General features: G+C 37.3%; 1 protein-coding gene and 1 long non-coding RNA gene across 4 annotated transcripts; one reads left to right on the top strand and one right to left on the bottom strand.

Annotated features, from left to right (window-relative positions):
* The first annotated feature begins 24,949 nt into the window (after positions 1 to 24,949).
* Positions 24,950 to 27,838, top strand: LOC145156661 (uncharacterized). 3 transcript variants are annotated; one of them, XR_013736846.1, is made up of 4 exons: positions 24,950 to 25,621; positions 25,727 to 26,249; positions 26,336 to 26,569; positions 27,715 to 27,838. It is a non-coding gene; the product is annotated as an uncharacterized LOC145156661 (long non-coding RNA). The 3 variants fall into 3 exon arrangements; XR_013736847.1 differs by lacking the exon at positions 27,715 to 27,838 and having other exon boundaries at positions 24,951 to 25,621; positions 25,727 to 25,971; positions 26,033 to 26,249; positions 26,336 to 26,674; XR_013736845.1 differs by lacking the exon at positions 27,715 to 27,838 and having other exon boundaries at positions 26,336 to 26,674.
* A 9,710-nt stretch (positions 27,839 to 37,548) lies between these two features.
* On the bottom strand, positions 37,549 to 39,693 carry LOC145159840 (putative pectinesterase/pectinesterase inhibitor 51). Its single transcript, XM_079078883.1, has 2 exons — positions 38,556 to 39,693; positions 37,549 to 38,370 (listed from the first exon to the last, which is right to left on the bottom strand). Exons 1-2 carry the CDS (start codon positions 39,556 to 39,558, stop codon positions 37,685 to 37,687), a joined length of 1,689 nt encoding a protein of 562 aa, XP_078935009.1. The 5' UTR covers positions 39,559 to 39,693; the 3' UTR covers positions 37,549 to 37,684.
* Positions 39,694 to 72,089: the final 32,396 nt, after the last annotated feature.

Below are 72,089 nucleotides of genomic sequence, written 5' to 3'. Positions count from 1 at the left end.
AAATGTTAGAATCTGACATATTCTAAAAGTGGCAAGAATTTGGTATTCTTATACTAATAATAAGGATTGGGGATTGTGAAATGAGTTTCATTGGAAAAGTTTTTCAATTGATCTATTTCACAATGTATGGACCATAGGAAACCAAAGTGTGCATGCTTGGAGCATGGGATAATTGTGATTATAATTCGAGTAATAAGTTGATTTTCTGAAACAGTAAGCAATGAATAATGAGTAATCAATATGGTGTTTAAATAATAGTGTTTTATTTACGCTCAAAAGTTTTGGGGCCATATAGGATTAATATTATTATTGAGTTTCACTTTGCATGTTTTGACTTCCAGAATAACTGGGTTATTCAAACCTCCACAGTCGGTCATACGTTGGAAGTAAGTATGAAGGAAGATTGTCATGAATTTGTCTGTAGATTGTCTAAAGTGTTTAGACATAGCACAAGTTTGCTGCAAAGTTCATGAGTGCTTTGATAAGATTAAAGTATTGGATTAAACCCATGCTCACTTGAATCACTTCATGGATTTATCACGAGTGATTGTGAGACGATAATATTGTATATTCTTGAAACCAAGACGTGTGAGTTGTTACTTGCTGATCGGTTGCACATTGATGATAAGTAAACGCACCAGTAACTTGGTGTTATAAAACTTATTGTTGTGTGTGATCCGATTAGTAGGTGCAAGCAAGCATTTGAGTCGAAGTTTATCCATTCATTTTACCCAAAGTGGGATAAAAGCGATATTTGTGGGCCCCTCGATGATTTAGTGATGACCCTAAGAGCTTGGCCAAGCCGGGACTAAGTTGATGTGTTCAATTGTAGTCTGTTGTCAGTCGTCATAAATCGGAAGTCGGGAAACAGTATAGAGAGAATGATCGAAATTCATGTCTTGTGTCTATACGATATCTTGAGAATGGAGGAATATATGATCCCTTATCTAAAGGACACGCGTATCTGATAAGATCAGAGTTGACAGTGGTTTTTGAAAGCTACGATTGCTGATCAGGTTTTGAAGTTATGCAAAATAGTTATTAGACTTATCCAAGTGGGAGACTGTTGGATTAGTGTCTATGTCCATAACTATTTTGGTATGTACTTGACTTGATTATGAGCATGGTCCTTTTGGGTTGCCTTCACCATAGCAATATGTAGGATGAATTAAGGAGAGAAAGGTTTAATTATGATTTATTAATATATTATAAGAATAATATATTAAAGGAGAAATCATAATGTTTAATTGATATTAGTCAATAATTAATTAAGAATTAATTTTATGGCTAAAAGAGATTAATTAAACTTAAGGGACTTATTGTGTAATTATAAGATAATTACATAATTGGGCTATGGATCACCTTGGAATAATAGGTTGGACGGATTCTATGGGGAAGCCCATTAGAAATCGTCCAAGGCATGTTCCAGAAGGGGTCCATGGGCTGCTTAGAGCTTAAGCAGTCAAATTAGGGTTTCCTTGTTAGATAACCCTAATTGCCTACCTATTTAAGGAGCCCCTAAGCCCCAAAAACGTGGCTAACAGTTGGATTAGGGTTTCCAGCCGTTTTTGTGACTCCCCTCTCTTCTCTCCTTCATCCAATTGCTTAGTGGTGTTTGTGACTCCATTAGAGGTGCAACACTTGAGGCACTAAGCTTTCTGAAGCCAATCAAAGCAAGGAATCGATTGTTATTACTATATAACAATCAAAGGTAATTACTAAACCCTTATTTCAGTTCTTATATGATAGATCTAGGGTTTATAGCTTTGGATATTCGATTGCATGTTCATTAGACAAACTAGATCCAAAAGCTATTAGGGTTTGCATGTACACCATAGGAATGATGTATTGCTCGAAACCCATCATAACCGTCTAGTTTTGGAGAATATGGTGATAAAAATTACAAAAGACACAATGCATGCCATGTTGGGGTTACCAAATGTAGGGGAAGACTTCTTGAACATGAGTAGTTGTGAGAAAGATAATGAAGTTCTGCAAGAATGGAAAAATCAATATGAGAAAAAGGGTTTAATGGTGAAGAATACCTGAAAAGGATCAAAAACACAAAGCAAGACAATCTTATGTTTAGGCTGAATGTCCTTACCCTTTTCATTAACACATTTGTGGAATCAACTTTGAGTGGTACCAATCAAATAAATGTTGTTAATAAGTTGGTCTTGGTAAAAGACTTCTCTAAAATTGATTGTTGTAAGTATATTCTAGATTGTTTGGTCAGCAGAAAACAGCTGTGGAGAAGGGATGATAAGACATGCTATTACAGCGGACCTATACTCGTTTTGACGGTAATATTGTTGTATCGATTAGATATTTACTTTAATTTACAATGGAATATGTATATTAAACTAATTAATGTAATTTTTTTTGATGTAGCTGGTGTATGTGTATAACATGAAGTTCTCAGGTTTGAAGATAGTGAAAAGGTTACCGTTTGTCAGAAATGTTACAGGTGCTCTCCTTGAAAAAATAGAGAAGTTGGAGATTAGTGTTAGGGGGTTTGGTAGGCAGCTACAGGAAAACTTTGAAGATATTGATGTTGATGATGAAATGATTGATGAAGATGAAATGTTGGACAGGGTGATGAGAGACTATGGGGATGAGGAGGTAAGACATAAATTCTATTAGAATTTCCTGGAAAGTAGTGTTAAATTGTATTCTTTAATGCTTAAAGTTAGTGAAGTAGTAGGTATGTGGAACATTAATTTTGTCAGAATTTTAGTAATCATATGTTGATATACCCTTTACAGGCATACGTGGCTGTTATCGAGCATAGCTATGGAATAATCTTGTCCGAAAAGAAGAACAATGAAAAGGCTCTGAAAGGTGGAATTGAGAAATTCCCAGACAGCTTGTTGTTGAAGGAGTGGTATGAAAAAAAATAAAGAATTGTTCAACGAAGTGAAGAATGCAGAGACTGGAGGAATGAAATATAATGAACATGGTTTTGATGGTGATAGTAGCAAAGGAGAGGCAAATGGTGGTAATGAAGATGGATTCTCTCCAATTAGAGGATTGGTAGTTCATGGGGATAAAAAGGATGATGGTGGAGGTTTCAGTACACATAATGTAGAAAAGGTAGATAATACAGACCATCTAACCTGTTCACAATTCTTGTAGCATCCTGAAGTGTTGGCAACAACAATTAAAATGACAGATGATGCTGTGTTGGACAGTTATAAAAAAGAAAAAAAAAAAAGAGGAAAAGAAATCTTGGAAACAGTTGAAGTAGGTGAGGAAGATGATGACAATGGAAAAAGGAGAAAAAGAGGGCAAAAGTTATCTGTATATGGAAAATGACCGTTTGTTGAAAGGATTGTTAGAATGGGTGACAAGGTGAAGAAGGATGAGATGGCGTTATACAATTCAGTTTTTGCATCAAAAAGAGATATGGGTAATTGAAATAATATAAATTAGTGGTTTGCTTTTAAAATGTGGTGTTGTGAAATTGATTAGATTAAAATTGTTGAGCAGGGAAGAGATATGGAACATTGGGAGCGGTCATGTGTTGCATCAAGGATTCGCATATCATTTTAAAAGCAACACGTTTATTCATGTGATAATAATTTACTGTTGGACATCATTATTCAACAGAATGAAGGAACTAAGGGATGTAGGATCAGTTGCGAGAGTTTTCTTCGACACAAATTTCTTGGCAAGTATTCAATTTAAATGTAGTTGTAAATAATAATATGTGTTGTCTTGATTGATTCATTTATCTATACAGGCAGATGAGATATTGGATGCATCGGTTGCATACGATAGAACCCAAACATTATTTGATTCGATGTTGAAACTCCACATTAAAAGTCTACCAAAACAGGAAAAGCTCAAGGATGTTGGACTGGTAATTTAATTAATAATTGTGTTTTATCACTTACAACCCTAACATACAAATGTAGCTTATTGCTACAAAATCTGTTTTATACCAGGTTTTCTTTCCAATAGTTGATAAGAGTAAATATTATTTGATATGCTTTGATCTAAGGGTACCAACGTACTACATTATAGACCATATCAACCGAAATGGTATTGTTGAAGATATATATGGAAGGAAACCGGTTCTTGTGGTATGATTAAGAATTATTTTTTATAAGTTTTATATATCATGAATTTTGTATTGTCAAAAAAGAATTGTAATATATTGATTATATTGTATCGCAAAAAAATTGCTTGGGAACTATTTAAAAATAGAGAATTACCAAAAGTCAACAGCTTTCAACAAAATTAAATCTCGTGTAATGATATTCACATGGAAAGTAGAAAAAGAAGGATCAGACTGTGGAGTGTATCTTATGAGGCATATAGAGTCATATATGGGGGAAAGTGAAGGGCGTTGGGATTGTGATTTTACAGGTAAAAAACAAAGTGATGTACTTGCTTTAAATAATTTAAGAATCAAATACATGACAAAGCGTATGAAATCGGAGTACAACAAGTATAAAAGTATGTTGGAGAGAGATGCATAAGCGTATGACAGGCTTGATCCATTGGAGAAAATGGCTCTGATGAATGAAGTGAAGGAAACTAGGGAGAAGCAGAGACGTGGAAGGCGTCGATTTTAAGATGGACATTTTATCATGGTAGGATGGTTTGTGTTGAAAGACTTTTGGTAACATGTTTTGTTTTGGTCTAGGTTTTTTGTTTGGGGAACTATGTTAGGGTGTTTTATTTTGTTCTAGGAGTGTTTGTTTTGAGGAAACAGTTTATCATGGTAGGATGGTTTGTGTTGAAAGACTTTTGGTAACATGTTTTGTTTTGGTCTAGGTTTTTTGTTTGGGGAACTATGTTAGGGTGTTTTGTTTTGTTCCAGGAGTGTTTGTTTTGGGGAAACAGTAGAATGTGAATGATATTTGTTCTAGTTGTTTTTTTTGGGAAGCGTTAGAATTTGATAGATGTTGGAATGTGTATATGGATATGAAAATTATGAAAATATGCAATGTGTTGAAGTTTAAAATGTTTGCAGTTCATGTGTTGACATAATGTTACCAATATTGATTGAGATGAAAGATGGTTGGTAGTGTACATGTAAGTTATGGTTTTCAAGTATGTAATTATGATATGCCTTTGTTATGGAAGTTTGATAAAAGTTATAATACACATTAATCGTGTTTATGAATTGTTAGAATTATCTCTCCATCATGTTCTGAAAGAATGAAATAACTTGAATACAAGTGGTAGAATGTTTAAAGATTATGTTTTTCCATGTTTGAGCAAAGGTTATATTTCAGTATTTCTGTAATGGAAAAATATTGGGTTTTTTTGTGTGTTCTTCCACGTTCGAGCAAAGTTTATATTTCAGTATTTCTTTAATTAAAAAATATTGGGTTTTTTTTGTGCGTTACGTAGTAGTGTTTTTGAAGGGTCTTAAAATTATAAAATATCCAAATGGTTTGCTAGTCTTCTGAAAGAATGAATATAATTTGGAATATCTATAAAATTATGTTATGTTTTGTTTATTTCCGATATTACATTGTTCTGTCAGAATTGACGTAAATGGTTTAAAGTTAAATTGGTTTAATGTGATTTGGAAAAATTGTGTTTTTGGGGCATAAAAAAACCTAATGGAAAATAGTGATTGTACATAGTGAAAAAGTTGGGGTAATAAGCTTGGATACAGAATGACAACAAAGTGTGCAATAGTGTATAACCATATATGATAATTATATTAAAGACTCGCAAAATTGTAATCAATATCACTACTAAACGTGAAACAAAAAGTTTTACTGTAATATAACATTTAAAAAAACCTATATATAAAGCATAATACTTAGACACGTTTTTTAAGAGGACAATTTCGTTTATCATGGTTAGCCATCTGTTTACATAAATCACACTTTCTCTTAGGCTTCGAACTTACGTTTTCCAACATTTCTTTTTTTGATTTTAATCTCTTACCACGACTGCCAGTTCTCTTATTACAAATATCATATGTATTCTCAATATCGGGAACATCATTAGTTAATTCTACACCTATAATCTGGTTGTAGAATGATTCTCTTGATGGCATCTCAGGGGTTGGACAATCATCTACAAATTTTTTCTTCAGCTTATTCAACTCTTCAAGGTATGACTTTAACTTTGCTGCATCATGGCTCAAAAATGAAACGCAACGATCTACATTTGAAAAAATTTCAGTAGCAGTCATGTTATTATTTGAGTCTAGCAAAGAATTAGAGAAACGCCTCTTAAGCAATTCTGTTGGAATAACATCTCGACGCCTCCGTCTCATAATGTATTCTTCAGGAATCTGTTCAATACTGTAGAACTTAAAGACACAAAATATGTGCCTACACAAAAGACCGACATGTTCAAAATGCATGCAGGTACACTTGTATGAACCATCTATTTTTGAGTGTGTAACCTGGAATATGTATGATAATATATGAGTATTTGTTATAAAGTCTTATTATGTGATTAAAAAAATGATTATATAATGAAGTAATAACATACCGTGTATTGGGTATCCTCTATAAGACAATCGTAATGGTATTCCTCAAGTTTGTCATCAACAATAAGACTTGATGGTTGCATTGTGCTTATGTTCTTTTGCTTCTCCAATACAATAATAGTGTCAACACCATTATTAGAAGTAACACTCATTTGGAAACAAGTATTATCAGAATCTGAAATCTCTTTCTGCACCTGATAAAACGAGTGTAGACCTTTGAAGCATGTGGTTCAATTGGAGTAGATATGATGAATCTAGGAAGTGTTGTAGCAGTGTTAAAGGCATTGGCAAATTGATTACGTCTTTGACGTTCCATAACACCCTCAAATGTCATCATAAACATTAAAAGATAAGAACCGGTAAGGGTGTTGTTCTGAAACGACCAATTTTGGCCTTCAGACAATGATGTAGTTCTCATAAGACTAGACATCGGTATGTCCTTGAAAAATGCAGGTACCCAACGTCTACACAACCCATACATCTCTTGCATCCACTTGTTATTTGAAATGTTAAACTCATGTAAACAAGATTGCCATGCCTTTTCAAACTCATATGGTTCCAGCTTAGAATTCCAAATTATAGAGTGAAAACGCTTCCGAAAAGCTGAGTTTGTGGCTAGTTGGGATGTGATCTGAATAAAAATACAAAATAGATATTGGAGTAAAATATAAAATGGTGGTGTACGTCGAATGAAGGAGATGAATGGTATGAAACATAAATTCTGATAGAATTTTGTAAAATATTATAGCAGAATTACCTTATATAACTTCAGTATAATTCTGTTAGATCCTTTGTTCTGACAGAATTATATTCTGATAGAACGATATGTACTAACAAGATGTATTTTGATTATAAAAAAATATTCACCTTGTTTGGCAGTTTTTTTTGTAATATGCCACATACAAAACCTATGTGATAACATTGGAAATACTTCATTAACAGCTTTTTTTAAAGTTGAATCTTGATCTGTAAGAACAAGCGTAGGTTGTTTTTTGAATGCTTTCAAAAATGCTCTAAGCAGCCAAGAATAAGAACTACCATCTTCTCTACTCAAAAGTCCAGCACCAAAAGTCACACATTTCTTATGGTTATCTATCCCAGTGAACGGTACGAAAACCATATCATATCTGTTTTAAAATATAAAAACTGGTTAGCGTTATTGGAAGTAAAAAAATATTGTGATAACATTGCAAAATTAAAAAAATACTTATTCATGTTGAACGTGGCATCAAGGGATACAACGTCTCCAAAAGCATTGTAGTTGTACTTTGCGGTTTCGTCAGCCCAAAAAATCGCATTCAATTTTTTCTGCACGACTTTAAACTCGATAGAAAAAGTTGGGATATTTTTTTCCTTTCCAGCATCTTCACTACAAGGAATTTTGCGTCCTTGGAACCTATGTAAGAATTGAGATTTCTCGTACTGATCTTGAAATCAAAAACCAACCCACCTCGAATGTCAGACCCACCCTGAAGTCCGATATACAATCTATGTGCTCTTGAGGCACCAATATTTTGCTTTGACAAGTTATGAATAAACATCTCCTAAGAATAATCAAGTTTCCTCTTTGTACGAGACAAAAACATGTTGTCCTTACCAAACAACTCATGATTATGTTGTTCGACAAATTCAGCAACAATATATTTATTAGTACCATGTACTAGAATAAAAACAATTTTCGCTTTGCATTCGCACCTAAATGAGTATTTCCTTCTCTGAATTTTATTATGTTGGGGTTTTAGAGTATCCACTTTAGCGGTTCTTGGTTTACCTTCCCAATTGCATAGCAAATGTCGTTGTGTGATAATGCCGGATTCGGTTGTTCTAATTGATCCAAGCCTGACATCAAAACCTGCTAATAATGCATAATTGTTATACATTGATAATGTTGCAGTATATGATTCAACAATTGAATTGATTTTAGGTTTGATGTGGTCTGAAACAATAGGAATCCAATAAGATGATCCATCAGGAGAAACATAATCATGTGTAACATGAGATTGTTCTGCATAAAAAAAAAGATTAATCTTTATGCAAATTGAAAAAAATCGCAAAGAATTAATCTGGTTTAGTAAAATATTTTCTTATTCATATACTAACCTTTCTGTAAATCAATGTTATCATCGGCTATAGTATAATCTGCCTCAAGATCAATGAACTCGATTTCGTTTTCTGCATCTTTTAAGTAGAATATGTGTAATGGATACGTAAATATACAAAAAACAAATAAATAATTAAAATACATCACCTGGGTTATGATTACCACAATCACCGAAGTGATATTCAGAATTGTCATATATATGATTTTGAATGTGTTCTAATGGATCCTCATCTTTGCAAGTACAATTTTCGCCATATTGCAAAAAACAATATACAAGTTCAACATTATTAGTATAAAAATTAACATGTATAAAAACTTATAAAGATACTTCACATATATTTAGATTGCTATTCTCGACTATTTGAAAATCGATATTATGTAGAGAATCATGATAAGCTAACCCGAAATCTTCATAATCATGTGCATAATCATTAGGATATTCATGTTGATCATGAATATGATTGTCACCAACTGATACTGTATCATCCATAAGATAATTTACAGCACGATTGAACACCAGATGATTGGAGAAAGCAAAATAAATTCAATCTTACAAACTTTGAGCCAATTAAGTATATATTAAAAAGGAGAAACCGTGTAATTGATATGTAACTAAAAAGGCGTGATATCTGCATTCATTGCTATCAATTATTTAATTTTTTGAATTTTTAGAAACATTGTAAAGATAAGAATCAACACAAAATCCTATTATTCATCATGATATTATAAATATTTGACAGATTCATATTCCAAAGATAATACATTCCATAGATAAGACTTCACAACTTATCATCCTGCGTAAATTTGACTTTTAATTAATTTATTCAGCAAACTTAAAAAAAAAATATTTCGTATGAATTTACATATGATTTCTGATTAATTACGGCATAAACGCATATACTAAGAAAACAATGAAGATAGTCAAGATACCAGACTCTTATTCTGTCAGAATAGGTGAAACAAGAATTACAAAAAATTTATTTTGCTCATGTTTGTTCTGTATATTCTAATACAAATTAACACAATTCTACCAGACTCTTATTTTGTCAGAATAGGTGAAACAAGAATTACAATAAATTTATTTTGCTCATGTTTGTTTTGTATATTCTAATACAAATTAACATTCTGCAAAAATTTGATAAGAACAATTCTAACAGAATCTTTGCATAATCATTAATTAAAACGCATTTGGGAACACTTATTCTATACGAATATAAAAACAAAATGCATTTAAAACATACATTAAATTGTGTTTTTGTTTATTCTGTATTTTGTAATACACATTAACATTCTGCAAATCTTATTAACAACCATTCTAACAGAATGTTTGCATAAAACATTACGTATAAGACAATTACGAAGAATTATTCTATATGAATATGAAAACAAAATACATTTACAACAACATATCTATAAGCATATGATAAATAACAAAATGTATGAAATTTTAATCAAACATAAAATGAAAATTATTAATATTAATTGAATGAAAACATAAACTTACAAGGATAAACCCCTAAAATTCACGAATCCATATCATTATTAGACTGAAATAAAACTCCATAACATCCGATAAGACTAAATTGAAAACATTATTCAATTTCTAATATATCTTGACGAAATAAACATCTACTCTTTCTTGACCAATGCTTGAGGACAGTTCCTCCTATCATGACCAACACCAAAACAAATCCCACAACTTCTTTTTTTCTTCAAATCTTGATTCACTTTGGATTGCTTGACATTCCGACCATTGTTATCAGAAAAGACCTTGTTATTGTTATCAACATTATCTTTGTTCTAAAAATCACACAAATATAATTCAAAATATGAATTTCATCAATGAAATATCATAAGAACAAATATGATATGAATCCGATGAACGATTAGTCTGCACTATCAAGAGAACAAAAATTATATGCATATGATGAACGATTAGTCAACAATAACAAAATAAATACGGTATGAACAACATGCATCCATTAACGAAATATCAGAATAAAAAATATGATATGAAGATGATGAATGATCAGTCTGCAATAGAATAAAACGTATATGATGCATATATATATATATATATATATATATATATATATATATATATATTATTTTCGTTGATAAGATCCATATTTAATAGTCTGATATTTAGGAATTTGATTGAAATCAATCAAATTTTAATTAACTCGGTATAATATTAATTATATGGTAAGATTACACTAATACTCTTTAAGAATGATTGGCCCACATTTATGCATAATAATTACTTTGAACACCTGAACCCCTCTCTCTCTCTCTCTCTCTCTATATATATATATATATATATATATATATATATATATATATATATATATATATATATATATATATTATCGAAAATAGATATGGTTGAATAGTAAATTTGGGACGTTTTTGTCAACTTTGGCCCTTATTCTTTAGTCATTTTGACACTTTTGGTCATTGCAATCAAAATTTTTACACTTTTTAGGAACCTTTTAATATTTAAAGTTTGGCCACAAAACTTTAACGGTTTGACAACTTTGGTCCCTTTTCTAAAAACTTGCTAATTCCTATCCCTTTAATTCTTTAGCCATTTAGACGCTTTTGGTCCTTGCAGTCAAAACTTTTACATTTTTTCATAAAAAACACAAAAAAAAGCAGTCCGGGGCAAAGATCGGGTTTTTCACCCTTGCACTTTCTACGTCTGTCATTTTCTTCTTTTGCTATAATTTTTCTATATTGGTCATCATATTTAATTTTTTTGGTTTTTCCTACCCTCACCAAAGTCAACTAAAACTAGGCTTGGCAATTGGGTTGAGTTCGGATTGGCGGGTCACGGGTTGGCGGGTCAGAAAACATAAACTCAACCCAACCCATATAGTATATGGGTTGACGGGTTGGTGGGTCACGGGTTGGTGGGTTGGAAACCTCAACCCAACCCAACCCAACCCATATAACCCGTTTAAATATATGGGTTCGCGGGTTCGCAAGTTAATGGGTCAAACCCAACCCATATAACTCGTTTAATAAATAAGCAACGCATTTTAAAAAATGAGGGTTTTTCAACATAAATTCATAAAATGATTAAAGTAATTAACATAAAAAAAGTTTTTCAACATAAATTCATCAAGTCAATAACATCCAAATAAAAATGAAAAATGAAAACATTCATAGAAAGTGGATGTGTTCTTCGTTCGTGACTCGTCAAAATAACAACATGTATTTTTTCTTTTTCTGATTAACGAACCGCAAATGCAGATTAGTCACATACGAATACGGAAGGAATACAATGATACAGAATATTACGAATACGAATGGAAATCAACTTTCATTAATAATTAAATATATCATTTTTTTAAATGTAATATATATATATATATATATATATATATATATATATATATATATATATATATATATATATACGGGTTGGCGGGTTGACCCGCGAACCCAAACAGATAACCCAACCCAACCCATGAAATAAACGGGTTGGTGGGTTGGCGGGTTCACGGGTTGGCGGGTCAAAAATCTCAACCCAAACCCGTCTATTTTCGGGTTGGGTCAGTGTCAGGTTACAGATTGGGTCGAGAGTTGCCACCCCTAACTAAAACAGTTAACAACAACGTCTATTAATCTATAAACAAAAATGACATTCAAATCTGGCGAACACGGCCCATGCGAAGTTTGGCCACAAAACTTTAACGGTTTGACAGCTTTGGTCCCTTTTCTAAAAACTTGCTAATTCCTTCCCCTTTAATTCTTTAGCCATTTTGACACTTTTCGTCCTTGAAGTCAAAACTTTTACATATTTTCATAAAAAAACACAAAAAAGAAAACGGTACGGGGCAAAACCCTGGTTTTTCACCCTTGCACTTTCTACGTTTTTCATTTGCTTCTTTTGCTATAACTTTTCTATTTTGGTCATCATATTTAATTTTTTTGGTTTTCCTACCCTCACCAAAGTCAACTAAAACAGTAAACAACAACGTCTATTAATCTATAAACAAAAATGACATTCAAATCAGACGCACATGGCCTATACAGAGCATGTGCAACATATCTAGTTATTATTATTATTATTATCAACATCATTATCTTATTTATTTAGTATTTAGTATTTAATATTTTGACTACTATTCTTATTCTTAAACATAGTATTTATAAGTAATATTTTATTAAATCGTCCAAAATTGGATATTTTTATTGGTTTTGATCCCTCACATTAACATCCGTCCAAATGTTCTGTTACCTACAATATATAGGAGGGCATTTTAGTCTTTCCACTTTTATCTCATCGATTACCACCATTTTGAAACATACAAATGTTTGAGTTAATGACCATTCACTCTCTCCCCACTAAACCCTCTTTTTTAATAAAGAAAAACCCTAATCGTTCCCTTAAACTCATGTGTCTGATCATCAAATTGAATCGAAATTTTGTTGGTTGAGTATGCTCCAAATGTGGGAAATCAGGTCAAGAAATAGAGGTGTTGATTCAATCCGGATTTACGGTAATGTACTCTATTTCTTACATATTTGTCTAAAAACCCAAAAAAGTTTTTATAATAAGTATAAAGTAATGTTTCTTTGGTTTGGTTCATGATTTTTTGCAGAAGGATATCCCACCATGTTCACCATTGAGCTCCATCAGGGAGGGAGGTTCACCAAATTCCCTGGCATAAGATATATTAAAGGAAAAATAGACCATGTGGACTTGGTAGACATGGATGAGTTCTCTATGCATGAGTTGGACGAGGTGATGCTAAAGCTTGGTTATGAGGTACCACAAGTCATTTACTACCCCTTTCAGTTGCCAAATTGAGATTTGGAGTTTGGTCTCAATGCTCTAGGGAATGATACTGGTGTACTTAATTTTGCACATTACATTGAACATAATAAGAGCATCAAGGTATACAATGAACATAGTGAAACTAGGTTACTTACATAATTCATGTCTCCAAGAGTTAAACTTAGGATCATAGTTGAGGAAATACCAGATGAAGTGGCCATACATATACCAAATTCCCCTATTTTTGATTTGCATCCAGTAAACCAGAATCAGGAAGAGGTCCTAAGTCTTGAATTGAGTTTGGTGAGGTATGACTCACCTGGGTACCGAAATGATATGAGATTGAAGTTAGTTGAAGGAAGTGAATCTTGTAGTAAGAGATTATGTTTTAATTTGGATGACATTGTAACTATTGGTGTTCAAGATGAAAATGTAGAACTTTGTGATCAAGGTGCAATTCTTGGTGATCAAGATGCAAATGTAGAAATGGTGATCAATGTGAAACTATTAGTGATCAAGATAAAATTGTTGTTGATCAAGATGCTAATATAAAAGTTCATTATCAAGATACAACTAGTTTTTATCAAGAAGAAAATACAAAAGTGTGTCATATAGGTGTAAATACAACAGATAAAGTGATTTTCCCGGATGATCAATCATTTGATTTTGAAAACTTTGATCCTTTCTTTGGAAAATATACCTTTTGTGAATCCAATGATAAAAGTAGGGGACATGGGTACACATTAAAAGATGAAGGTCAATTTGAATGTGAAGGTCTTGGTGGAGATGAAGGTGGTAGTGAAGGGAGTAATGAAGATGGTAACTATCTTGAAGATGAAGAAAATTATATAAGTGATGTTGAGGTGAACATGAGTAATTTCTATATGAGTGTAGATTTAAATATTGAGTATGTAGACAACGGAAAGGGTGTAGAAGGTAGTAATGAAAATGTTGCTATTGAAGATGTTGAAGTAATTGACAATGATGAGTGGGACTCCTTAGGTGAAGATATAGATGATAAGAGGAGGAAAGCAATATTAAAACAGTTGGTAAAGGAAAATAGATGTTCTCGTGGTGAAGTACATACATTTACTTTTCAAGTGGGTCAAAAGTACAAATATAAAAATGAATTCAATGACAAATTCAACAAACTTTCCATTGAAAGTGGAAGGAATCTTTCTTTCAAGAAAACGATAAAATAAGGCTTAGAGTTATGTGTGAAGGTAATGTACTCGATGTAAATGCAAGCGGGGTAGGTAAAGGTAGTAAAGTGATTATTCTTATTCAATGCATGCTTTTAGGTAAAAAGACAGTGAATATTGGTATGTGAAAACTTTACATGAAATCTTAGACTTCGTCAAGTGTAAACCTGTTGGGTTTTTATTCAAAAACTAGTTTTAAAAACATAATATTTAGCAACGGAAGACTTGATCATTTTGAATAACATAAACAAGTTAAACCCACCAAGGATCATCTTGCAAGTTGTAGAAAGATTTAAACAAGCACCAAAGAAGATGATGAAGAAGTCATAACCTTTTTAGTTCTTTGGATCCTCTTGGTAGGCTTGGATGTTGTTGAATAATGATGAAATTTAGAGACACCAACAATGACTCAACTTGATGTAGATGCTAGTCCAAAACACTTAAGACTCTTAAGCTTTATGTTCTTATAAAAAATAAGAACATAAACAGAGCAAAAGAAAGAGTGTGATCTTCAAATCGTCAACAAAACTAGAGAAAACACACACACACACATGCACTTACGGGATTTTAGCATTCTTCAAAGAAAGGAATGAAAGCCTCACTTAAAAGCAAGTTCTTTACCCACAAGTCCTTAGAACTTTAAGACAACCTATGCCTCTTTTGTAATACTTTAATCCCACTCTTCTAAAGTATGTTCCTTAGATTAAAATAAGCTACTAACCATACCTCTTTTTCCCTCTTTAATTTTCGGAAAAAGTAAGAAGAAAAGAAAAGCCAAAGTTTATAAACTTGTAATCTCTTTTATAATTTATAAACTTTGTCGTTTTGCTAAAAGACAAAAGTCTTTCTAGTCCAAAATGGTGTACATGACTTAATAAATCATACCATATAATATATTATGTTACTTGTTAATGAAAATTAATTATTTCCTAGAAAGAAATAATTCCTAATTTAATTATAAGTTTATTGAATATTTATTAAAATCAATTTCTAATAAATAGTCAATTATATCAAGTTGTTGTTAGTGTGACCCTTTAGTATCATATGTTAATCAACAATATCACTTTAATATGATTCTTGAGCATACTATATCTTTCAATCTCCCACTTGCGCAAGATTCATATTAGACTGATATAGACAGTGGTGAACATCTAGCAACATTTCACTGCCCCAATCAGCATATGACTTTGTGTCATTCTATCAACGCCCAATTCCCCATATGGGTATGGTTCAAATAAACTTAATTTGTGTGAATTCTGCGAATTTTATCATCTCCATATTGGGTTTTACTCTAGGTATAGTTATATATCTATGAGTATATGATTGTTGTTCCTTCATAACATAGGGTCTCTAAGCTCGATTAAGTATACTCTCAATGTCACAAAGATTTTTATGTGATCCTTGAATGGCATATATCAACATAGCTTTTCAATGAACTCATTCATCTAATCATATTAGATTTAAACTTCTAAAGTAGTGTACTCTTATTTTGTAGTATATTGTGTCATTTTGTTTTGGTTGGACCTTATTCCAACTAAACTTACTCTTCATCCCTCAATGAAGTCATAATCCAATTATAATTCATAATTATATACATTCGTTTAGAATCGGAATCTTATGTAGCTCTTTACATGAAGATTTTATTCTAAACTATATGTCTCATATACATTCTCTTAGTCCTTCTAAAGCACTCTTAGAGTGTTCCTATAGTCATCCGGTGACTTAACCATGTATTCAATTAGTATATTATGATATGTTAATAGCATGATCACATACCATGTCTTATGCATAATATGGCATAACTGATGGATTCATTTGCCATGCAAATTGAATATAAATCATTTCAGCAAGTTCAATCCTATGAGCTAGGTGCTTTTGAGGTTGGCTCAAATTTTAGTGCCTTGTGATAATACCAAGATTCCTCCAAAGGAATTTTGTATATTAATACCTTTCAAGATATTGTCCATATATGCATACAGATTTAAAACTTTTAACATTCATTTTATCCATCTCTATAGATTTTACATTCCAAGAATGTATCTTGTTCTTCCTAAGTCTTTCATTTTAGAAACACATTCTAAGTCAAAGTGAAAAGGCTTGGCATGGTCAGAATGTAATTTCTCATGATTCAGTATGTCTCACTCATACAAGATTAGGAATGTCACTATGCTCCCAATAGTTCTTAGTAAACACATTTGTTCCATTCATTTTCATATAAAATCATACCTAATGGTTTCATATTAAAATGTTGATTGCAACATTGAGATGTTTTCTTTATATCCACAAGTGGATCTCAAACTTTACACATTTTGTTAGGATAACATGGATTAAGAAAGCCTCCATGCTAATCTATATAGATATCTTCCAATAGACATCTATTAAGAAAAGCGGTTTTTCTTGAAATCTATTTGCTATATCTCATATTGAGAATATGAATTTATAATAAACAATATCATTGTTGATCTAATCATAGCTACTTGTGAAAAATGTTTGATCACAGTCAATGCCATGATTATGATAAGAACCATAGTCAATGACATGAGTATGAGAAAATCCTTTTATTACAAGTCTTTCTTTAAATATGTATCGTTATCCATGTAATGTATTCTTTCTAGAAGAATCACTTACTCCTTCATCCTTGTTATAGAGAGGAAGTTCAATCAAGACCATACTTGATTATCATACATGGATTGCATCTCATGTTCATGACATTAAGTCATTAATCAGATTCAAGATCTGACATAATATCTTGGCATTTGATGGATTTGCCAGAAAACATCAATAAAAGCTCATTAATGAGAGATTCCACATTTCTCAAGTCATGGATGGATTCTACCACTAATACGAATAATTTGTGTTTGTGAATAGCTATTATTCAAGTTTAACAATCCTTGTTAAAACTACTACCAACTATAACTACATTAGGTTATGGTTCTTGAGCTGGTTCAAGTTCCATGTACCTCCCACTTGCTTTGTCATTAGAAGCTTGCTTTCTACTAACTCAACAATCAAGGGAATAAGAGAACTTATTCTTGGTGGGTTTGTATATAATAATCTAAGCTACATTTAGAGTATTGTATAAATATGTATTTAGTAGATTTTGGGTTTGGAAGCTTTAGTCCAACATAGGCTTCAAATCCGTAAAACATTTAATAAGATAGGGATGAAGCCTTTCCATACAAAATCTTATAAAGAAAATGGTATATCTACTTATTAGTTGGTATTTATACTCAAGGTACAATTTATAGTGTTATATGTGTTATCCCAAGGAAATAAAAGGAGGACATTTCCACCGATTAGAAAGTAAATCATACCAAGTAAGATTTAATTCATCTTTTATTATCATTAAGGCCTTTGATAGTTATTACCGGTTTGTAATTCAACTTTATATTTGAAAACTTAAACAAAGGTTTCACAAGTATGCTTTACCATGTAAAATATAATTTAAACTACTATAGTACTTACTAAAGTTGATTTGGTATCTTGTGCTAAATCTTAGACATTTATTAGAAAGGAAGTCATACACCATAGTGTATAGTTCCTTAATAATTTATTTTCCCTACTACTTAGTGAAAATATCATTAGGAATCTTTTATATATACATAAGATTTACATATGTCAAATAAACTACATTATTTGCCTTCAAAGATCCATTTCTTGAAGTTGAAATATGTGAATGTTATTTATATAATAAAAATAACAATGTCAAAGATGAGTTTGATTTAAAACAAGTTTAAGTCAAAAGTATTTTGCATATAAAACTTATGATTTATAAAAAATTGATATTTACTTTATTCTTATTAAGAGATTCAGTCTCCTAAAAAGAATTTTAATCATTTCCGAATATGATGGTTATCGTTATGAAAAACGATTTAAGTAAATAGTCAATCATTCATAAATTAAACTGAGACATATATTTTGGAAAGTTAAATTAAAACACGCATTGTTCCAAAAAAAACATTGTTTCATATTACAAGTACATTATGTTCCTAGCATAATTAATAAACTAACCTCCAAGAGTGTAGTTCCAACGTGATTGTGCTCAGCTAGTTACTAATCTGTAAATATATGCAAGCCATTTACAAATATTAGATTAACATTTAAGTACCAAGTACCTAAGTGTTATATGAAAAGTATGAGTTCTATTTAGTATATACCTGAAGTACTAGTCTCTTATAGACTTTCTTTCCAGATAAGAGGAGCAGATCATCTTCCAATGTCCAGTTTCTCCACAAAAGAAACAAGATCCATCTATGTGGGCCTTACTAGATTTCTTGGCTTTAAAGGTGTTCAGTACATAAAACATGGGCCTTCTATATCACACAAGGTGATTCTTTTGGGCCTTAAACAATTCCTAGTTTGATGTTAGAAACATCTTTAGGATCACAGTGATGCCTTTACTAGGTATCATGTTCAAGCTTATTGCTCAAAGCAAATAGTTTAGGACTAGGACCTTTAAGTGTATACAGCTGCATATCTCTTGTGAGATTGTCTCTAAAGACATGAACTCATTCATTGAAGTTGTATCTAGTGAATGTTATTGTTTCATTAAGTCATTAAAGAAAAATGACAATTCATGGTAATGAAAATGCATTATTTAACTATAAAATTTTTAACAAAATTCATTTAGTATTTTCAATATTTAAATTCTTTAATAATTAATACCTTTTTAGTTTCCAAAAACATTAATTATCAAAATCTAGGATCTAAGTTGCAAAACAAATAGATGGTTAGGTATCCTTTATGCCATACATTTGAATTCAACCCGATAGATATCGATTATAAATTATATCTTACTATATAATTCCTAGATTTATGGGATCGCTAATAACAAATTTAATTAGACATGTTTGATCCCATCTATGTCTTAGAACTCTCTTGCTTAGGTATCCTTTATCACAAAAGATTTTCGATCAAATCATCCAATTTGAAAAACGTGTGTAATCGGCCTATAACTTTGTTATAAAAATCGCGAATACACCCCGACCATCAAAAGATAACACTAAACAGTTAGGTATCATTTATCCCATTAGTGCATACAACAGATGTGTGAGTGTTCTTCAAGATGAATTGCATATATTTGAGGTTTATAAAAGGGTCTTTTATATGTTTTATAATTTTAGTTTTAAAAACATGTGATATCATGGTTATTAACTGCATATAATAAACCATGATACCAATTTTCAAAAGAAAACCACTTTTAAAGGTTTTATATAAAAAACTAGTTTTTATATAATTTAACGCGATTAAATTTTAATAATCGGTATTAAGTTTGGTGAATTTGAACCTTTTATATGTTTAATAAAACTTCATTTTATTACTTATATATTTGGAGTTTGTATAAGTTATAAAAATAACCATTTTAAAACTTACATTTGAGTATTTTAAAATTTGACGTTATTAACGTTTTATAAAACCGGATTTTATTTTAAACCAATAACTTGTCATATCTTATGTCCACATTATAAATTTTGAAAACCAAACTCCATGTGATGTTTATTTTGTCTGAAATTATTTTAGCATGCAAAAAACTAATTTATCAACCACACATAATAATTGCATAAAATAAATAACACAAACATGCAACAAATTATATGTGCATAAACATAACCAACTAATGACATTCTTTTGTGAGTCAAAACAAAAAATGTCAAGTCCATTCCTGAAATGGACATTTTAAGGGACCAAAAATCTTCTTGTAATGTTGTTGTAGAAGCTCCCACTTGAGTAAACATCATTTGCTTGCAAAAGATTGGAAAGACTTCTTGAAAGCAATATTTCAGTAACTATCACTAAAAGTCCAATAGCCCTTTGTAAACACCAGTAGTGACACTTTTCAGAAACTGTCACTAACTTTCAGCATGTCGTTAAACTCGAAAATTGCTCTTTGGTCTTCAAAAAATGGCTCCAACTTCATTTCTTGTTACATTTTTGTACAAATAAATTATTTCTAACAACTAATCTATTAATTAAAAAAATTAACCAAGAAAACTAATCTATTTAACTTATTACATACCATATGAATAAATAAATTATTACAACCATTTTATAATAAAAAAAAACCAACACAACAACATAACAAATACAATGGTCATTGGCTAGTTTATGCACATCATACACATCAACATACACATTTAAACAACCTTTGTTTTTCTAAGACAACTTTAAATGACAAAAGATACATAAAAACTTTTGTCACATAAAATAACAATTATAAAATTGTCATAGAAAATATGTATGAACTTATTTTTTACACAAAACCAAGTTATCCATATTCTCCAAAAACTAAGATTTCCAAAAATCAAAAAATCTAACCAAACTTGCAAGGTGGCTCTAGATACCACTTGTTGGGTTTTTATTCAAAACTAGTTTCAAAAACATAATTTTTAGCAATAAGAAAACTTGATCATGTTGAATAACATAAACAAGTTAAACCCATCAAGGATCATTTTGCAAGTTGTAGAAAGATTTAAACAAGCACCAAAGAAGAAGATGAAGAAATCACAACCTTTGTAGTTCTTTGGATCCTATTGGGAGGCTTGGAAGTTGATGAAGAATGATGAACTTTAGAGACACCAACAATGACTCAACTTGATGTAGATGTTAGTCCAAAACTCTTAAGACTCTTAAGCTTTATGTTCTTATAAAAAATAAGAACATAAACAGAGCAAAGGCAAGAGTGTGATCTTCAAATCTTCAACAAAACTAGAGAGAAAACACACACACACACATGCACTTACGGTTTTTTAGCATTCTTCAAAGAAAGGAATGAAAGCCTCACTTAAAATCAAGTTCTTTACCCACAAGTCCTTAACACTTTAAGACAACCCATTCATCTTTTGTAATACTTTAATCCCATACTTCTAAATTATGTTCCCTAGATTAAAATAAGCTACAAACCATACCTCTCTTTCCCTCTTTAATTTTTGGCAGAAGTAAGAAGAAAAGAGAAGCCAACGTTTATAAACTTGTAATCTCTTTTATAATTTATAAACTTTGTCATTTGGATAAAAGACAAAAGTCTTTCTAGTCCAAAATGTTGTACATGACTTAATAAATCATAACATATGATATATTATGTTACTTGCTAATGAAAATTAATTATTTCCTATAAATAAATAATTCCCAATTTAATTATAAGAGTTTATTAAATATTTATTAAAATCAATTTCTAATAAATAATCAATTATATAAATTTGTTGTTAGTATGACCCTTTATTATCATATGTTATTTAGAAATATCACGTTAATATGATTCTTGAGCATACTAGATCTTTCAAAACCTACAGTTCCATTAAGAAGCATTCAAGGCCAAGTTCAGAAGAAGTTTCAAGTTAGTGTGTCCATACATAAAGTGTAGAAGGAAAAAGCAACAACTACAAAGCATGTGATTGGTGACTATACTAAGCAATATGAGATGTTAAAATATTATCTACTGGAACTAAAAGCAACTAATGTGGTTACACATGTGAAGCTTGAGGTTGTTAATGAGCCTAATACTACTTTAAAAACAAGGCAATTTAGGAGGGTGTACGTTTGCTTAAGGGAACTGAATAAAGGGTTTAAATTAGGGTTAAGAGATATTCTTGGATTAGACGGTGCTTTTATGAAAGGGCACTTTCCAGGCCAAGTACTCACTACAATTGGTTTGGATTCAAATAATAGCATATACCCAGTTGCATATGCCATTGTTGAGGTTGAGAATACCAATAGCTGAAATGATTTCTTGAATGATTGGGAGATGATTAAGATTTTTATTCTAGTTCTAAAATTACTTTCATAAGTGATAGACGAAAGGTATTGTTTTCTTCTTTTTGGATAAGTAATTGTTCCTTTATTAACCATTTGCAGGACTAATTTTTTGGTTTAAACTTTTATAGGGAATCTTACCTGCTATTGTACAACTATACCCACATATTGAGCATCAATTTTGTCTAAGTCATATCCATGACAATATGAGGAAAACATGGAAGATAAGAGTGTATAACGATCATTTATGGCAGTGTGCAACAACCACCACAATACCATAATTTGAACATTGCATGACTGAATGTAGCCACTTTGATAAACAAGCTTCTTAGTGGTTGAAAAGAACCCCTCCCCCCCTCGTCATTGGGTAATAAGCCATTTCTTAGGTTACACTCATACCTTAGGTTTTCCATTAATAATTATTTGTGTATTTCACTTATTTAATATATTGTGAAGTCTTCAATAGTAAGCTTATTCATGGCAGGGATAAACCCATTATAATTTGTCTTGATTTTATCAGGCAATACCTTATGAAGAGGATTTTCAATGTGATGAAAGTGATGTCCAAAGCTCCAGGCCCAGTCACTCCAACAACATCAAAGTTACTTGAAAAAAAAAACAGGGAAGCTTCATTCCAATATAGGGCTAGATGGAATGGGAATGCAAAGTATGAAGTTTATGGTCCTTGGTGTGACCAACATGTAGTTGACATCCGAGAGATGTCATGTATATACAGAAGGTGGGGGTTGAATGGGATTCCATGCAAACATGAAATAACTACAATAAATGAAATGAGTGATAGTGGAGAGAAATTTGGGGAGCTTTACACTTATGTTTAAAAAGTGTATTTACTTGAAACTTCGAAGGAAGCTTACTCTTACACGATAGACCCCATAAAGGGTAGATCCATGTGGCCAAAAAGTACATGTCCAATAAAATTAACACCACCTCCATATCACAATCAACCTGGAGACCAAAGACCAAGATAAAGCGTAATATAGATAAAAGGAACAAAATGTTAGAAGCATGGTGCAAGTCAACCTGAATGACTTACCAGAAAGTTTCTTAGTGTTAGGTGTAGGAAAGGCAACAATAGGGGTCATAACTTCAGGACTTTCAAGGGACAATAAGGGAATGTAGGAAGCATTAAAGGGATTAATGGAGGTAGAAGTCAAGGAGGAAATGGATGTGGCAGTCAAGGCAACAGTTAGTGTGTTTAGAGCATATCTTTTGGTTTATAATTTGTTTGTTTCTCATTACTTATGATTGTATATTGTTGGATGTCTTTTGGATGTAATGGTTTAGAACATTTGTCATGGTTGTATTTTGGTCCTTTAGGACCTGTTGGTCATGGATTTAGTGTCAAACTTTTGTGATTGTTAAAGAATGATCTTTCTAGTGGTTTTAAGAGGATAATATTGATGTTTGTTATATAAGTTTGTTAAGAACATGTCTAATGGTTTTTGCAGGCTTAATGAGTTTGTTATAAAACAACCAATACACAACATGATAAGGTTAGGCACGAATGAGACCTTCGACCAAAGTTTGTTAATGTACAGTAGGTGCGAAACATCACAACCATGCCACAGAAACACACCACCATTTCGATTGTTGATGTCTATGGGTGTGAGCATAGATGATGAGTAGGGAAGAAGATGGAGATCGTAAGTAGGTTGAAGATGGAGATCGTGAGTAGGTTGAAGATGGAAGAGTGAGTTAATTATCTCTTTGTATTTACTTTAAACAAGATTGCAAAAATGGTCACTATAGTTGGAAAGACCAAAATACCCTCCTTTTTTTTGTAGGTAACAACACTTTTGGACGGATGTTACTATGAGGGACCACAACCAATAAGAGAGAGAATTTAATATATGTCCTTCTTAACCAAAGGAATTACCAAAAAGTTAAGTAACGATCAATATAGCCTTCAAAATCAAAGTTGTATCATAATGGTTGGAATTTCGTTATTTGGATTGTGATTTTATGATTGACTTGCGGTTTTATCAAAAATATAAAATAAAATAAAAATAAATTTTTGCTTTAGCATGATGAAACTGCAGATGACATATATTTATTTGTGATTTCCACCATCTCATCTGTGATTTCTTCTCTTCAATCTCATTTATGATTTCATCTCCTCAAATGAGATTATACAAATGTCTAATGCATAAAATTATATATTAAACACTTGTGTAGAAATAATGATTTCAAACTGTAACGCCCCATTTTCTGTCTATCCATTTTGAAATAGGGTTATTAAATAATTCGAATAATGATTTCATTCGGTGATAACTTGTAAGGTGAAATAAGTGAAGTTGATTAGTAAAAAGGCATTCATAGATGAAAAGAGATTAATTATATTGATTGAAATGTGATTTATAAAATTAAATGATTATTAAGATATTATTAAGATCAATGAATAATGATAATAATAATTAGAATTAGAATATTTAAGTACAAGGTCTAAATGGTAATTTTTGTAAATCAATTTGTAAGACAAATTAGATTTAGGGTTTAATATGTCAACTTGATGAACCCCAGGGACCATTTCTGTCAATACCCCAAAACCTTGCTGTCTCATTCCTCAGCAAGAACGCAGACGATCTGTCGTGTTCCTCAAATTAGACCTGCATATCTCGATTATGTTCAAAAGTTGTTTAAATCCTAGCCACTTTATCATAACTTTCGACCTTTATACACATACATTAGGGTTAAAGGATCAGAAATCCGCAAAGGCTGCAAAATGTGTGTGTGTTCTCGGGTGGTTCTTTGCGTCTTTCCGGTAAGGCTGTATAGTTTTCGATGATATTTTCTTTGAGATTATTTTTGATCGAAGACTAGAAATATGTTGGTAACACCAAGGAAGAACCAGCGGGCAACAATGGTTGTTATGTATGATTTCCGACGAATTTTACCAAGCTCTAGTGACGGGATTGACGAAGAAGATTCAATCATCTCCGGTGATGTATTCAGCCAACGCATGTCGACTTTTTGGGAGTCTACCTTGAACCTACAAGGAAATAGGTTTGAAATAATAGTGTTATGGAGATATGGTCAGTTAGACCTCACTGATTGTAAGGTTCGATGAAGAGGTTGCAACATCAAGCCTTAGGTGGGCACCGAAGAAAATAGAACTAGAAAAAGAAGATGATTTGGGTTGTTAACTTCCTCTACGAAGATGATGATGCTGGTTGTTGAGCTGTTTTCGACAAGGGACTCAGGTATGCTGGAGTTGGAAGCTTCGCCGGAGGTGGTGATGCTGTCAGAATGGAAGTTTGAAGTCGACATAAGGGTGAATGTGGTTGGAGGCGCTGGAGGTATGTGATTGACTTTCTTTTTTCTCATGTATTAGATGTTAGGTTTAATCATTAATGGGCTAACAAATCAGTTTGGGCTAATAAATCATATTGGGATGAATATAGGACTAATTAGTATTTGGACCTGGAGATTTGGGTTACAATAAGACTAAACGGAGTGGGGGTGTCAAACCCACTCGCCATGCCGGCCAGCTATCCAGGAACACCGCCCCCTAGCTCTCGCTAGGAGGGTCGCCACTCATGCCTCGTTACAGATTTGGCGAGAAGAGGGAGAGACTGAGGGAGCAATTCGATTGGTAAAAAATCCCCCAAATCTCCATCACAAAACCCACTGAGTCATCTTCATCTAGGTAATCCCAAATTTCAATTCTCAACACTTCGATTACACTTTAACCTTGTTTAATTTGATAGTTTTTGTATGTGGGAAATCATGAACCTTCAGAGTTAATGACAACAATCAATTGGCAAAGCTTGCTTTGGTAACAATGGCAGGTGGGGTCTTAACATTTGGATCAATCGATCCAGCTTTCGCAGCAAAATCCGACGGCCGTGTCGGTGGTCAGGCGTTCGGTTCTACCCCAAATCAATCGGCACCTCGTTCATCTTCACCAAGAATCAATAACTCAAGGTAATTTCTGGGTTATATATAAGGTAATTTATGGGTTATATATTCTCTATATCAAAGTGATTTGATGTTTATTTATGTGGTGGCAGAACCAATATTTAGATCAACCCACCGGTTGCACCACCGCTAATCGGTGGATACAATTGTGGGTATGGTGGTTGGGGGTGGTCGGCGTTTTCATTCTTTGCACATGGGCCTAGTGTGGTTGTGGGAGTCGGCGGTGGGTTTGATACCTTGGTGTTTTTTATGCTTCTTGGTGCTGCAGCAGATGTCGTTAGAAGGTTCTTTAGATCCAGGAATGATTATGACGATGAAGATTACTGGTAAATTTTTGTGTAGAAGAACACACTTAAATGTATGATTATTTTTAGATGTATAGATCACATAACAGGGTGAATATCACTTGATAAACTTGATGTCGATATAAATTTGATTGGAGTATTAGGAGTGCTACCACTCCCTACCAAATGTTAATGTTAAGTGTTAAATGGGAAAAAATGAGATGTCACTCAAAAAGCTGGCATGACAAGATGCTAGGAGTGTTACCACTCCCTTTAGCCTAATAGTTAAATTGAAGAAGGCAAATCTTTATTATTGGGCTAACTATATTTTTATCATATGATTAATTAAAATATCAATTAGATGGAAAATATTATGTAAATATGTTTTGGTGTAATTATTTATAAGATTATGGTTATACAATGTTGGTGGGTAATATTAGGTAACGACATTTAAATATGATTTATGTTGACGAGATGGGCAATTATAAGTAATTAAGTTTATTCAATACATTTATGGAATTTTTATATTGGTCACATAGGAACATCTGGCGATCGAGTTTAACTTTAGGTCATTTGGGGTGTTTTGAGTAGTAGATTGAGGCTTGGTCCCTATGTGTTGTACATGAGACTTGTAGATCCAGTTTGGAGTAGTGAGTAGTTCAGCTATCCTTCAGATTGTGAGGTGAGTTTTCCTCACTGTACTCGTTGGTCGAAGGCACCAATGCTGACCCATTAGGTTATATATTCCGGTATATAGGATGATGTTATGTTGGTTATATGTTGGACTGGTAGATCTATATGATTACATGTATTCATTGATTATATGTTAGACTGGTAGATTTGTATAATTACCTATACTTGTTGGCTATTGGTTATCGTTTCATATGTCAACATGTTACTGTTTTGTTGGGTTGAGACGATCCTGCTTGGTACTGAAGGGAAAGATACACGGGCGATCCAGTTGATAATGTAGGCCCAAGGGAGCGGTACAACTTTATGTTGTAGGCTCGGGAGCAGTCCAACTATTGTAGGACTTGCAAGGCGGTCTAGTAGATTGTAGGCTCGGTAGAGCGGTCCAGGCAATCTGTAGGCTCGTATGTACGCATGCATTGTATATGTTTTGAGTGTAGGGTACTTTGGGGGAACTCACTAAGTTTTTACTTACAGTTTGATTTTTATGGTTTCAGGTACATCAGAGGACAAGGACAATACGAAGACGTGATTGTACACATCATCCTAGATTCTTATTTGAGTTATGATTTTAGGATACTTTGATTCATAATTTTGGTTTATGGAAACTATGTTTTTGTGTAATTTATTGAAAGACCCCTTTCATACTTAACATTATTACTCCAAACATGCTACATGCATATTCATAAACATATTTTACATATATATGGTTTTGTTACAAAAGACTGGATACAAACTGACTAACGAGGTTTTTACAAAGTTTTATATATTACATAACTTCCCAGGAATTTATACGCTAAATACAAAAGCTATAATATTATCTATTCTACATCTTCTAACAGTACATAACTATATTGGATGCTTATCACCTGCAATAAACACTGAGAGGGGTAAGCAGTGACCCTTAGTGAGTTCAATAACAGTTACAATATAACGTTATGCCATATATATATATATATATATATATATATATATATATATATATATATATATATCAACATGACAGAAGCAAAGGAGGACAAAGAACAACAAAGGCATATGAGTATCATATGACATGCTTTCCATATCAACGAATAATCTGATTCAAAGATTTACAATCAATAAGACATAACAATTTCAACTTGATATACATCAATAAGACTTCAGCCCGTGTGGCATAGACAATAAACGATTTCTGAATTTTCATTTGGCTAGCAATTTACAGGCTTTCAGCCTTAGCTAGCCTTCTGCCAATGCCAAAGTGATGCTTAATCATTCACTTCATGGTCAAAGGCTACATACCAATACCCAAGTGATGCTTAGTCATTCACTTCGTGGTCAAAGGTATAGCTCATTATCATAATAACACGGGAAAGCACATTGCACATATAACACATAACATACAATTGTCCCTATATTGAACTCACCGTGAAATAACCGTAGGTTAAAATAGTAATTTGGGCAGCATTTTGTTTCTATAATTAACTTTATTTGATGAAAACCGGAAGCTTTAATGAAAATCGGGCCTTGCGAGGGTTGAGTTTCAAACCGAAAAGATAAATTTCTCGGGGTCTTCGGGCACTTCGGGATGTTCTTCGGGTGTTAGGTATGATCCCGGGGCTTCGGGGGATGTAAAATAGCTTGAAAAAAGGTTTAAAGTGAAAAAGTGTGCAAAAATCCAACCAAAATCGGGAGGGTTCACACCTCCCCTTATATAGGGTGCGAGGCTTCTGATCCGGAGGGAAGGGGGACACGCGTCAGCAGTGAAGATGAGGACACGCGTCGAATGCAAGGGCGAGGCATGCGTCGGATGTGTAGGCGAGGTGGCTCACTTCGGACCTTCGGACGCGCCACGAGTCGGACACGCGTCACGCATGAGAGGCTTGTACGTGGCCGAGTCCGAGCCTAGTATGCGAAGCTTCTCGAATTTTGTGCCTAAATCTTCAAAAATTCATAACTTTCGCATACGAGCTCCGTTTTCGACGTTCTTTATATCCACGCGTAGGTGAGATTATACTCTATATCTTTCGTTTAGACTCCGTTGGCTAATTTTGAATTTATTTTTAATATTATTATTTTTAACAGACCGGGACAGGAAAATCTGTTAAAAATTCATAACTTCTTCATTATAACTCGGATTTCGATGAGATTTTCGCCTAAACGTTTCTAACGAGATAATTTACAACTTTCAATAACATTATTTTTACTTATTTCCAACTTAAATTTTACATTTTCATTAATTTCAATATTTGACTTTTGATTGGAATCTCATACGACTTCCAATACATTTCGAGTGATTCTAAAGATAGTTTTACTTTAATCCTCGTAAAACTATCTTGTTAGAACTCAATGCTCAAAACCATATACTATTTAATAATATTCATTTTTTAAACTAACAAAACACGATAATTGAACGTGTATGTTACAAATACCTCTTCCTTTTGAGGATTTCGTCCCCGAAATCACAACGATTTAAATAAATGGGGATATTTCGCTCTTATCTCATTCTCATTTCCCAAGTATAATTTGGGCCTCGATGGCGTTTCCACTTTACAAGCACTAATTCCACTTCTTTATTACGTAATTCAGTCGTTCTCTCGTTTACGATCTCTTCGGGCTCTTCTACATATCTTAATTTATTGTCTTGTTTCACCTCAGATAACGGAACCGTTTCATCATATATGCTTAAACATTTACGCAGATACCTCACATGAAACACATCATGAATACATGCCAAATCTTCAGGCAATTCCAAGCGGTATGCTTATTTACCAATTCTCTGGATGATTTTGAAAGGACCAATAAATCTAGGACTTAGTTTTTCTTTCTTTCCAAATCGCATAATGCCTTTCCATGGGGATACCTTCAGCATTACGAAATCACCCACCTGGAATTCTATGGGCCATCTCCTCCTTTCTGCATAGGACTTTTGTCGATCTTGGGCCGCTTTCATTCTTTCTCGTATAATTTGAATCTTGTCAGTGGTGTCTTGAATCATTTTAGGGCCTCCAAGGACTTTCTGTCTTACATCACGTCAACATAATGGAGTATGACATTTACGCCCATATAGTGCTTCATATACCTTCAATATATTTTCTACTGTTTGGATTGTTCTCTTCTTCTGACCATCTGTCTGGGGATGATAAGTTGTGCTGAGAGAAACACGAGACCTCAATTCATATTGCATACGTGTTTAAAAAAAATGAGAAGTGAAGCTGTTATCACGATCAAAAATAATCTTTAGCGGCACACCATGTCTTGCAACAGTTTCATCCAAGTATACTTGTGCGTATTTCTCTATTGGATCTGTTTCACATATGGCAAGAAAATGTGCACTCTTAGTCAGCCGGTCGACAATTATTCAAGCGCTATTATTCTGTATAGCAGTCTTTGACAATTGGAGCAGCACTAGACATAAAGTCAGCTCTGAATTCTACTTGCTTATCTGGGGTAGTGTAGGCAAATCATCCGGGAAAGCGTCAGGATATTCGGGAATATCATTTACAGTTTTCTTCTCCTCTTTTGAGATATCAATTGTATAGGCTAGATAAGTAGAATACCCCTTCGATATAAGTTTACGGGTTTCTAGGAAATAGATTATTTTTAAGATTTTAAGTCTTTGTTTACCGTAGACATAAATAGGACCTCCCCCCCTTCGATAGGGATGCGTACCATCTTTTCGTAACATAAGAGTTATGTGCGGTTCTTTGACAACCAATTCATGCCGAAAATAATTTCAAAGTTGGGCAAGGAGATAGGAATCAGGTTAGCTAGAAAACTATAACCTTCAATTTCTATGACACAATCTCTATAGACTTTATCAGCAGGTAATGATACACTTCCCGAGGTATCTACATGAAATGATTGGGCGAATGTATAACAAGCAATTTGAAAAGAATGCGCAAATTCATGAGACACAAAAGAATTTGAGGTATCATAATCAAATAAGATCTGAGCAGGTCTAGAGTTGACGAGAAATGAACCAGTCACAACCTTCGGGTCCTCGTGTGCCTCTTCTATGGTAATCTGAAATGTATGACCTTTAACTAAACGATTGTCAAACTCTTCAAACTGCTTAATTGATGGCAGTGCTCAAATCTGCACTCGTTCTTCATTCTCTATTGGGCCTTCGGTTCTAATCTCTGAGTTAAAGAAAAATCAATTCTCATTGCAGACTCTTAATCCTTTTTAAATTTTGTTTATAGACTCAACCCAAGATAAGGTAATCACTTTTGCTACAACAACAAATCGAATGGTCATATTCTAATGACCTTTGATTTCATAACACAAAAGACACACAACGAATCATACTCTTATTTCTATTAGTCAAACACTATCATAGAAGAAACCTTCCTTCATGTTCTAATGTGATATAATATCTTCATAACTAGTAGCATTTCTAGCTAATGGTTGCTTAATCCTTTAATGAAGGTTGTTATACTTTTATCGACTACCTCGACCATCTCCTTCTTCAATCTTCCGATTGAAATTTCGTCGCTACACGAAACATGGTTCTCTGAACCAATCAACTCACTTCGCAGATTTATATTAATCGGACTCGATTCTCTATGACCACTAAGGTCTGAATGAAAATCATCTTCTTAGTCATCACCAAAACAAAGGAAATGACATACTCGAACAAAAACGAAATCAATTTCTAGCTTCTTGGTAACCTTGTGACTTTCCCTGATCCAAGTGTGAGTCATGTGCTTCCAGTAGTATAGGCCTCTACTACTATTCACACCTACTCATAATCGTCCCAAGTATTGTCTCGCAGTTCCCAAGTCACCATACAAAAGTTTTCACAAGGCAACTTATCACACCTGATTGTGTTCAAACAAGTACATAAAACAATTTCTCTTAGACTCAACTAGGGATTTTGCGTTTCTAACAAACATATCTTGGATTTCTTAAATTCACCTTCTAAAATCCTTTTATGCATAAGCTCAATCTAGCATATCCTAATATTTTTCCTAGGTCGATAGGAATTTTACTTCCAAATTCTTCATATAAATTCTTTCTCGGGTAGTGTCTACTTTACAAGATATACTATACCAGAATTTACTCTAGTAGTGTGGAGACAAACGGTCTCTAACTATCTGCATCATCTTCTAACTCATGCAAGTTATCATGCACATTTATTCATTTCATTATCCTTTCATGACATCATCATTCCTTTATATGAGAAAATTTTCTTCTCATGGGTGTATCTTTTAAGTATACTTCATAGGAATCTATCCTAGGAAGTCTACATTTTAACTGCATCTCAGCATGTTCTACTAGCTTCGACTTGGTTCTATGTCATTCCTAACAGCAACATCTCTTCTCATACAATACTATGAGTGTATATCTTCTAGTCTATCTTACTCTAACTAGTAAGTCATTCAGCATTTCACAACCATCCTAATCATGTATGTTAAAGTCGGCTTAACACACTATGAAACTTTCATAAGGATGTGATAGAAGTCAGCTGTCACTCAGTATTATTAAATACTAAGTCTGAGCATCTTGTATATGGATACATATCATCTCTTACCACACTACTCGAACTGCATACTACATCACAATGTTAGGCAAGTTCTTGGCCTATTGAGTTTGGAAACTTTGTTAGCCTTTCCTTTGATCTTCATTGAATTCTTCTAAATCTTGCACAACATCAATTTCGATATTGTCGAAGTATTTATCACCATCTTCAGCTCTTCTAACTCTGTAAGCAATCACTGCTTCAATCTGATCAGTGGTGGAACAACTTCATGGATTACACCAAAACATTCATCTCGTCTGAATGTACTTTGAACACACAACATTCCTCCAAAGGTGTTATTATTTCATCAAACAAAATTTGAATGTACAACACCACTCTATAGGTATTAATACACTATTTACGGTATCACTTGATAGATTTTATTTTATGATATCCCTTGACTGTTTATTTATGAAGTTATCGATGTCAACTATCGTAAGTCTCCTTATCACTTCGAAAAGTTTCATGCCAATGGAATAGAAGAAACTGAAACAGTTCTATCGACACATGGATGCTTCGAAAGAGTGACACCACGTATCTCCAAGTCGTGCTCGAGCTTTCGGGTATTTTATTTATCTTTTAGCACATATTAGCATATAAGGCATCTCCCTTAAAGTATGCTAGTGCACACTATAGCAAGTGAGGTATTCAACCTAAAGTATACTAGGCACACATCGTACCATCATTACTTAGCAATTCAAGTTTAAGCCTAGAAATCCTTACAATTCCTAGTTCGCTTAAACTAATGCTCTAAAATTTTTGAAGTAGCTTAGTACTTTAAAATATTAAGATTTATCATTATCCAATACTCCACTTAATTATTTCCTATGCTCTGATACCAACTTGTAACATCGTAATTTTTCAAACAGATTTTTCATTTTAAAATCGCATACTTTTCATAACATATTGTATAGAAATCTCGTTTATTCAAATTACAAAGCACAACTCCATTAATAATTCAGGATCCTCAAAACATAACTCTTTCTCTGGTGTGTACAATCAAGTCGGTTCCGTCCCGCGATCCTGAGAAAACCTGAAACACATAACACATAACACGGTAAGCACAAAGCTTAGTGAGTTCCCCAAAATACCACATACAGCACATAGCCAATCGAGGCTATAACTCGGTATGAACCTCCGGTCAATGTGTCTCAGCGGGACCCTCCAGTCCCGTGGCTCGTTGGACCCTCCAATCCGGTCTAGCTCGTTGGACCCTCCGGTCCGGTCTAAATCGTTGGACCCTCCGGTCCGGTCTACTCGAGGACCCTCTGGCCTCGTAAGTCGTTGGACCCTCCGGTCCGGTCTATATAACACATAGCATACATATATCACAATGCACATAAACTCAAACATACACATAACACATAAGACCCTCCGGTCTGCACATAGTTACCACTTTAGGTAATGTATAGTGAGAAGACTCACCTCGGCTAGCAGGTGAACAAATAACCTCGCGCTCGGATCTCGAACTAGCCTCCTCCTAACACAAGGATGAATATCTATAATTAATACTCTTTTCACGACTCCGATAACCGGAGGCGATTCCTTCTTTTTCTAACTCTTTGAAGTGGGTAAAAGACCATTTTACCCCTCCAAGGTCTCTATCACTTATGTTGACCAAAACCCCAAAGTCAACAGAAGTCAAACTCGAGTCTACAGCCCAGATTCGACCCGACTCGGCGAGTGCACCCTTGTGACTCGTCGAGTCCACTCACTTTCTCCGAAATCTCATGAAGATCTAGCTTAACTCGTCGAGTCGACCACACGACTCGCTGAGTTAGTTCGCGACTCAGTCTGGTCAGGAAACCCTAACCGACTCGTCGAGTCGGATCATTGACTCGGCGAGTCTATCCCGACTTATACTCATTCAGACGATTTCAACCAGATCTATCACTCTAAACTATAGATCTATCATCCCAAGGCTCAATAATTACGTAAAGCTTCGATCTTTACGTTCATACATGATGCTATTGCTTCAAAACGCCAATACATGCTCTTTATGAAGGTTTTTGCTCATCAACCCTCATTTGGACCACTAAAGCTGAGGCACCTAGTCTCCAAGGACCTCACAAGGTTCAGATCTGAGGTTTCCCACCTCAGATCATGTCTCACTTAGCTCATAAGCACAAAAGAAGGGGAGTTAAACCCTAAAACTCCCAAGATCATGAGGTCTAACCAAAATAGATGAAAGGATGCAAGATTATACCTCCTACAGCAGTCACATGTGAAGAAATGCTAGATCCACAGCCCCCATCTCGTTCCTTGCTTGAATCATGCTCTTTTCCTTCCATAAAACCCACCAAATTACTTGATTTCATCACAAGAACTCGCCTATGGCTCCAATGGCGATTTAGGGTTTCTCACAGGAGATATGAGGCGCATCCAAGGTCATAAGTTCCTTTAAATAGGCTCCAACCCCGTAACTTAGGGTTTTCTCTGCCCAGTACCTACTCGGCGAGTCCCTCCTCTGACTCGTCGAGTCCACTCATTAAATCCACGCGATCAACTCGACTCGACTCGGCGAGTTGGTCCCTCAACTCGTCGAGTCCCTCATTCAATCTCAAGATTAACATACACAATAATGTCCCTGAAAATCCGGATGTTACACATATACTCCTAATGAATCCATTCATATATTGAACTTCCAACGGTTTAAGTCTAAATACCAATCCGTGGTATTTAGTTCACTTAAACTACTGCTCTGATACCATGACTGAATGACCCCTTTCATACTTAACATTATTACTCCAAACATGCTACATGCATATTCATAAACATATTTAACATATATGGTTTTGTTACAAAAGACTGGATACAAATCGACTAACGAGGTTTTTACAAAGTTTTATATATTACATAACTTCCCAGGAATTTATACACTAAATACAAAAGCTATAATATTATCTATTCTACATCTTCTAACAATACATAACTATATTGGATGCTTATCACCTGCAATAATTAAACACTGAGAGGGGTAAGCAGTGACGCTTAGTGAGTTCAATAACAGTTACAATATAACGTTATGCCATATATATATATATATATATATATATATATATATATATATATATATATATATATATATATATATATATATATCAACATGACAGAAGCAAGGGGACAAAGAACAACAAAGGCAGATGAGTATCATATGCCATGCTTTCCATATCAACGAATAATCTAACTCAAAGATTTACAATCAATGAGACATAACAACTTCAACTTGATATACATTAATAAGACTTCAGCCCATGTGGTATAGACAATAAACGATTTATGAATTTTCATTTGGCTAGCAATTTACAGGCTTTCAGCCCTACCTATCCTTCTGCCAATGCCAAAGTGATGCTTAATTATTCACTTCATGGTCAAAGGCTACATACCAATACCCAAGTGATGCTTAGTCATTCACTTCGTGGTCAAAGGTATAGTTCATTATCATAATAACACGGGAAAGCACATTGCACATATAACACATAACATGCAATTGTCCCTATATTAAACTCACCGTGAAATAACCGGAGGTTAAAATAGTAATTTGGGCAACACTTCGTTTCTATAGTTAACTTTATTTGATGAAATCCGGAAGCTTTAATGAAAACCGGGCCTTGCCAGGGTTGAGTTTCAAACCGAAAAGATAAATTTCTCGGGGTCTTCGGGCACTTCGAAACGTTCTTCGGGTGTTAGGTATGATCCCGGGGCTTCGGGGGATGTAAAATAGCTTGAAAGAAGGTTTAAAGTGAAAAAGTGTGCAAAAATCCAACCAAAACCGGGAGGGTTCGCACCTCCCCTTATATAGGGTGCGAGGCTTCTGATCCGGAGGGAAGGGGGGACACGCGTCAGCAGCGAAGGCGAGGACACGCGTCAAATGCGAGGGCGAGGCACGCGTCGGATGCGCAGGCGAGGTGGCTCGCTTCCGACCTTCGGACGCGCCACGAGTCGGACACGCGTCACGCATGCGAGGCTTGTACGTGGCCGAGTCCGAGCCTAGTATGCGAAGCTTCTCGAATTTTGTGCCCAAATCTTCAAAAAATCATAACTTTCGCATATGAGCTCCGTTTTCGACGTTCTTTATATCTACGCGTAGGTGAGATTATACTCTACAGCTTTCGTTTAGACTCCGTTGGCTAATTTTGACTTTATTTTTAATATTATTATTTTTAACAGACCGGGACAGGAAAATCCGTTAAAAATTCATAACTTATTCATTATAACTCGGATTTCGATGAGATTTTCGCCTAAACGTTTCTAACGAGATAATTTACAACTTTCAATAACATTAATTTTTACTTATTTCCAACTTAAATTTTACATTTTCGTTAATTTCAATATTTGACTTTTGATTGGAATCTCATAAGACTTCCAATACATTTCGAATGATTCTAAACATAGTTTTACTTTAATCCTCATAAAACTATCTTGTTAGAAGTCAATGCTCAAAATCATATACTATTTAATAATATTCATTTTTTAAACTAACAAAACACGATAACTGAACGTTTATGTTACATTTATGAATTTTAAAATGGTTTTAAAGATGAAAATTTTACTATAATTTTGATTTTTAAGATGGTACACAAATTTTAAATCTTATAGGCTCATGGAAATCACAAAATCAGAGTCCATAAACGAAATCATAGCCCATTAAGTGTTACGTGCCTTAAATTGCTATTTGAATAATTTCTTAACTTTTAACTGTTTTTTGGAAAATAATTATATAATTATGCTAAATTTGTCTTATTTTTTCTTGTTTCTATTATTATTATTATTATTATTATTATTATTATTATTTAATTTTAATAAAAGAACCAAGAAATCAAAATGATTCGCATGTGAAGTTATCCTCTGGGATTTGCTAAAAACCAAAACCACTGAAGCTAATAATTCTTCATGGAATAGAATTTAATCTGATCTAATAAATTACAAAAAGGAGAAACTAGCATTCGGAAACTTCAATCCAATCAAGAACACGTGGCCTTCCATTGATCCCCTTGAAGGAAGTTTCCGATGGAATACACACCCACCCGCTCCGCCGGAATCTGGCTACTCCACGTCACCCTCCCCGTCAAATCCGCCCCTTTCCCACTATTCTCAAACTCCCCATAATACAGCGTCTTCAAAGCAAAATCCCCCGTCCATGGCATCCACCCCTGCGGCGTAATCAATGCCTCCAGCTTACAATCAATAAACACCGTCCTCGAAAACTCCTTCCATGGCCTTCCCAGGAAATTCTTATGAACTTTAGGGTTACTATAGTACAACCTCATATAATCTTCAGTCCCGTTGACCAAACAATTCCGGAACACAAATCCCGTTGACTGCGCCGGATCTATCCTGCCATGTGCAGTCACGGCGTTGTTCTCCCCCTTTTCCGGCTTCACTTGACGGGGACGAACCAGGATTGTGCAGTCTTGGAAGATGGAGGCGGAGTTTCCGAATATGAAATCGACGTTACCTTGAATGCGACATGATTTGTAGAATTGACGGAGGGAGTGGGCGTAAAGAGTGTCTTGATTGCCTAAGAATTCGCAGTTTTCGATGACGGTGTGGTCGCTGTCGGAGCGGAACGCCACCGCCTGGTGAGCGTCGGGACCGGCGGTGTTTTCTATCGTTAAACCGCTTGCCATGAATCCGTCGCCGACTACCCCTGCAACATAAAAAAAGGAGGTTTATAAATAAATAATTAAACATCAAATTTTAAAAATTAAACCAAATAAAACATAAATCGAAATATAAAATCCTAAATTTATCCAACTTATGAAAAAAAAAAAAAAAAAAAAAAACCTGTTAAATTAAGTAAATTAAAGATATCGAATGTAGGGTGTGACTTACCGACTGTGGCTGTGTTAAAAGTTGAAAGTCCAGGTTGGCCTACGTTCAAAGACCCTGTAATTACGGTTTTGCCCATCCCATCCCCCAAAAGCACCACGTTCTGCTTTTCCAACCCGACCCGAACCGTTTCCCCATAAATTCCGGCCTTCACCCAAATCACGAACCGCCGCCCGGAACCCCAATCCGGAGCTGCATTCACCGCCTCTTGCACCGTCTCGTAATCACATTCGCCGTCTTGCTCACACACAGTCACATCCGCCTTCAATCCCGCCGGAACCCCTAATTGTGGTCCATCGCCGCCGCCGGAGCCACCACCACCTTCCCAGAATCCATCTCTCTCCGTCTTGGGCGGGCTCCACGACGCCGTTTGGTCGCCATACACATCGTATGCCATCATCATGCTTAAAGCGTTGCTGGTGTAATCGATTAACGTGTTCAGAAACGACATCGTTTCGTTGATCATTTTTGTATTGTTCACGTATTTGAGCGCGGACCAACAGTCGTACTGGTAGGCCAATCCGGCGCTGGTCCAAGCACGTCCATCCTTCATCTTGCCACGTGGCAACGCCTCGACCGTTGATTTGAGTCGGTAGTCTGAGTTTCGTAGATGTTCGATGCAGTTTTTAGCGGCGTAGGTGTGATTGATGAGGCCTTTGGATGCTTCGAGGATCGATTGCACCATGGACTGAGCAGCATGGAGGTTCTCGGAGGAGACTGATAACGCCGATTGAATGATTTCCATTGCATTTCCTTTTGGATACCGGATGAGTGAAGATTCACATAGCTGTGGATACCTCGTAGCCTTGCAAGCCTGATGGATCTGATCGGACGATGATGGTTCGTTTTTAATAGACGGAGGATGGATGCGTCGGTGGCGTGCTGCGGCGGAGGAGGTGGGGTTAATGAAAATGAGAAGAGAGATTAAGAGGAGGGAGATTATAGCCATCGAGATAACGAGTCGTGATGTGGAAATTGGGTGATAAATTGGTTTTCTCCGATGCATTTGATCAGCGATTTATAGATTTGATTTGAAATTAGTGGTGGATAATCAAATTTGGAAAGTAGCGATTAGTGTGTGTAATGTGTGAGTGAGTTTGGTTAGAGATGGCGTGGGACTGTATGGCTTGTTCACGGGTTGCATAGTATCTACCCAACAAAATCAATTTTTACATATTTTGATGGTTTTTTGTGCGAAAAGATAAGTTTTATATTTTTCTGTTTATGTGTTTTCATTTTATTATTATGTTATTTTTAATTTTTAGTTTCAATTTATTAATGCAATGTTTTATTTTTTATTGTAAAATTTTATTTTTTTTCATTAATTGTGAGATTTAGAAATAATTATTTTATATAATAATTATGCACCTTTGGAAATATAAATTTATGCAATCAAATTTTTTTTTTTTTTTGCAGATATATTTTTGATATAGCTATATTATTTATACTAGGTTATAACCTGTTTATAAAGATAGATACTTCAAACTAGAACATCACATCCGTTTGAATCCGCTCGACATTTAGTATTTGTTGATACTTTATAAAATTTTAATTTTATACCACCCTCTACAACAAAAAACCATCACATGTTTTGATTCAATTAAGCCAAGTTATATCTCTCATCTATATTAAAACAAATGAATGGTGAAGTTTCATCTATAATAAGTAAATAAAAGTTTACAAAAATCAATGGTTAAATGATATTGCACCATCACGTTTCATTTTCAAAGAGATCAAAAAGTAACTTGTCTAAGTATGAACATATTTTACAAACTTTTGAACATTTTTTTAAAATACAGATTAACTACACAAATCATTTCACGTAATATATTGCAAGTAACATATAACAAATACCTATAAGCAAATACATTAAGGATCCAATAATCTATTTAGGAAACGTATGCGCTCCACGTTCTTATTTATGTTCCCACAACAAATTTCAACCAATATATGAGTTATAAACCAAATAAATTGGAATTAATCTTTAAATGTTATTCCTAATAAATGGTAAACCTAAAACTCACATCCACTCCTTTACACACCATTCTTCAATATATTAGATCACTTTAAAATCACTAACACAAACAAAAATACAACTCCATATGCAAAGGGAATATATTACAACGAAAGCATCCACAACAATTTGATGATTATTGATTAAAAAGAAAAGTTGCAAACCCCTTTCTAACAATATATACTGCTTCAATAGACATCAATAGTTGTCTAGAAATGGAAAAAATGCAATCACGACCATCTTATAACAAAAAGGAAGTGATTTGTATATAACTGTTTTCTCCAAACACAACAATTTATGTTTTATGGGGTTTTACAATACAACATTTTAATGCACAAATTGTTGTGTATGGAAAACATTTGTTGTGTACGAATCAGTTCCCATAACAAAAGCATCACGGTTACTCAAACCATATCCAACTGTTTTTTTATTCTTAATCTCTTATCCATTGATTGCCTCATAACCTCTTGGTGATGGATTCTTCAACCCAAATTCGTCTCATTTGTCAATCTGCAAATCTCTTCCTAAAAATCTACATTTCAAAAGGGCCATTTGAAGTTTAGTTAGAAATTCAATAAAAAAGGAAAAAAAAAAACTTAAACTTAAAGTTAATGTTATATGATAATATCAAGGGTTGTGTATTTATTACCAAGTACTTATGGAATGGAGTAACTAAAGTCGAGCAAACTGACTTTCACATGAAGTTATATAATCCATTTAATAGAAAACCAAAGTATATATGTTTATCGTCTATTAATAACAGTGATCCAATTGGTCTTAGATAAAAAAAAGATATCAAAGAATATAGCCATTAGCAAGTGTTGCAGTTTTTAAAACCATAGCAGAGATGTTGCTTTCTATAGATAAATACATGAATATGCATTTTAAATATGGTAAAAAAGTTTAGGAATCAAACTACAAAAAGAAAGGCACTATAAAGACAACTATAATGTAGGACGGCTGATTAGAAGTGTGATCATTGTGATTTATTCTACAATGTACTACTGAAGTCACTTTTATGTATACACGTGACTATGTATGGTAAAGCAAGAAATAGCATAAAAAACACTTTAATAGCAATGCAATTTTAAAGTACAATGCTATAATTTATCTGGGATAAATATGAATTCTTTTGTTTTTCTCTTCTTAATCAACCAACATGGATGTGTTACCATATGACCCTAAAATGATCCTAAAAGTTGGCTGGAATAAGTTGAAAATATGTTTAAAACATTAAGAAAACTTATATAAAAATTCCCTTTTGCATCATACATGTAAATGTCTGTCACACCCCCAAACCAAAACGGCGGAAACGTTCGGGGGCGGAGGACGTCATGTACAATATCATAACTATTGAATATAAATGAAACATAGCAACCCAAACATTCATACATTTAAATTTCAAGTTTACATTGTTTACAACACTTGTTCTGTTCAAAATTTAAACATGAATAACAAAAGTAGAAATAACATAATGCAGCGATGCCAGGCCTCGATCGTGGTGAATACTTGTCTACTAGATCCCTGAGAATACAAGTCGTTTTGAAAAGCGTCAACTAAAAAGTTGGTGAGTTCATAAACATGTTTGTAGGTAAAACGTTGTAATATCTTTGTTCGTAATACGTTGAAAAATCTTTGTTCATAATACGTTGTAAAACCTTTGTTCATAGTATGTTGTAAAACCTTTGTTCATAATACGTTGTAAAACTCCATAAAATCCAATATTTTCTTATAAAAGTGGTTTGTAAGTCTCGTTTCAAAAACCGTGTATAGTTGCATGCATGTCGTTCGTTATCCTTGGTTTGTGTTAGCCAGAATGTATTCCTAGAAAATTCTATATTTTCGGTCATGTGAAAAGTTATGGTCTTAAAACCCTAAGACCGAAGTTGTGAAATCAATTTACAAAATATACGAAACATAGTTCGGAATTTTATAAAACTAACAGGGTGTATATCCTGTCCTTGTAAGGTAAGAATATATATCGCCACAGAAAAATGCGGTATTTTCCTTAAAGATGAACTGTGGTCTTAAACTCTAAGACCCTGATGGAATTGAATGTCGTACAGAAAATAGTTTATAGTTTCATTTATTTCAATAAAACTAATGAAGTATAAGCTTCCCGTAAACCAAAAATCGTTTTGTTAATCCCTATGTGAGTCGTTATAACCATACTAATATGACTGATATGTCTGGCTTGCCGTTTTACAGGCGTCGGTTTCGTCGAAAGATATTTGTCACCCTAGATTGACCTAGTCTAACTGTAGCGAACAACTCAAGTGTGGAGTGTCAACCCCGTAAAGATCTACACACAAACTCTCGCTCTTCCTCCAGGAGACTCTGATTATAACTAACAGGACTTACCACGTACGCTAGGTAGGTACGAACTAAATGTGTCTCACAAGAGCCTTAACAGATTTACGTGAACTATGACTCATTTTCTTGTAAAAACAGGATAGTTATACCTTTAAATGATTAAAAGTGTCCTTGAAAACGTTGTTCGTGGTTTCCAAACTATACCGATTATAGTTTATCTTGTTGGTTTGAAATGATTTATATACCCTTTTATATAAATGTACAGGTGTGTTCCAACATGAAAAATATGAAATCAAAACATATTACTTGGGTATTAAACCCACTAGTTTTGTAAATGACTATGTTGTGTCAAAGCTTACTAGTAAAACTATCTTTCAATAAAGTTTTCCAAAAGCATGTAATTTATAGATCTTAACTTTTCATATGGTTTTATAACACTTGATCATGTTAGATTTGCTGATAGATATATACATATCACCATTTCTATATCAAAACTAGAAAATACCATAACTTATACAAATACTAGTTTATCCTTAACACAAAGATGAAAACTTATAGTTATTTGTGGAATAAACATAATTTGACTTGTATTCCTCCCCCCCCTAAAACATAGAAAAACTTGAAAATATGGGGGTATGAAGCTCACCGTGCTTTGATTTGGTGGATGATTTGAAGAGATGTTGAGAACTTTCCAAGTTCTAACACTTGAAGAGTTTGATAAACTCTTTGAACCTTAGAATATCCTAGGAATATTAACACATAATTTTATGTGTAAATATGATGAAATAAACAAAATCATATGTAGAATCACTAGCCAAAAATTGAAATACTCACAGGGATCTAGGGATAGTACTTGAAGAATATTGAACTTGAAGATTCTAAGCTTGTTCTTGAAGAAGTATGAATTGTTTGCTAAGTGAAATGAGGGAGGGATGTATGAGAGGGTATGGATTGATATGAGAACAAGAATGAGGGAATGGTGAGGTCTGGTGGGGGTGTTCTCGTTTAAATAAGGGAAGTAAGGTTGATGTGAAATTTACTTGGAGAACTGTTGGATAATTCATAAGGATTCGTGATTGCATGGGAAAATGGTAAAATACAACTTACAAATACGTAAACACTTTAAAATATCTAAGTGTTTACGCCCCAAGATGCTCCCTAGGAAAGTGTTTACGCCCTAACATCACATCCTTAAGGTGTTTACGCCCACACATCACATCCTTAAGGTGTTTACGCCGACACATCACATCCTTAAGGTGTTTACGCCCCAATTGTGCCTTCCCTTTTGAGTATATGGCCGTAGTTCTTCTTAGGATGGAGTTTTCGCCCAAGGTGTGGTCCACCATGGATTTTACGCCCTAAGGTTAGTTCCTAAAGTGGTTTACGCCCAAGTAAAGTCCACTAAGGGGTGTTTACGCCCTAGGATCCTTCCTAGGGTGGTGTTCACGGCCAAACATGGCCCAATGAAAAGGGTTTATGGTCTTAGATGGTATCCTTAAGTGTATTTATATTTTGGATGATTTTTACAAAGGTGTACATGTTTCTAGTGTTTATAAAGTTCAAAATGTTGGCCTTAAAGTTCAAGCATTCAAGGATGCAACATAACACAAGTTCTTATATCTATATCATGTGATTCTTAATCAAATCCATTTGTCTAGTTTTTGCCTTGATAAGCTTGCTTACTTTCAAGGGATTACCTTGTATGTGGCTTCCAAAGTGTACACTTTCATATACATGCACTTGTGCTCTAATGGTTTTCAAGGTTTTCATTGGCATAGGGTTGCAATTTAGACCTTGTTTGGTCCAAATATTTCAGGTTGTTACAATGTCTGTATCATTCGAGTCTAAAAGGTGAATAAGAAAGATAATGACCGTGGATGAAAATATTAACCAATTATATTTCTCATAACATAATCCTAATTGATGTTATAACTTCTGGTATACTCATGGACGATTTCTATAGAGTATGATAGGAATAGCAATGTTAAAATAAATTAAGGTAAGAAACCAAAAATTAAGATGTAAATTTACTTACCCTAGGATAGGAGTCTTTCCTGCCTTCCTGGAATGATAAGCATTAAAACCATGATGCCAGTCAAACTTGAATGGCTAAGTACAAGAAACGATCTCCAAAAACGGGTAATATAACAAACCAGGTCAAAACACATTGGAAGTAGTTACAGGTGTTAAAACCCTATTTTTTAACCCATCACCATTGATAAAAAAATCACCAAAATCAAAATAAAAAAGGAACAAACAGATATATGGTGAAGTTTGTGACCTGGACAGGAAACATATCCAACTAAAATTGGATATATTGCAAACCCTAGATTCCAATCCCATGGAAAAAAGACAGAGCTGAATCGCTAACTAATAAACTTAGTGCTCCAAGATTCTATACAAAAAAAAGACAAATTGTAACACCCCGATTCTCAGCTTGGAGGAGGAATTTTGGAGAAGGAAACACTTGGGGAAGCAAGGAAATCAAGGCTAGGAACACGTAGGGAGCTAAGAGATTCTTCAGTTGTCACTCTCTGGAAGGTGGTGTTCGTGTTGGTGATCCGGGGGTTGAGCTTTCTAGTTTCAAACGACAGTTGCGAGGTGAGTTATCCTCACTATATCAGCAGGGTCTACGGCACCAAGGCCGACCCTTTTTGATTTACATCCTGGGTTAGGATGGTCGTTATGATATTGTTATGTTAGATTACATCCTGGTATAGGATGATTGCTATGTTGTTGCTATGCTAGATTTCATCCTGGTTTAGGATGGTTGCTATGTTAGATTTCATCCTGGTTTAGGATGGTTGCTATGCTAGAGATCGGTTAGATCGGTATCCTGGTTATAGGGTGGTTGCCATGTTAGTGATCTGTTAAATCTGCATGTTTACTTGTTTATATGTATGTGCACATGTTTGTTGATTTGGGGAAAGGGTTGAGGCAGGTCCTGCTATGTGTATTAGGCCAAGACACCCTGGGCGGACCGGGTAGACTGCAGGGCTGGGCCGGGCAAATCTAGTCAGGCCGAAGGCCCAACGAGCGGTCCGGATAGGCTGAAGGCCCGGAGGAGGGCGTTCCAGACGTGCCGAGGGCTCGGAGAACGGTCCAGATAGACTGAGGACCGGGAGTCGGTCCAGTCAGACTGATGGCTCATTATGCATGATGTATCTGTTTGCTTATATGTTACGATTATGACTGTATGGTGTTGGTATTTTGGGGGTATCTCACTAAGCCTTCGAGCTTACATTTATCGATTATTGTTTCAGGTACTTCGGATGATCGCGGGAAGGCAAATGCGTGATCGTACCGCTCCTCACATTTTATGTTTTTATGATTTGATTCTGGGATACTCTGACAATATACTATTTTGAAAAACAAGTTTGTAATAATCATGTGGTTTGAAACGTTTTAAAAAGTTTTAAATTGGCTCAAATTTCGTGGATGTTACAAGTTGGTATCAGAGCCTTGGTTTGAGTGAATTGGAGGAAACACTCATGTGTCTCCAGTCTCAAACTGGGGACAAGGTTATAAAACGATTTTTTTTTAAAATGTTTTCAAAATAATAAAAGGAGGATGCAAGGGTACGATCAGCCGGAGCTCGCGAATAGACCCCAAAATACCTTACGGGTTAATTGAGTTATAAGATATGAGTAGAACAACATATTAGTACTAGGCTAGGGATCTTCAGGAATTGCATGATGAAATTGCCCGATTATATGATGCATGATAGCCTAGGGTTTTCCTTATATGAAATTGACATCATTACTGTAGTTGCTTAGTGTATGCATCACGACTGTACATAATTAAGATCTTATAGCCTGAGAATGTTTGGTTTGGCTTTATTTCCTGTTCCTTGTCTGGTTGTGGGCTTAGAGTAGGACCAAGTATTCGGAAGTCTATAGGGTCCAGCGTTATGTATGGTTAGCATACACGAGTGCTGCAGGGTTGGTGGAAGTTTCATGGATGGGTAGGTTGTTTGGGATGAGTCCGCCGATTACAAGACATTTAGCCTTCCTCTAAGAGTGAGGCTTGAGGGCTAGCTATGATTATATATATTGTTGGGGTGTTGTGATGATACTTGAGACAAATATGGGTAGGTGTGGAAGGTAGTATGGGCCCGTACTAATGAAAGCACAGGACCTATACGCGTAGCAAGGAAGTCACAACTCCTAGGGTTTTGTCGGGAGTTGGTTCCAAGTTCTTTGTATGGATTATCTGATACCTTGTGTTATGTTTCAGAATGGTGATGACCAGGCTCTTTGTGACTGGATCCGGTTCGGGGTCAGGATCAGGAGAGAGAGAGGGCGGACAGGGGGCACCGACAGCGCCCGAGACTATCGGCCAAATGAGGCCAGATGGGATGGATGACAGGATCCGGGAGATCCTGCATGATGAGGTTGCTGCTCTGTTCTGGGCCGAGTTGTCGGAGATGTTTGGGTCTATTAAGACCGCTATGGTGGAGTATTTTGATGATCGCTATGTAGCCCTCACTAAGGCGGCTGCCGCAACAGCTGTATCGGCGGCAGGGTTGGGAGCCGGCCGGGTTTTCTAGTATCGGGTCTTCGACAACACGAAGCCCCCTACTTTTGATGGGACTCAGGACCCCATTAAAGCCATGAGGTGTCTGTCTGACGTGGAGGGATGTTTCTTCACATGCTTATGTCCTACTGACCAGAAGGTCAGATGTGCCCTGAACTTGCTGAGGTCCGGGGCAAAGGACTGGTGGAGGTTGATGATTGGGTCGTATTCAGACGAGCAGAGAGCTGCTGTTACTTTGGAGCAATTCAGGGATATGTTCCGCGCTCGCTACATTCCTCGAGTCGAGCGGGAACGGTTAGCTCAGGAGTTTTTGGAGTTGAGACAGGATCGGGAGACGGTGACGGAGATCACCTGTATGTTCACTGAGAGGGCGATGTTCTGCCTGGAGTTTGATTCTGAGAAAGCTCAGATGACTCGTTATCTGAGCATGCTCAAGACGGATATTCGACAATTTGTGGCGACTCAGCGTTGTGATACGCTTCTGGAGTTACAGGAGGCTGCCAGGCGGCGGGAGCTTGAGATTGAGTTACAGCTGAGAGAGTAGGGTCGGGCCCCGGCATAGGTGCAGCCGGCGCCAAAGCGGTCTAAGACCACTGATTCCAGGACAGGGGGACATCAGGGCCGCACTTGTGGCAAGTGCGGAAAGGGGCACACGGGGGTTTGTAGGTCTGGTAATGGATGCCGCAAATGCGGCCAGGAGGGGCATTATGCGAGGGATTGTCGTCAGATGGCTCCAGTTCAGGATATGAGGATCTGCTACCACTGTCATCAGGTTGGTCACGTGAAGACCAACTGTCCGCAGCTTGCAGCCAGGCCGACGCAGGCTCCAGCGCCGGCTACATTGAGGATTACTGACGGGAGTCAGGGTCGAGCAATGCCCCGAGAGCCCAGGGACGTGCTTTCCAGCTTACAGCGGAGGAGGCCAGGGCAGCACCAGATGTGGTTGCTGGTATGTTTCTATCCTTTGTCTCATTTATTATATATGTTGTATACTTATCTGTTGTACCTGTGGTTAGGTACGTTTCTAGTGAACTCCTTACCTGCACTGGTTTTATTTGACTCGGGGGCGAGTCGGTCTTTTGTATCTTAGACATTTAGTAGGGAGTTTAGAGTGCTGGTAGGCAAGCTAGAGTGTCCGTTGCGAGTTTCTATCGCCAACGAACACGGGGTTTCTGCTTCTTCGATCTACCGAGGGTGCGAGATGGAGATCTTCAGGGTACCTTTTCCGATAGACTTGATTCCGATCCCCATGGGGGATGTATGCGTGATTGTGGGGATGGATTGGCTCAGTTATTTCGGTGTCGTGATTGATTGCGAGGGTCAGCGGGTAGTGGTTCGAACCCCAAGTGGGGGAGAGTTGATTATATATGGCGAGGGCACTAAATCGAGGTCAGGGTTTTGTTCAGACGCCAGGGCTCGGCAGTATATTCAGCACGGGCATGCGGGTTACCTAGCGTATGTATTGGACACGCGAGCTAGGGATCAGATTTCGGTTTCCGATGTTTCGGTGGTCAGGGAGTTTGCAGATGTATTTCCGGAGGAGTTGCCAGGAATACCTCCGGAGAGGCATGTCGAGTTCAGGATCGACCTGGTGCCAGGTGTGGCCCCTATCGCTAAGGCATCATACCGATTGGCACCGCCAGAGATGCAGGAGCTGTCGTCACAGCTACAGGAACTGATGGGCAAGCAGTTCATTCGACCTAGCAGTTCTCCATGGGGAGCACCGATTCTTTTTGTCCGGAAGAAGGACGGTTTGCACCGGATGTGCATTGATTACCGGGAGTTGAATAAGTTAACGGTGAAGAACCGTTACCCACTCCCGAGGATAGACGATCTCTTCAATTTGTTGCAGGGCGCATTTTGGTTTTCCAAGATAGACTTAAGGTCTGGGTATCATCAGGTCAGGGTCATAGAGGAGGACGTGGAGAAGACCGCATTCCGAACTTGTTACGGACATTACGAGTTCGTGGTGATGTTGTTTGGGCTCACCAACGTGCCAGCAGTGTTCATGGACCTGATGAATCGGGTCTGCAGACCGATGCTCGACCGCTCGGTCATAGTGTTTATAGACGATATCTTGGTGTATTCCAAGACCCGAGAGCAGCATGAGGATCATCTACGGGAGTTATTAAGAGTTCTGAGACGAGAACGGTTGTACGCCAAGTTCTCGAAGTGTGAGTTTTGGCTACGAGAGGTCCAGTTCCTCGGACACCTCGTTAACCAGGAGGGGATTTTGGTCGATCCGGCCAAAATCGAGGCAGTTATTCAGTAGGAGGTTCCGAAATCTCCCTCAGATATCAGGAGCTTTTTGGGATTGGCAGGGTACTACCAGAGATTCATACAGGATTTCTCCAAGATTGCAGTACCCCTCACTCGTCTGACGAGGAAGGGGGTGGATTTCCGGTGGGGCCCTGAGCAGCAGAGGGCGTTTGAGACCCTCCGACAGCGGTTGTGCGAGGCCCCAGTCTTGACACTCCCGGAGGGAGTTGAGGGTTTTGTGGTGTTCTGTGATGCATCCATCACAGGTTTAGGGGCGGTCCTCATGCAGAGAGGGCGAGTGATAGCTTATGCGTCGCGGCAGTTGAAGCCGCATGAGACGAGATACCCTACGCATGACTTGGAGCTGGGGGTGGTGGTGTTCGCCCTCAAGATATGGAGACATTACCTTTATGGGGTCCGCTGTACCATTTACACGGATCACAAGAGCTTGAGACATATCATGGATCAGCCGAACCTGAACATGAGACAGCGCAGGTGGCTGGATGTAGTCAAGGACTACGATTGCGAGATCCTTTACCACCCTGGTAAAGCGAATGTGGTTGCAGATGCTTTGAGCCACAAGTCAGCTGGGCCTTCCACCCCAGCGATATGTATGAGGATAGCGGTGGATTCTCCGCTTGTGAGTTTGATCAGAGATGCTCAGGTCGAGGGCATGCGGCCAGAGAACTGGAAACTGGAGAGGATCATGGGTGAGAACACCCCGTTTGTGCAGGATAGCCGGGGATTATTGACTCGATGCGGTCGGGTTTGGGTTCCGATGACTGGTGGTGTCAGGCAGACGGTCATGGAGGAGGCTCAGAAGTCTCATTTTTCTATTCACCCGGGGGCCACCAAGATGTATAGGGACCTAAGTTTGAATTACTGGTGGCCATGCATGAAGCGAGAAATCGCTTGGTATGTCGAGAGGTGCTTGACCTACAGGATGGTCAAGGCCGAACATTAGAGGCCGCATGGTAAGCTGCAGCCTCTAGAGATTCCCATGTGCAAATAGGAACAAATCACAATGGATTTCATTACCAAGTTGTAGAGGAAGGCGAAGGGATTTGATGCTATATGGGTCATCGTGGATCGATTGATCAAGAGTGCCCATTTCTTGGCTATTCGGGAGAGCTCGTCGGCCGAGAAGTTGGCCGACATGTACGTTCGCGAGATCATGGCTCGCCATGGGATTTTGGTATCCATTGTTTCCGACCGAGATGTTGGGTTTACCTCCCGTTTCTGGCAGAAGTTCCACGAGGAGCTGGGCACGCGGTTGCACTTCAGTACAACATTCCACCCCCAAACAGACAGCTAGAGCGAGCGGACTATTCAGATCCTCGAGGACATGTTGAGGGCGTGTGTCCTTGATTTCGGTGGGAGTTGGGATTCCCACCTACTGCTTGCGGAGTTTGCCTACAACAACAGCTATCATTCCAACATTGGCGCCCCGTCATTCGAGATGTTGTACGGGCGGAGATGTCGCACCCCGGTTTGTTGGGGTGAGGTTGGTCATTGGGTGATGGGTCGGACGGAGGTGGTCTTGCAGACTACCGAGAAGATTCAGCAGATTAGGCAGCGGCTGCAGACCACTCAGAGTCGGCAGAAGAGTTACGCCGACCAGCGCCGATCCGAGTTAGAGTTTCAGGTCGGTGGCATGGTACTCCTGAAAGTCTCACCCTGGAAAGGTGTGATCCGCTTCAGGAAGAGGGGAAAATTGGGTCCTCGATATATTGGGCCGTTCAGGATCATTGCCAGGGTTGGCAAGGTGGCTTACAGGCTAGAGCTGTCAGAGGAGCTTAGTCGGATCCACAACACTTTCCACGTTTCGCAGCTGCGAAAGTGCATTATGGATCAGGAGGCGGTGGTGTCGCTAGATGATATTCAGGTCGATGAGCGCCTGAATTACGTAGAGAGGCCCGTGGCCATACTGGAGAGAAAGATGAAGATTCTAAGGAACAAGGAGATACATTTTGTGAAGGTACAGTGGGAGCATCGGAGGGGGTCCGAGTGGACGTGGGAGCCAGAGGCAGAGATGCGGGAGCATTATCCAGAACTGTTCAACGCGGCAGACTTCGAGGACGAAGTCTAGTTCAAGTGGGGGAGAATTGTAACGCCCCGATTCTCAGCTTGGAGGAGGAATTTTGGAGAAGGAAACACTTGGGGAAGCAAGGAAATCGAGGCTAGGAACACGTGGGGAGCTAAGAAATTATTCAGTTGTCACTCTCTGGAAGGTGGTGGAGTTCGTGTTGGTGATCCGGGGGTTGAGCTCTCTAGTTTCAAACGACATTTGCGAGGTGATTTATCCTCACTATATCAACAGGGTATACGGCACCAAGGCCGACCCTTTTTGATTTACATCCTGGGTTAGGATAGTCGTTAACTCATTATGATATTGCTATGTTAGATTACATCCTGGTATAGGATGATTGCTATGTTGTTGCTATGCTAGATTGCATCCTGGTTTAGGATGGTTGCTATGTTAGATTTCATCCTGGTTTAGGATGGTTGCTATACTAGAGATCGGTTAGATCGGTATCCTAGTTATAGGATGGTTGCCATGTTAGTGATCTGTTAGATCTGCATGTTTACTTGTTTATATGTATGTGCACATGTTTGTTGATTTGGGGAAAGGGTTGAGGCAGGTCCTGCTGTGTGCAGTAGGCCAAGACACCCTGGGCGGACCGGGTAGACTGCAGGCCCGGGCCGGGAAAATCTAGTCAGGCCGAAGACCCAGCGGGCGGTCCGGATAGGCTGAAGGCCCCGAGGAGGGCGGTCCAGACAGACTGAGGACCGAGAGTCGGTCCAGTCAGACTGATGACTCATTATGCATGCTGTATCTGTTTGCTTATATGTTACGATTATGACTGTATGGCGTTGGTATTTTGGGGGTATCTCACTGAGCCTTCGAGCTTACATTTATCGATTATTGTTTCAGGTACTTCGGATGATCGCGGGAAGGCAAAGGCGTGATCGTACCGCTCCTCACATTTTATGTTTTTATGATTTGATTATGGGATACTTTGACAATATACTATTTTGAAAAACAAGTTTGTAATAATCATGTGGTTTGAAACGTTTTAAAAAGTTTTAAATTGGCTCAAATTTCGTGGATGTTACACAAATCACAAAAAGAATCAGGTGTGTGCATTTAGATTAAGTCATATAATAAGGAGAGATATCATGAAACTGAAATACTCAAGATTTTCTATGAGCAACTTGCAAACTCTTCAAACCACTTAACCAATGTTTCGAGAATCAAGAAACCAACAAAAAAGACACAAAAACTACTTACCAATTGCGAGATAATGAAGCAAAAAACAACGTGTATGATTTTTTGGTTTTCGGAGAGAAGCAAGAAGATACGGTGTGCAAGACCGAGAAGCTCCGACAGATAAGAGAGATGGCTAACCAGCTTCAACGATTATCGATCGCCAACATGTACACTAAAAAACATGTTGCTTTATCAGCTCTTGGTTTTCATTTGTATCTCACTCTTATAATGATGATGTTGAGAGACACAAAAATTAAAAATCAAAGGGAGATTTGATGAAAAGAAGATTAGTTGTCAAACATTATAAGGAAATAGATTATCTAATAATTTGAATTTAAGGGATTTTAGGCAATAAATCAGGGAATGGTAATCAGAAGAGCTGATTTAAAGGAGATGACGGTGGAATAGATGAATAGGTAATGGACAGGAAAAATAGTGAGTAAATTGCTTAAGGAATGACACGTGGCAACATAGTGGTTTAAAAAGGGGACATCTGGCTTTTTAAAGAGTCTTTTATTAAGAATAGAGATTAATTATAACTTTTTTTTGAAATGATGGAATTTTATTATTAAAATTACCAAGAAGTTAGAAAAAAAAACTCATTTTAAAGAAATATAAGCTAAAGTTGGGTTATGTAACCAACTAACCCATGATAACTTAGTTTTTTTTACACCTATTAGAAATTCAAAAGACGTTTATCTACCACTTCATCAAAAATCAAGGATTTCCTTGGTAAAACCGTCCCAAATAAGATGAAATTACGAAAATCCATAAATTCCGTAAACACCAAAACGCAGTCGTCACCACTGCATCAAAAGTCTTCGGTTGTCATCCCATCAAAGCAATCGTGTCTGCCTAATAGATTAAAGAATGAATGGAAACTAGATAAAAAAAGTTTAAACATCCCACCAAATGGCAATACGACTCCAAAGACTAATAATCTCCCGACAACTTGCAAAAAGATGATCGACAATCTCTACTGACAGAGCACACACATGGCACATACTCAACAACTATACCCATATAAAAAAATATCTCTATGGTGGGAACACTTGTAGCATCCGAGATTTTCCAGGTATTATTATTGATCATCTTAATTGAAGGATGGAATGGTTTGGTTTGGGCTTTGACCTTTGGGCTTTAGTAGTGGGCTGAGGAAGCTTCGTACACGGGGCGTACATTGCCATGTACGCCCAGCGTACTCGTGCGAGTGAACCGCGGAGGCCATTCACGTACGCCCAACGTACGTGTGCAACTCCTTAAACCCTAAAATTTAGGGTTTACTCCCTATATAAAGAACATTACCCCTATTTTTTCAGCCTCCCTTCACCCTTATACAGCCTCCACGAAAACCCTAGCCTACTTTTGTGTGTCCTTGTGATTTGGGAGCTATTTGAGAGTATTTTGGTGTAGTTTTGGTGCTTTGGAAGAGAAAGGAACTTGAAGAAGGAGCAAGGATCCAACAAGAGCTTGTAGATCCAGAAGATTAGCACCATTTCTGACTTATTTGAGGTATCAAGTTCCAACCTTGGCCATTATACTCTTAGATTTGTTTATGGGGGTGTTTAAGGTTACTTTTGGACTCCATTGTTGAGGCTTCTTGCATCTTAATGATTTCAGATCATAATAGCTGTCCTTTTGGGCTCTTAGAGGCACCAAGAGTCATAAAAATCGTACCTTGGTGGTTAAGACACAACCATGCAAATGTTAGTGGGTCTTAAAGTTTGTTAAAAGGACCTAAATCATGTTTTGACCCCAACCATGCATGCAAGCATATAAAGTCCATGACTTTATGGTTTAGGAGGTCTTAAAGGACCTGGATCTGCATTTTGGACGTAAAGACTTAATGGATTAAGTCATGAATGAAGTCCCAAAGAAGCTGGCCAGTACGCTGGGCGTACTAGGTCAACCCCCCCCCCCCCCCCCGTTTTGGTCAAGGCCAGCATACGCTGGGCGTACGTGCCAAGTACGCCACGCGTACGCATGCAGAATGGACGTTTTGGGCTTTTGGGCCTTAAGAGAATGGTCTGGACTTTTGGGCCCCGTGGCCCACTGTGAAGTATAAGTTTGGACTTGGGAATCTAGAATTAGAGTATTGGGCCATGATTGGGCCCTTTGGAATTATTATATGAGGACTCAGAACTTTTTAGGCCCATTTGGGGGTTAAGGCCCAATTCAGAAATTGGGCAATTAGTGGGCCCTTAGGGAGTCCTTGATAGGTCATAGGAGGGCTGGGCTTAATAAGCTAGAATTGGGACTTATGAATATTCCAATCGGACCAAGGGGTAAAATGGTCATTTTACGCCAAGTGGTGTTATAGATGCTGACAGAGTATTATTATAATTATGATAGACGGGAGTCATCGGAGCAACTGTTAGAGGTTACTTCCCGTGAGATTCGACAATCAGCTTGGCGAGGTGAGTTACCTTCCAGTAGAAGTGGGTCTACGGCCAAAAGGTCGGCCCACTAGTAGGAGTTGTATGTTAGATGATTGTCTTTGTGATATTCTGTAACGCCCGTGTTTCTGGGCTAGGCATTAATGCCGTTGTAATAGTCTAGGTTAACCTTTGTAACTCATTTTGAAATAATAAGAATGTATTATTTGAGTATTATATGTTTATTGCTTAATTATGTGACTTAAATGAATTAAGGATAAAAATAAGTGATAAAATGAAATGTTAGATAAACCCGATATTGATACATGAAGTCGTAGTGGTCGTGACGAGGTTTCCGAATATATAAAGAATGCCGAAATCCGAGTTATAACGAAGAAGTTATGACCTGTCGAAGTTTCACGACAGAACCGACACAACACTATATGACGTAAAATACGAATTTAAGATAGAGCGATATTTAGCCTTAGTGATCTAAACGGAAGTCGAAGAGTTCGCTAAACCGAGAGTGTGCATAAAAAGAACGTCTAAATCTGACTTCGTATGACGAAGTTATGATTTTTCTAAGTTTCGACTTAGCGGTATGCAGCCTGAAACTCGAATATGAGATCGAGTGACTTTTAGCCAAAACAATCTAAATGAGAATCGAAGATCTCGTCATTAGTAGTCCAACGGTAAAAAGACAGACGAAAACGGACGTCAGATGAAGAAGTTATGATTTTATAACGGAGTTTTCCTGTCCCGACCTACTAAAAATAATATAATAAAAATAAATTCAAAATTTGCCGACGGAGTCTAAATGAAAGTTGTAGAGCATAGTCTCACCTATGTGTGGATATAAAGAACGTCGAAAACGGGGATCGTATGAGGAAGATATGATTTTCAGAAGTTTTTAAATAATTAAAATATATAAATTTAATTATTTATTCGGATAATATCCGAAGAGCTGACTCACCTGATCTAATCCGAAAGGTACGCTCAGCGTACTAGGTGTACGCCCCGCGTACATGTTGACACCGAAGTACGCCCTGCGTACGAGGAAGTTACGCGCAGCGTACCGCTGCATTGTGCGGTCCGAAGAAGAGCCACGTTCCACCACCCGAAGTTCGCCACCTGGAAGCCTGATCCGAACTACGCCCCACGTAGAGCTTTGTACGCCCAACGTACGTGCGAGGTTCAGCCCCTATAAAAGGGCATGCGAGGATGCCGATCTTTTTTGCTCAAAATCTTTCTCTCTCTCCCATATTTTCTCGTTTTGCGTGCAAGAAATTACCCCCGAAGCCCCAGTATTATTCCCGAGACCCGAAGCAAGTCCCGAAGCCCCGAAGATCATGAGAGGTAAAGTTTTCGATCCGAGACTCTGCCCGCGTAAAGCCTGGTTTTGGAGAAAACGTCCCGGTTTTATCGGAAAAGATTATTTTAAGAGACGAGGTGCTGTCCGATCATCGTGTTACCATGTGAGTGTATATTCGTTTTCTTCTAACACATAGATATGAAGTATTCTTTATAAAATATGTGCTATGTGTTTATATATTATTTGTTTATTTGAACTAGTTGTTGAATGAATGTTTTGTACATGTTTTAAGCTGTATATAAATGTATATATTTTATCTACTAATATGTTGGGTAGAACACGGGTAGACAGTTGGTGTGTGATGAAATAAAATGATGAGATGCCTCGATGTTGTTGTTGATCTATTCATCTAGCGGAGTATGGATGACGACCACAGACTTTTTCTAGACAGTCCAGTGGAACGCTAGCAGACTCATAACATGTAGGTGTTGTGATCGATGTGTTCACCAGTGTACTCCATCCCCCTCATGGTTGCCTTTAGGACATTTATTGTGGAGGAAACCCCTTCGCAGTAATGTCCACCCCGATGAAAATCCCTAGACTAGGTCCATTGTGATAGTTGTTTTAGGGACATAAAGTGAGGATAACGGGAATGGGTAATCGGGTTATTGTTGGCTGATGAACTAAATATAATTATTTATTGTGGGTTGAAAACCCTATATGCTCACCAGGCTCCCAAGTCTAACCCACTCAGTTTTTCTTTGTATTACAGGTAGTGGCACGAGAGCATAAGTTGGATGACATTGTCAAGATATTTTTGGATTATAGACCAGTAGTTATATGTAACTGTTGCAAGGTCTATTTTGTATTGTTTATGCTTTTGGTCTGTATCGGAACATGACATCCCGAGGTTTTTCTATATAATGAAAATACATTTCTTTATGAAATGCTTTGATAAATTCTTATCATATTTTGTTTTGGGAACAAATTCCGCAACTCTTTTAATCAAAGGATTTCTCTAATTTTATGTAAAAGCTTAATTGAAACCGGTCTTTTCTGGCTGTGATTTTGGGGATGTCACAGTTGGTATCAGAGCATTAGTTTAAGCGAACTAGGAATTTGTAGGATTTCTAGACTTAAACTTAGAATGCTAAGTGAAGTTTTTGAGATGAGTGTCTGTTATATTTAAGACACGAACACTAGTTTATTTTAGGAAAGTTGCCTAAAATGCTTTTATGTGCTAAATGTTATATGTTTGCTATATATGATATTATTTGTTCGGATCTATGGTATGTTGCCGACCGGATCTGGAAACCTTATGTGTTTAGGATTCTAAGTGTATGATGACGGTATTAGAACTAGCATGTAAGCGTTTCAGAGTGATTTGGATAATTATCTATCGTGAATGAGGATCTAAATTCACCTTATTCGGTGTATAGATCAGCGATGGCAAGAACAAGAAGTGGCGTTGGAAACGCAGACGAAAATAGGAATCAATGGCCTCAACCACCAGTGATTGAGCAAATACCTGTGGTAGCAGCAGCACCTGAGCCGGTGACAATGGCTGGTGTACAATTGATGATTCAGACGATGTTGGATCGTCAAAGGGAAGAAACTAGACGTCTGCTTCAACAAAATCGTGAAGAACTTTCAATTCAAGTTGAAGAGCCCGAAGTGAATGGAGGGCCATCGGAAGGAGGAAACTTCAGTAGGACTGTTGGTCAAGCCAACCCACCGATTGTAAGACAAAACAATCGTGATGGAGGAAATGATGGAAGAGGATGTAAATACAAGGATTTTATGGCATCCAAGCCACCATGTCTATCCGGAAGCCCGACGCCGGTGCAAGTTATGGACTGGATCTCCGAAATGGAGACAATGTTTGAAAGTTACGAATGCAGCAACAGGCAGAAGACCGCTCTTGCGATCCCTTTGTTAAAATCTGGCGTGTTGAGTTGGTGGAAGCTGTTAGCTGACTCTATGCCCAAGGGAGAAGCGAGCAAAATGTCTTGGGAAGACTTTGTGGTGCAACTCAAATTGCAATACTGCTCAGAGCAGGACCTTCTGGAAATCAATAATGAGTTTCAGAATTTGAAGAAGGGAAAAATGAGCGTTACTGAATACGCTGCAAGTTTCACGGAAAAGATGAAGCTTATTCCATACCTAGTTCCAACAGAACTCTCAAAGGTCAACAAGTTTTCCCTCGGACTACCAGCGGACTATGGTCCAATGGTTAAGCAAGCAACCACATTGAAAGCCGCCATCTGGGCTGCTAAGAATGTTGAGACTCAGATCAGGGAGAAGGGTCTGGAGAGATCAGAGGTTGGTGAGAAGAGGAAGTCTGATGGTCCTTCAGGGTCCAATAAGAAAAATAAATTCTCGAAGTCTAGTTCGAGAGGAGGAGGAGGCGAAGCGAAGTGGTGCGACAAATGCAAGAAGAAGCATCGTGGGAAATGTGACGGGGAAGTCACATGCTTCAAATGTGGAAAGCCATGGCACTATGCCAACGAATGCACCCTCGCTAAGAAAGTTTTTTATGGGTGTGGGGAGGAGGGGCACATCTCGAGGGATTGTCCGAAAAAGAAGGAAGCAGCAAGACCCAACATTCCACCAAAGCCGAAGGCGAGAGCCTTTCAGATGACACTAGAAGCTGCTAAAGAAGAAGCCGATGTCGCTTCAGGTACTTTTCTCGTAAACGAATTGCCTGCCCAAATTTTATTTTATTCTGGAGCCAACTACTCATTTATTTCGCATGAATTTGGTAGAAAACTAGCTTTGCCTGTTGATAGACTAGATAATGATTTATTAGTCGAAGTTGCTTGTGGCAAATTTGTACCTGTTAGTCATCGTATGAAAAACATCTTAATCGACCTGAATGGGAATAAGTTCCATGAGGAATTATTGCTTATCAAACTTAACGGTTTTGACATCGTGTTGGGAATGGATTGGCTTAGCGCCAATGATGCCGAAATATTATGCCGGAAAAAGATAGTAAAAGTAAACCCGCCAGGGAAAGAGTCATTTATGGTATATGGGCACAAACGCAGGGTAAATTCTGGAATCATTTCTCTAATGAAAGCCAGAAAGTGTTTGGCCAAAGGATGTACATCATATTTGGCATTCGTGATTGACGCAAAGAAGGAGAAAAATGAGATGAAGAGCATTCCTGTCGTGTGTGATTATCCGGAAGTATTTCCCGAAGATCTTCCCGGATTACCGCCTGATCGACAAGTAGAATTCCGTATTGACTTGTTACCAGGAACGACACCAATAGCAAAAGCACCTTACCGACTAGCGCCAACGGAGATGAAGGAGCTGATGATGCAACTTCAGGAGTTATTGGACAAAGGTTTCATAAGACCTAGTTCATCACCCTGGGGAGCTCCGGTGTTATTCGTGAAAAAGAAAGACGGGAGTATGAGAATGTGCATTGACTACAGAGAGCTGAATAAGGCAACGATAAAGAATAGATATCCGTTACCGAGGATTGATGACCTGTTCGATCAACTACAAGGTTCAAGTTATTTTTCAAAGATCGACCTAAGGTCAGGATATCATCAGCTGAAGGTGAGGGAGCAGGATATCGAGAAGACTGCATTCAGAACACGATATAAACACTATGAGTTTTTGGTTATGTCGTTTGGACTAACCAATGCTCCAACAACATTCATGGCTTTAATGAACAGAGTTTGTAATCCGTTCCTTGATAAATCTGTGATAGTGTTCATAGATGACATTCTGATTTACTCGAAAAGCCAAGAGGAGCATGGCAGACACTTGTGAGAAGTGTTGGAAGTCTTGAAGAAGGAGAAGTTGTATGCAAAGTTCTCCAAATGTGATTTTTGGATTCGAGAAGTCCAATTCTTGGGTCACGTGATCAACCAAGAAGAAATAATGGTGGATCCAGCAAAGATTGAAGCTGTGATGAAGTGGGAACAACCAAAAAGTCCCACAGAGATCTGAAGCTTTTTAGGATTAGTCGGATATTACCGAACGTTTATCCAAGGCTTTTCTTCGATCGCTATTCCATTAACAGCTTTGACTCACAAAGGAGCTACTTATGCTTAGAGTGATAAACACAAAGAAGCATTCGAGTTGCTAAAGAAGAAGCTATGTGAAGCACCAATTCTTTCTCTACCCGATGGAGTTGAAGACTTCGCTGTCTATAGCGATGCGTCTGGTGTTGGGTTGGGTTGTGTTTTGACCCAAAGAGAAAAGTGATGGGTTTTGAGCATTCTAACACTTCCTAAGTGTACATGCAACCCTAATAACCTTGGATCTATGTTTGTCTAATTATCATGCAAAGTTGAATTCCAAGGTTATATTCCTATCTAGCATACATGGGGAACATTTTTAACTTGAATGAAAGATAGAATAACTTACCTTGTTGTTGATTATGATCCTTGAAACCTTGTGAGCCTAGCACCCCAAGTGTGATGCCTCAAATGCTTCACACAACACCAAATGCAAAGGAGTAAACTTTGAGAGAATCTTACACTTGCAAAATCGGCTCTAGCCCTCTTGTTTCTTATGTGTCGCCGATTTTGGTGGAGAACATGTTGCTTATATAGTGTGTCACATCTAGGGTTACACCATGTAAACCCTAATGTGGCATGACTCTTCATTTCCATGACCCATGGGTTTGTAACTCCCATGGAGCCTCCATGGAGCATTCAATGGGTTTAACCCAACTTGATTATCCATGGTCCTTTTAGCCCACTATACAAGTTATCGATGATTTACATGATCAACCCATATATTTAATTAGTCATCTTTTGATCACTTAATTAATCCTAGATTAATTAAATAATACTATTAATATATTCTTGATCAATACTAATTAAATAATACTATTAATATATTAGAACTTATAATATATTAATAAACCACAAGTGTTATTTCTCTCATTTTAGTTTATCCAATTGCATGGTGCCATGCAACCCAAATGGACCATGCCGGGTCGGGTCAAGTACATACCAGAAATAGTTATGGACTTATACACCTTATCCAACAGTCTCCCACTTGGATAAGTCTAATAACTATAACTGCAATACTTCAGGAACCGATCGACAATCGTAGCTCTTTCAAGGTCTCTCGGAACTGAGAAGATGATGATACGCCATTTAAGATAAGTGATCATATAATCCTCTGTTCTAGATATCAGCCGGACAAATACATGGAACAATGTCTTACTTATTGTCCAACAGTTTGTTTCACGATTTCCGAGTTGTTTGACAAAGAACTTAATTGAACACATCAACTTAGTTCTGACTGGGCCCGGTACATAGGTCAAAACAAAATCATCGAGGGGCCCAGATATCGGCTTCTAATCCAAGAAGGAACAGATAAACTTCGACTCATATGTTTGTTCTACCACTCATTGAATTATACACAAAAGCACGTTTTATAACATCGAGTTACCAATGCGTTAACGTACAATCAATGCATAACCAACTCATAAGTAACAAATCATATCTCTAGGTTTGAAGACTTATATGATATTACCGTCTCACGATCAATCGAGATAAATTCCATGAAGTGATTCCAGTGAGCGTGGGTTGAATCCAATGCTCAGAACTTATGAGCACTCATGAGTGTTGTAGCCATGTCCAACAACTTAGACCTCTGCAACCAATCATGACAGTCTTGATTCATACCTACTTCCGACATATGACCGACTGTGGAGGTTCGAATAATATGATATACCAAACATAATTATTCTGGAAGTCAAAACATGCAAAAGAAATATAGTAAACGATCGACAAGAGATAGCAACACTTTACTCATAAATAAAACACCTTTTATTCATCATCTAATGTCAATTACACTTTACAAATTTCAAGGTTATCTAACTACTAAATCTAATATCATCCTTCAGCCCTATGCTCCGAGCATGCTGGAGATGCTTAACCCGAGTCAGTCCCTTCGTGAGGGGATCTGCTGGATTCTCATCCGATGATACCCTCTTTGCCACGAGGAGTCCTTCTTCTATTCGATGTCTGATGAAATGGTATTTTCTGTCGATGTGTCTGGATCTCCCGTGATCCCTTGGTTCCTTAGCTAAGGCAACTGCACTTTCACTATCACAGAAAATTTCCATTGGCTCTTTAATAGCTGGTACAACTCCAAGGTCTCCAATGAAGTTCTTCAGCCATATCGCCTCCTTTGCTGCCTCGCTAGCTGCTATATACTCTGATTCGCAAGTTGAATCAGCCACTGTCTCTTGCTTGGAACTCTTCCAAGAAATTGCTCCTCCATTTAAGGTAAAGACCCAGCCTGACTAAGAGCGGAAATTATCCCTATTAGTCTGAAAGCTAGCATCACTATACCCTACAACTCTCAAGTCTTCACTCCCACCGAGGGTAAGGACCCAGTCCTTAGTCCTCCGTAGGTACTTGAGGATATTCTTTACCGCAGTCCAGTGTGCCTTGCCAGGGTTCCCCTGATACCTGCTAACCATGCTCAAAGCAAAGGCTACATCAGGTCGAGTACACGTCATAGCATACATGATCGATCCTACAGCCGAAGCATAAGGTATTCGACTCATTTCTGCTATCTCAGCCTCAGTACTAGGGCTTTGTGTCTTACTCAATCTGGCATTACTCTGGATGGGTAACTCTCCTTTCTTGGAGTCATGCATGCCGAATCTCTTCAACACCTTATCCAAGTAAGTACTCTGACTAAGTCCAATTAGTCTTTTACTCCGGTCTCTCAAGATCCTTATCCCTAGAATATAGGCAGCTTCTCCTAGGTCCTTCATAGAGAAACACTTCCCAAGCCAGGACTTAACTTCCTGCAGAGTTGGGATGTCATTTCCTATGAGTAGTATGTCATCCACATACAATACCAAAAAGCTAACTATACTCCCACTAGCCTTGACATATACACAAGATTCATCTTCACTCCTAGAAAAGCCAAATTCCTTGACTTTCTCATCAAAGCAAAGATTCCATCTGCGAGGTGCTTGCTTTAACCCATAAATGGATTTCTCAAGCTTACACACTCTATTAGGGTACTCTGTGTTGACAAAACCCTCTGGCTGACTCATGTAAACATCCTCAGCCAACTTTCCATTAAGGAAAGCGGTTTTGACATCCATTTGCCATATTTCATAGTCATGAAATGCGGCTATGGCTAACAGAACCCTAATAGACTTAATCTTGGTCACTGGAGAAAAGGTCTCATCATAATCAACTCCCGGAGTTTGTAAGAAACCCTTTGCAACCAGTCGTGCCTTATAAGTGTGTACATTACCATCCATGTCGGTCTTCTTCTTGAAGATCCATTTGCACCCTACAGTCTTACGACCTGGTACATTCTCAACCAAGTTCCAAACTTGATTGTCATACATGGACTGTATCTCGCTGTCCATTGCCTCTTTCCACTTGGCTGACTCAGGGCCTGCCATGGCTTCCGTGTAACTGTTAGGTTCATACAGACCTATCAGTGTCTCATCACTAATAAGTGTATCACCTTCCGCAGTAATATGGAATCCATAGTAATGCTCAGGTGCATTCCTAACCCTTGTGGAACGCCTCAGAGGTACAGACTTGTCAATTGGCTCAACAGAAGTTTCCTCCTCAAGTTGAGTGCTAGGGTTTGAAGTTCCTTCACCACTTGACTCTTGAATTTCTTCAAGGTCAACTTGCCTCCCACTGTCTCCTTGGCTTATGAACTCTCTCTCTCGAAAGAAAGCCCTCCTAGCTATAAAGACCACATTCTCACTAGGTCTGTAGAAGAGGTAACCAAAGGATTTCTGTGTGTAGCCGATGAAAATACACCTCTCACTTCGAGGTTCGAGCTTATCATGAGTCTCGCGTCTCACGAAAGCCTCGCAACCCCAAATCTTAATGTGGTCTAGTTTGGGTACTTTACCAGTCCACATCTCATGAGGAGTTTTGGCAACTTTCTTTGTGGGAACTAGATTAAGGATATGGGCGGCAGTCTCTAAGGCATACCCCCAAAATGAGATTGGTAGCGAAGCTCGACTCATCATGGAACGAACCATATCCAACAAGGTTCGATTACGCCTCTCAGCTACACCATTCAACTGCGGTGTCCTGGGAGGTGTCAATTGTGAGACAATCCCACATTCCCTAAGATAGTCGAGGAACTCTGAATTAAGATACTCACCACCTCGATCGGATCGAAGCATCTTAATGTTCCTGCCCAATTGATTCTCGACTTCCTGTTTAAACTCTTTAAACCTCTCAAAAGTCTCTGACTTATGCTTGATTAAGTAGACATATCCATATCTACTGTAATCATCAGTAAAAGTCAAATAATAACGATTAGCATCCCTTGTGGCATGTTTGAAGGGCCCACACACATCCGTGTGTATAAGATCCAACAAACCTTCACCCCTCTCACAAGAACCTGTGAAGGGTGACTTTGTCATTTTTCCAAGTAAGCATGATTCGCAACTATCATCTGACTTTAGGTCAAATGACTCCAATACTCCATCCTTTTGGAGTTGGCCTATGCGTTTCTTGCTTATATGTCCAAGACGACAATGCCATAATGATGCTTTATCCAAGTTATTATCATTAACAGAATCAATACACAATACATTATTTCCTAAGTTATCAACCACAGATACAGTTTCATACACACCATCACAAGGTAATGCTTTAAAATAAAGAACATTATTAAAGAAAGCATTAATCGAACCAACTTCATTATCAAGTGAAAAGGTGAAACCTTGTTTATACAATGCATGAAAGGAAATAATATTTCTTGCCATTTCTGGCGAATAACAACATTTATTCAAATCTAAACTAAACCCACTACTTAGCGATAAAGTATAAACTCCAATCTTGGTGACAGGTAAAGCTTTCCTATTCCCCATGATTAAGTTTATTCTTCCATGCTCCACATTCTCACTTCTTCTTAGTCCCTGCAAATCAGAACAGATATGAATACCACAACCGGTATCAAGGACCCAAGAGTTAGAATGGGGTGAGTTATTAGATAAGATAGTGTAAATACCTGCATGGTTGGGTTTAACTTTCCCATCCTTCACATCTTGCTGGTACTTTGGGCAGTTCCGCTTCCACTGTGACTTTCATGACAATAGAAGCATTCAGCCTCTTTAGGGTCAGAAGAAGGAGTGACAAAACCTTTCTTGGTTCCACTTGAAGAAGAGCCATCAAGGGTCCTAGCCTTGGTACCCTTCGAAGAGCTCTTCCACTTCTTCCCTCTACCTTTCCCGATTGCCAAAACCGGGGCGGAGTTTGGAGTAGGAGTGTTAACAACCAACTTACCCTTAAGACCTGTTTCTGCGGTCTTGAGGAGTCCCTGAAGTTTGCTGAGTGTGACCTCTTCCTTATTCATGTGATATGTCATGCGGAATTGATCATAGCACGATGGTAAGGAGTGCAAAATGATATCTATTGCAAGCTCCTCAGGGAAGTTCACATTAAGCTTCAGCAACCGATCCACATACCTTTGCATTTTCTGCATGTGGCTCGTGACGAATTCCCCGTCCTTCATCATGGTTGTTATGATAGAGCATATGATTTCATACCTCTCTTGTCGTGCACTTTGATGGTATCTTTCCATCAGATCTTGGTGCATTTCAAAAGGGTAGAAGTCCTCATAGGACTTTTGGAGTTCCGCTGTCATGGTGGCCAACATGATGTATGCCACTTTTGTAGCATCCCTTTCATGTGCTCGGAAGTCAGCGATCTCCTGGGGAGTTGCAGTGGTCTCATCAATCTCCTTAAGCTCCTTGTCAAGGACATATTCTTTGTCCTCGTAGCGGGTAATCATCCTGATGTTTCTGATCCATTCATTGAAGTTGGATCCATCAAAAGTGACTTTCCCACACAAGTTCATAAGGGTAAAGGAGCCATTAGGATTAGAGCCAGAAGCAGCATTGTTTGAAGACATCTGAAAGAAGAGAACAAGATTAGTTTAGATATTAAGAGAGTCCTTAATAAAACACCCAAATGTAATATTAAGGCTAGGATCCAATCACAATATATTATAACTTAGAAGAGGTATGCCGTAATCCAAGCTATAACATATTTGAAAGGTAGGTGAATGACGATTCACCAATTTCCACCATGAAAAACGAAATATAAATATTAGGTTTTTAATTGGTTCTTAGAAATTCCTAGATTCTTTTGAGATTCAATGAACTTTTCAAAGGCATGTTTCAATCTCGAGTGTGCCCTCCAAGTTTTGTGACTGGGATACCGAGGATCACAAAACGAGGTGTGAAGTAACCATGCAAATCACTTGGTACCCTCAAGGTTTATCACTCAATCGATGTGTCGGTAAACCACACACGCTCCACCGATGCTATGGTAAACCTTAAGTCACCCTTTACCTACCTTGTTAAGTCCAAGTTAGTGTGCCGGTTAACCACACACGCTCCACCAACGACTTAAACAAAGTGTAAAGTGTAATTTCATGGATTAGCACCTTATTCACATTTTCCTAAAGTAAATAAGAATGGTCACGACATGATTTGGGTGGTCGTTGATCGCTTCACTAAGAGTGCACACTTCATAGCAGCCAATGAGAAATGGTCTATGGATAAGCTTGCGAATTCTTACGTGAAGGAAATAGTGAGGCTTCACGGTGTTCCGTTAACGATTGTATCAGATCGTGACATCCGTTTCACCTCAAGATTTTGGAGAAGTCTACAAGAGCAATTGGGTACCAAGTTGTGTTTGAGTACAGCTTACCATCCACAGACTGATGGTTAGAGCGAAAGAACGATACAAACACTTGAAGATATGCTGAGAGCATGTACCCTGGAATTCCAAGGTAACTGGGATGAACATTTACCTTTGGTAGAATTTTCCTACAATAATAGTTTCCACTCGAGCATAAAGATGGCACCTTATCAAGCTTTGTACGGACAGAAGTGTCGTACGCCGTCTTGTTGGCTTGAGGTTGGGGAAAAACAGTTTATGGGACCGGAGATAGTCCATCAAACTGCTGAAAAGTTGAAAATAATTAGGGAGAGAATGTTAGCAGCTCAGGATCGTCAAAAGAGCTATGCTGACAACAAGCGAAGACCGATGACTTTTGAAGTTGGAGATTCGGTTTTGCTTAAAGTCTCGCCATGGAAGGGACTTATAAGGTTTGGTAAAAGGGGAAAGTTAAGTCTAAGGTTTATTGGACCGTTTAAAGTTCTTCAGAGGATTGAGAATCAAGCATACAAGCTAGAACTACCCGAAGAACTGAATGGAATTCATAACACTTTTCATGTGTGTTACTTGAGAAATTCACGGGAGAAGTTCCCGACATGATCCCACTTTCGGAATTGAGAATTGATGAGAACAAAAGGTTAATTGAAGAACCAGAGGCAATCGTTGACCGAAAGACTAAGAAGTTGCGATGCAAGATGTTCGAATTAGTGCTTGTCCGATGGAAACATACGAATGGGCCAAATCTCACCTGGGAAACGGAGAGTGACATGATGAGTCGCTATCCGCATTTGTTTGTTGATGTGTGATTCCGGGGACGGAATCATTCTAAGGTGGAGAGAATTGTAATGCCCGTGTTTCTGGGCTAGGCATTAATGTCATTGTAATAGTCTAGGTTAACCTTTGTAACTCATTTTGAAATAATAAGAATGTATTATTTGAGTATTATATGTTTATTGCTTAATTATGTGACTTAAATGAATTAAGGATAAAAATAAGCGATAAAATGAAATCTTAGATAAACTCGATATTGATACATGAAGTTGTAGTGGTCGTGACGAGGTTTCCGAATATATAAAGAATGCCGAAATCCGAGTTATAACGAAGAAGTTATGACCTGTCGAAGTTTCACGACAGAACCGACACGACACTGTATGACGTAAAATACGAATTTAAGATAGAGCGATATTTAGCCTTAGTGATCTAAACGGAAGTCGAAGAGTTCGTTAAACCGAGAGCGTGCATAAAAAGAACGTCTAAATCTGACTTCGTATGAGGAAGTTATGATTTTTATAAGTTTCGACTTAGCGGTATGCAGCCTGAAACTCGAATATGAGATCGAGTGACTTTTAGCCGAAACAATCTAAACGAGAATCGAAGATCTCGTCATTAGTAGTCCAACGGTAAAATGACAGACGAAAACGGACGTCAGATGAAGAAGTTATGATTTTATAACGGAGTTTTCCTGTCCCGGCCTACTAAAAATAATATAATAAAAATAAAGTCAAAATTTGTCGACGAAGTCTAAATGAAAGTTGTAGAGCATAGTCTCACCTACGCGTGGATATAAAGAACGTTGAAAACGGGGATCGTATGAGGAAGATATGATTTTCAGAAGTTTTTAAATAATTAAAATATATAAATTTAATTATTTATTCGGATAATATCCGAAGAGCTGACTCACCTGATCTAATCCGAAAGGTACGCTCAGCGTACTAGGTGTACGCCCCGCGTACATGTCGACACCGAAGTACGCCCTGCGTACGAGGAAGTTGCGTGCAGCGTACCGCTGCATTGTGCGGTCCGAAGAAGAGCCACGTTCCACCACCCGAAGTTCGCCACCTGGAAGCCTGATCCGAACTACGCCCCACGTAGAGCTTTGTACGCCCAGCGTACGTGCGGGGTTCAGCCCCTATAAAAGGGCATGCGAGGCTGCCGATCTTTTTTGCTCAAAATCTTTCTCTCTCTCTCTCTCCCATATTTTCTCGTTTTGCGTGCAAGAAATACCCCCGAATCCCCGGTATTATTCCCGGGACCCGAAGCAAGTCCCGAAGCCCCGAAGATCCCGAGAAGTAAAGTTTCCGAGCCGAGACTCTGCCCGCATAAAGCCCGGTTTTGGAGAAAACGTCCCGATTTTATTAGAAAAGATTATTTTAAGAGACGAGGTGTTGTTCGATCATCGTGTTATCATGTGAGTGTATATTCGTTTTCTTCTAACACATATATATGAAATATTCTTTATAAAATACGTGCTATGTGTTTATATATTATTTGTTTATTTGAACTAGTTGTTGAATGGATGTTTTGTACAGGTTTTAAGCTGTATATAAATGTATATGTTTTATCTACTAATATGTTGGGTAGAACATGGGTAGATAGTTGGCGTGTGATGAAATAAAATGATGAGAGGCCTCGATGTTGTTGTTGATCTAGTCATCTAGCGGAGTATGGATGACGACCACAGACTCTTTCTAGACAGTCCAGTGGAACGCTAGCAGGCTCATAACCTGTAGGTGTTGTGAACGATGTGTTCACCAGTGTACTCCATCCCCCTCATGGATGCCTTTAGGACATTTATTGTGGAGGAAACCCCTTCGCAGTAATGTCCACCCCGATGAAAATCCCTAGACTAGGTCCCTTGTGATAGTTGTTTTAGGGACATAAAGTGAGGATAACGGGAATGGGTAATCGGGTTATTGTTGGCTGATGAACTAAATATAATTATTTATTGTGGGTTGAAAACCCTATATGCTCACCAGGCTCCCAAGCCTGACCCACTCAGTTTTTCTTTGTATTACAGGTAGTGGCACGAGAGCATAAGTTGGATGACATTGTCAAAATATTTTTGGATTATAGACCAGTAGTTATATGTAACTGTTGCAAGGTCTATTTTGTATTGTTTATGCTTTTGGTCTGTATCGAAACATGACATCCCGAGGTTTTGCTATATAATGAAAATACATTTCTTTATGAAATGCTTTGATAAATTCTTATCATATTTTTTTTGGGAACAAATTCCGCAACTCTTTTAATCAAAGGATTACTCTGATTTTATTTAAAAGCATAAATGAAACCGGTCTTTTCTGTTCGTGATTTTGGGGATGTCACATATTCATCTAGGTTTGTTGCTACCTGTTATGTTTTATGTGCTAGTATGATACGATGCTATGTGATAATGGCAGTAGGGGGTGAAATAGTCCCCCAGATACCGGTTGAAAGATATTAAATGGGTCGTCAGAACCCATGCATGCCTAGCTGTACGATTATGATATGTTATATGTGGTAGTAGTTGGGGTGAAATAGTCCCTGTAATCGGTTGAAGTAAACCAGAGGGGTAGATCGGACACCCCGGTATGTCTGACAGGGGTAGGTTAGGCACCCCGGTATGCCTAGCAGGGTAGGTCGGGCACCAAGATATGTCTGACAATGTATTATTGTATGGTATTTGATATGATGGGGGAACTCACTAATATTTGTGCTTATAGTTTACAGTTTTGTCTCAGGTACCTCTTCATCGAAGGGGAAGGAGTCGGCCCAGTAACAGCGCATCGCACACACTCGATTTCCGCACTATGACGTTCTTGGGATTATACTCTGACATATTTATTATTTCATGACATGTTTTTATGACATTTGTCTCATGGGTTATGAGTTAATATGGTTATGATGTTTCTTTTCAGTAAATAGTTTTAATAAATTACTTAATCAAAAATGAAATTTTTAGTCTTAAAAATCGGGATGTTACAACACTCTACAATGATAATCTCAAATAAAGAATGTTCAAATTGAGTGGAACCCCAATTGTTCCATTGAGTCTCCATTCCTCCTATGAAAACGTCCCACTATTCAGGAAATAACGAGCAGAATAAACAGAGAAGGAATCAGACATGTCTATGGTCCACCCCAGTCTATCAAGTGTAGACTCTAAGTGGACCTTCTGCATCAAACCGATAAAATCAACCCACTGAGACTACTTAACTCTACCCAAAGGCATACGTCTACGAGACTCCATCTCCCAACAAATACTTACACGGGCATTGATAGACACATGTCTATGTAAATACAACTCCAAAGATCCTATGAAATGTGACTGTTAAAGACGTGTTTCCCCACCAAACATCATGTCGGAAGGACATATATCTCTCATCTCTCACCCGAATTGGACAAAAAAACCGAAGGTCAAATCCCTGATCTCTCAAGTAACCCAAGATACAAAGAACCCTATTCCACATACCCGTCCAAGATCTTCGCATGGACAACACTTAGAAACCCCCATTTGTACTATATAACTCTTGGACCATCCTGGCCATAATGAATATGGAGAATGGAAATATATACAACACCATCGAAAGAGCTTGGCAAAATTAAACGAAAACAAACTCCATACCCCCATACCTACTTGTCGTCTACTGAGGCTGAGACTTTATCCCACGTAACCCAATGCATCTATCTCTCATCCAAATTCGTTACCCAAAAGAAAATATTGCGCTTATCGACTCCAAACAACAAAGAACAGAAACATGAACTGGAAAAATTGACATCATATAACTAGCCAAACCACCTAGAACAGACTTCAGCAGAGTAATTCGGCCTCCAAACAACATACAGTTCGCTTTTCACCCCGGAATTATACCCCTAAAATGATCAATGATGAAGACCAAGCATTAACATAGAACATATTTTGACCCACCGGCACCTCAAATGAAAATCCCTTTTTAAACATTAGTCATGCAAGCCCAAAGCAAATCCACATGGAACCCTTCCATCTCCAAAATAAAAAGGAAAAGAGATAGGGG

The sequence above is a fragment of the Lactuca virosa genome, chromosome 2 (genome assembly GCF_052849685.1).
Source record: "Lactuca virosa cultivar CGN04683 chromosome 2, Lactuca_virosa_CGN04683_v6, whole genome shotgun sequence".
NCBI lineage: Eukaryota > Viridiplantae > Streptophyta > Magnoliopsida > Asterales > Asteraceae > Lactuca > Lactuca virosa.
The sequence above is the reverse complement of the archived record's forward strand: the minus strand, read 5'-3'. Positions and strand labels throughout refer to the sequence as shown.

Excerpts from the sequence above, each read along its gene's own strand:
- LOC145159840 (XM_079078883.1), bottom strand. The coding sequence starts at position 39,558 with ATGCATCGGAGAAAACCAATTTATCACCCAATTTCCACATCACGACTC. Across the intron at positions 38,371-38,555 it reads TTTTAACACAGCCACAGTCG|GGGTAGTCGGCGACGGATTC; the intron begins GTAAGTCACACC and ends TTTATGTTGCAG.